Source organism: Puma concolor, chromosome A1 (assembly GCF_028749965.1).
Source record: "Puma concolor isolate L17-30 chromosome A1, mPumCon1.1.hap2, whole genome shotgun sequence".
NCBI classification, from domain to species: Eukaryota; Metazoa; Chordata; class Mammalia; order Carnivora; family Felidae; genus Puma; species Puma concolor.
The window spans coordinates 161,952,221-162,022,814 of NC_141667.1; the positions used below are offsets into that span (position 1 = coordinate 161,952,221).

General features: G+C 52.2%; 1 protein-coding gene across 1 annotated transcript; it reads left to right on the top strand.

Moving 5' to 3' along the window:
- The first annotated feature begins 4,572 nt into the window (after positions 1-4,572).
- Positions 4,573-37,182, top strand: IRS2 (insulin receptor substrate 2). Its single transcript, XM_086708428.1, has 2 exons — positions 4,573-9,142; positions 34,639-37,182. The coding sequence occupies exons 1-2, from the start codon at positions 5,146-5,148 to the stop codon at positions 34,641-34,643; spliced, it is 4,002 nt and encodes a 1,333-aa protein (XP_086564554.1). The 5' UTR covers positions 4,573-5,145; the 3' UTR covers positions 34,644-37,182.
- The last annotated feature ends 33,412 nt before the right edge of the window (positions 37,183-70,594 follow it).

A 70,594-nucleotide genomic window follows, 5' to 3' on the forward strand; every position in this document is an offset into this window, starting at 1 on the left:
AAACAACTCTAGAAAACAGACTCAAAGGCAAGCCTGGGACAGCACGTGAGCTGCAGCAAAGGGGAAGGTTTGTGACTACAATCCAGTTCCACAAAACGCCGGAGCAGCTGGCAAAAAGCAGGGTGGCTTGTGTCCTGCTCACCACCCCCCCCCCCCCCACTCCCGGCAGCAGTTTACAAACAGGGCGAAAGCTCGCTCCTAGAGCAAACAGTGGGATCAATGAACACAGGCTGATCTTTCCTCCCTAACATTTGCTCTGTTCAAGGACACATGGCTCTCCTCACCGCTCATGCCCCCTCCCTTCTAGAAAATATAGCTGTGTCATTTTAGAGACTCTTTTTTTAATGTCATCTGCTTGTGATCAACACATTGAGAGGCAGACAATTTTGCTTTGCTCTGACAGAAAACCACAGTAACACCAACCAAACAACGTTTTAACCCAGCAGCTAGAACGCTGACAGCCAATACCTACCCAGGGCACCAATCTGGTAGTGCAAAACGTGAGTTTTGTTATAGGGCCAAGCATCCCAAGAGGGTTATTCTAAGAAGAAACGCTTTTGGTTTGTTTTTGTTTGTTTTGTTTGTTTTATGCTTCAGTAATGTTAGGCAGTCATTCATGTAAAATTTTAATTTCTATCATGGAAAGTCTGTGGGGGAAAGGTCTGTTTTGTTTTGAATTTAGAAATATAGTCTCAAAATTCAAACACCACAAAATCCAGAGGTGAATTAATAAAAATGTTAAATTACTAACCATAGTCACTTTGTAATTGCTGGTTTATACATTTCTTCAACATATTTAAAATGAAAATGTTGTGAGTATTGGGTTAGCTGTGCTACTACATGAGGATTTTCTCCAAGGAGTTTTGATTCAGTGCATACACTTTCCAGAAGAATTCTCATATTTAAAGTTCTAGTAGTTTGCTTCACCTTACGTGTACATGAAATAGTCATTTATTTGAGAAAATCCCTGCTCCCCAGTGAATATTTCAGAAAGACACAAATTAAGATACACAAGTACTTACAATGAGCAAAATAAATACTAAAGTGGAAACCTTCACAATGTCCAAGGAACCAATACAATCCATTAAATCTTGGTGCTTTAGATATTTGAAAAGTCATGCACAGGTAGTAAGGTATCCAAGCAGCAGTTACATTCTCTCTTGTAAATCATTCTGTTGCACAGAATTAGCATGTTACAAAATTCTTGTGAAATTTCAGTTGAAACATATTAGCAAATATATTTGTGAAAAAAAAAAAAAAACAACCAGCTTTGAAAGTGCAGGAAGTCCCCTTATGAATTCTAGATGGGGAAAAGTCTGTCTCTTCCTGGTTCATTCATCAGAGAAAGAGAAATTTATTAAATGAGCTACTGAACCACATTATTTAATACAGCAAAATGTGATGAAATGCTCTACTTTTTAAAAAGACTGAACATGTCCTCTGACATAAGCCTCTGAACTTAAAATCTGTACCTTCTAAAGCATTTTATTTTACTTTATTTTTTTCCTCATAAAGCACATTTTAAATTAAATTTAAATTTAAAAGGACATTTTAAATTGAAGCTATTCTAACCGGTCGTATAGTATGCCACTTAACTAACTGCTCAGTTAGTTTTTAGATACAGTTCATCTAGATAGAAAATACTGTCAAACAGCTACACAGGGTTAAGAATTAAAAAGAAAAAAAAAACTCACAAGCACTAAAACGTTACCTACTTTTCTCTTCCTTACGTGTGCCTTTGTTACAGGAAACAGAGAAGAGAATTAACGATGCTTACTATTATTTGCATTGTGGATTTGTGGTGCGTTTTTAACGTCTACATTTTTATGAAATTGACTGCTTTATAATAGGTAATTAAATTATTCCAGTAAGGACTTTTTGTTTTAATAAAAGAGTCCTCGTGTACGATTTTATGTAAAGAAAGCAAAACAAGCAAACAGAAAAACACTCCTTGCTAAAAGATACGGCCAGTTAGTTATCCGTAAAACCAAAGAGAACTTCCAAGGGAAGGTCTTGGACCCTGAGAAAAACTTTCATCCAGGCTGCTTGTTGGCAACAGACCATGCGTGGAGAGCAGCTTGGCAGATGTTATTAGCTGACTTTTGCTGAAAAAGTATGGGGGAACAGTTGGAAAATCACAAGGTGTCGAACAAGCTTTAAATAAATAAAGCGCTTATTTGGCAATGGGAAGGGAGGAAGGCAGGGATACCTCTAATGACAGAGTTCCTTACTGTCGGTTTCATGGGCTGACTTCTTAATGAGAATGGAAATTGTACCTCCCACACTTGTATTTCGAGGTTCTAGGACTTCAGAATGACAATTAGTTTGCAATTTTGTACGAAAAGCCACAACCAAAAAGGAAAGAACGGAACAATTGCAAGAAGTACTTTCTTCGAGGAGCTCAGTGGAGCTCAGTATCCCGTTAGGCTGAGTTAGAGGTTGTGCCACGTCCCCGTCTGCTAGTTAGGGTTCCTGAACACACAGGCAGACCCATTCAGACCCTTCCTGTGGGGAGGCAGAAATCATCACAAAGCCAATAAAACTGGGCCACATTTCCCTTCCACTCCCAGATAAGAATTCCTTCATCCCTCCTTTCCCAGTAGACCTATTGCTAGGCAACATTTGCTAACGGAGGAAGGACAACAAGATCTGAAAGGAACAGGAAGCCGGACTACCGTGTTCACGAAGGTGCGCCCAACAGGTGCACACACAGGACACACACATGCATGCAGGCACACACGTGAAACGACATTCCCACAGGTATTATTTTTTAAAGCATGACTGAAAATGGAAGATGGACTCTAAATATACTTTTTATATATCAAACCCTCCTATGATATATGCCTCACCGATTATTCTTCCCAAATTTATGCGACTCATCGAGAATCATAACGGTGTACGTACTACAGAGTAAAAACGCTGTTTTTTGGGGGCACATAACATTAACTAGCAGGATCTTTAAGTCACATGCCTACAAGTATGTTAACATATTTATCACCATTTCAAAACCTACATTTTCCTTAGACTTAAGACTTCATTGCATTTGAAATAAAGACTCTTATAAACTATAGAGGGCATTCAAAGGCAAACTTCCAGGACTTAATAAAAAATAACCAACGTTATTGTTTCCAATTATCTCATGAAGACACACGAATTAAAGAAAGAAAACAGACAAGGGCCTGTTTTGTTAGCCTTTTCAGTTCCTGCGAGACCCGGAGCCGGCTGCGGTCTGAACTCAGGGGCACACATCCTCACCAGCTGCCCCCACTGTGACATTTGGGAGACGCGACCACGTGGGTTCTTATTTGCAATCGACTTTGAAAGTCACAAAAGCCGTCACAAAAGCCATGGAGACGGGGATATCGGAAGCACTTCTTCAAGGGCATCTTCAACGGCAGCGACTGCCGGCGAAGGGCGCGCAGGTCTGGAGCCGCCCACCGCCGTCCGCGCCAACGCGCGCGGGGCCCGGAGGGTCGGGTGGGAGGCGGGCACCCGCCGCGGGCACCCGGGCTGCGGGCTGTTTTCTCGTTGGAGCCCGCCCTCTTTCCGGCACTATGGAAACTGCATTTTTGTACGCCCGCTCGTCCTCCTTCTCTTTCTCTGGTTCCATCCCAAACAGACGATTTCAACTTCCCGAGAACCTGACAAGTGAATGGCGCTGATGACGCCCCGGAAGAGCCCACGACCTGGGTGCGGGGGAAGGGCGCCCCCGAGCGGGTGGGACCCTGGGAGCCTCCCGAGGCGAGCGCGGCCCCGGATCGGGGGCGGCGGGGAGGGAGGGGGCGCCGCGCCCCTCCCCTCCTTCCAGGAAAGGGCACCGAGCTGCTATCGATCCGGCGCTCACCGGTGACTAATGTGATGCTCGTAAACAAGGCGCGGGCCGGGCACCCGGGAACCACCCAGGCGCAAACCCGCCGCGGCGGGGCGGGCGCGCGCCCACCCCGAGTTTGGGCGCCAGATCCGCTCGCCCAAGCGTGCGTGTGGGTGGGAGGGGGTTACGAGAGGGCGGCCAAGCTCATTGCCCCTTCTTGCCCCCGCGAGTGGAGCGGCAGCAGGGCGACGCGGGGCCCGAGGGAAGGGTGCTGCCGCCCCCCTCGCCGGCGCCCGGCCCCCGGCTCGGCGGTCTCGGCCCTTGATCTCCGCCGGCCCTCCGCCCCCTGCAGTGTCCCCTCCCCCGGTCTCCTCCCCGGCGGAAGCTGCGAGCCCAATTAATTGAGTCAAAGGCGGGAGGGAAGGGCCCTCCGCGCGGCGGCCGGCCCCCGCCCCTCGTGCGCGCCCCTTTTCCCGCCCTGGGTGGCATCTCCTCCGCCGGCATCCACAACGAGCCTCTGATTAATGAGGCCGGGGCCGGCCCCCACCCCACCCGGGCCCTGGCCTCCGCGGGAGGGGGAGGGGACGGCGGGAAACGCAGCCCGGGGAGAAAGGGGGGCGGGGCGGGGGCGCGCGGCCCGCCCCCCCGCGGCCCGCGCCCATTGGCCGCGCCGGCCGTCCGTCGGGGGGCGCGGCGCCAATGCGGGCGGCGGGGCGGGGCGGCCGCGCCGTGTGTGCCTGCGTCACGCCGAGTCACATGTTGTTTTGCTCTTAGTTCAGTCACTCGGTGCGCGATGTGTTACTCGCTGTGCGGCGGGGACCGCGACGATCCCGGGTCGCCGTTGGCAGCGGCGGCGGCGGCAGCAGCAGCAGCAGCAGCAGCCCGGGTGGCGGCGCGGACCCCGAGTGCCCGGGAGCACCCCGGCACCCCGGAGCGCGGCGCGGCGGCGGGACCGGTGCGGCCGCGCGCGCCTTAAGCTCGGCCCCGCGGCTCGGGGACCCCGACTCCCGGCCCAGCCAGCGAGTCCCCAGGCGCCGCCCGAGAGCCCGGGAGGCAAGCGGCCGCGGGGAGCCGGGCCAGGGGGCGGCCACCGCCCGCGCCGGGCATCCTCTGGGGCCCGGGAGCGCGGAGGGCGCTGCGCCACCGCGCGGTGCCGGCCCCCGCGGGCCTCCCCCGACCTTCCCCACCTCCTGGGCCCAAGGGACGCGGGCTCGGGCGGGCGAGCAGGGGGTAGGGTGGGGGGGGCGGGGAGGGAGCCGCCCCCGCCCGCGCCCCCTCCGCTGTCCCGCGGCTCCTCCACGGCGGGCCGGGCGGCGCGGCCTGAGACGCCGGCGATGGCGAGCCCGCCGCTGCACGGGCCCCCCGGGCCGGCGGGTGGCGACGGCCCCAACCTCAACAACAACAACAACAACAACAACCACAGCGTGCGCAAGTGCGGCTACCTGCGCAAGCAGAAGCACGGCCACAAGCGCTTTTTCGTGCTGCGCGGGCCCGGCGACGAGGCGGCGGCGGCGGCGGGCGGGGGGCCGGCGCCGCAGCCGCCGCGGCTCGAGTACTACGAGAGCGAGAAGAAGTGGCGGAGCAAGGCGGGCGCCCCGAAGCGGGTCATCGCCCTCGACTGCTGCCTGAACATCAACAAGCGCGCCGACGCCAAGCACAAGTACCTGATCGCGCTCTACACCAAGGACGAGTACTTCGCCGTGGCGGCCGAGAACGAGCAGGAGCAGGAGGGCTGGTACCGCGCGCTCACCGACCTGGTCAGCGAGGGCCGCGCGGGCGCCGGCGACGCGCCCCCCGCCGCCGCCGCCACCGCCGCGTCCTGCAGCGCCTCCCTGCCCGGCGCCCTGGGCGGCTCGGCCGGCGCCGCCGCGGCCGATGACAGCTACGGGCTGGTGGCGCCCGCCTCGGCCGCCTACCGCGAGGTGTGGCAGGTGAACCTGAAGCCCAAGGGCCTGGGCCAGAGCAGGAACCTGACGGGCGTGTACCGCCTGTGCCTGTCGGCGCGCACCATCGGCTTTGTGAAACTTAACTGTGAGCAGCCGTCGGTGACGCTGCAGCTCATGAACATTCGCCGCTGCGGCCACTCGGACAGCTTTTTCTTCATCGAGGTGGGCCGGTCGGCCGTCACGGGCCCAGGTGAGCTGTGGATGCAGGCCGACGACTCGGTGGTGGCGCAGAACATCCACGAGACCATCCTGGAGGCCATGAAGGCGCTCAAGGAGCTCTTCGAGTTCCGGCCGCGCAGCAAGAGCCAGTCGTCGGGCTCGTCCTCCACACACCCCATCAGCGTCCCCGGCGCGCGCCGCCACCACCACCTGGTCAACCTGCCCCCCAGCCAGACGGGCCTGGTGCGCCGCTCGCGCACCGACAGCCTGGCCGCCACCCCGCCGGCAGCCAAGTGCAGCTCGTGCCGGGTGCGCACGGCCAGCGAGGGCGACGGCGGCGCGGCGGCGGCGGGGGCCGGGGCGGCGGGCGGCAGGCCCGTGTCGGTGGCCGGGAGTCCCCTGAGCCCCGGGCCGGTGCGAACGCCCCTGAGCCGCTCACACACCCTAAGCGGCGGCGGCGGCGGCTGCGGCGGCCGCGCGGGCAAGGTGGCGCTGGCGCCGGCAGGGGGCGCCCTGCAACACAGCCGCTCCATGTCCATGCCCGTGGCGCACTCACCCCCAGCAGCCACCAGCCCTAGCAGCCTGTCGTCCAGCAGCGGGCATGGCTCCGGCTCCTACCCGCCGCCTCCGGGCCCGCACCCGCACCTGCAGCACCCCCTGCACCAGCCCGCGAGCCAGCGGCCCTCCAGCGGCAGCGCCTCGGCCTCGGGGTCCCCCAGCGACCCCGGCTTCATGTCTCTGGACGAGTACGGCTCCAGCCCTGGGGACCTGAGAGCCTTCTGCAGCCACCGGAGCAACACGCCCGAGTCCATTGCCGAGACGCCCCCGGCCCGGGACGGCAGCGGGGGCGAGCTGTACGGGTACATGACCATGGACCGGCCCCTGAGCCACTGTGGCCGAGCCTACCGCAGAGTCTCTGGGGACGGGGCCCAGGACGTGGACAGAGGCCTGAGGAAGCGGACGTACTCCCTGACCACACCTGCCCGGCAGCGGCCCGTGCCCCAGCCCTCCTCTGCGTCCCTGGACGAATACACCCTGATGCGGGTCTCCTTCTCTGGCAGCTCCGGCCGCCTCTGCCCGTCCTGCCCCGCCTCGTCTCCCAAAGCGGCCTACCACCCCTACCCCGAGGACTACGGGGACGTCGAGATCGGCTCCCACAGGAGCTCCAGCAGTAACCTGGGCACGGACGACGGCTACATGCCCATGACCCCCGGCGCGGCCCTCACGGGGGGTGGCAGTGGCAGCTGTAGGAGTGACGACTACATGCCTATGAGCCCCACCAGCGTGTCCGCCCCAAAGCAGATCCTGCAGCCTCGGGCTGCCGCTGCGGCCTTGCCCCCCACGGGAGCGCCGGTGTCCACGCCCGCGGCCGGCAGGGCCTTCCCGGCCAGCGGGGGCAGCTACAAGGCGAGCTCCCCGGCGGAGAGCTCCCCCGAGGACAGCGGGTACATGCGTATGTGGTGTGGCTCCAAGCTGTCCATGGAGAACGCAGACAGCAAGCTGCTGCCCAACGGGGACTACCTCAACATGTCCCCCAGCGACGCGGGCGCCTCGGGGACCCCTCCCGACTTCTTCTCGGCTGCCTTGCATGGCAGCGGGGAGACGCTCAGGGGAGTGCCCGGCTATTGCCACAGCTCCCTGCCCCGCTCCTACAAGGCTCCCTACACCTGCAACGGGGACAACAACGACCAGTATGTGCTCATGAGCTCTCCCGTGGGGCGCATCCTGGAAGAGGAGAGGCTGGAGCCGTCGGCCAGCCCGGGGACCGCGCCATCCAGCGGCTGCGGCGGTGGCGACCACGCCCAGCCTCCTCACCCAGCAGTGCCTTCGCCTGGCAGGCCAGGTGGCAGCGTTGGCGGCCGCCCAGAGGGCTTCCTGAACCAGCGCTGCCGGGCCGTGCGGCCCACGCGCCTGTCCCTGGAGGGGCTTCAGACCCTGCCCAGCATGCACGAGTACCCGCTGCCGCCCGAGCCCAAGAGCCCCGGCGAGTACATCAACATTGACTTCGGCGACGCGGGAGCTCGCCTGTCGCCTCCTGCGCCCCCGCTGCTGGCCTCGGCCGCCTCGTCGTCCTCGCTGCTGTCCGCCAGCAGCCCGGCCTCCTCCCTGGGCTCGGGCACCCCGGGCACTAGCGGCGACAGCCGACAGCGCTCCCCGCTGTCCGACTACATGAACCTCGACTTCAGCTCGCCCAAGTCACCCAAGCCGGGCCCCCAGGGCGGGGACCCCGTGGGCTCGCTGGACGCCCTCCTGTCCCCCGAGGCCTCCTCCCCCTACCCGCCGCTGCCCCCGCGCCCTGTGGCGCCTGCCTCCGCCCTGCAGCCACAGCCGCTGCCGCCGCCCCCTCCAGGCGAGCTGTACCGCCTGCCCCCCGCCCCCGCCGCCCAGGGCCCCAGCGCTGCCTCCTCGTCGTCCTCGGAGACTGGGGACAATGGTGACTACACCGAGATGGCCTTCGGCGTGGCTGCCACCCCGCCGCAACCCATCGCCGCCCCCCCGAAGCCGGAAGGTGCCCGCGTGACCAGCCCCACGTCCGGCGTCAAGAGGCTGAGTCTCAGGGATCAAGTGTCGGGAGTGGAGGCCTTCCTGCAGGCCAGCCAGCCCCCGGACCCGCACCGGGGGGCCAAGGTCATCCGCGCAGACCCGCAGGGGGGCCGCCGCCGCCACAGCTCCGAGACCTTCTCCTCGACCACCACTGTGACCCCCGTGTCCCCGTCCTTCGCCCACAACCCGAAGCGCCACAACTCGGCCTCCGTGGAAAACGTCTCTCTCAGGAAAAGCAGCGAAGGGGCCGGCGGCGGCGGCCTGGCTGGGGGCGACGAGCGCCCCACGTCCCCCCGCCAGCTGCAGCCACCGCCCCCCCAGCAGGCGCGGCCGTGGCTACCGAGTCAGCCGGGGGGCTTGGTCGGGTGCCCCGGGGGCAGCGGCTCTCCGATGCGCAGGGAGACCTCTGCCGGCTTCCAGAACGGCCTCAACTACATCGCCATCGACGTGAGGGACGAACCTGGGCTGTCCCCCGGCCCGCAGCAGCTTCCGCATCCGCAGCCGGGAGACAAGAGCGCCTGGGGCCGGACCCGTAGCCTGGGGGGTCTCCTCAGCGCGGTGGGGGGCAGCAGCACCGGTGGGGTGTGCGGGGGGCCCGGCCCTGGCGCCCTGCCCTCCGCCAACACCTATGCCAGCATTGACTTCCTGTCGCATCACCTGAAGGAGGCCACCATTGTGAAAGGTGAGGCCCTTGGAATCTTGCGGAGGGTCGGCGGGAGGCAGGGTGGGATGGCCGGGGAGAGGGCCGCTCTGGCTTCACCACCATCCGCTCCTTTGGTACCTGGACACAAGCGCCAAAATACTGGACGAGCCGCCTTGTTTTGCTTTCCTCTTGGCTCCCCCGGCTTCCTTCTTCGCCAAACAGCCGCAGAGGCCCAGTGGTCTTTGAGTTCAGTGTGCAGCTTCGCACCCAGGAGGCTGGGATTCGTTGTTTGGGCCCCGCCCCCTTGTTCTTTTCCCACCGCCTCTCTCCTCCTCCTTCACAGGGCAGGGCCAGTCCCGCCCCCCCCCTCCCCGATTTAGCCCCCCCCCCCCCCCCAGAGTGCCCGCTGGCGGTACTTGCTCTGGAGTCCTGACTGCTCCCTCACCTTTCTCTTTGTTTTCCTGAAACCAGGTCCCCCCTGATTTCTGCTGAGCCTCAGAGTTTACAAAAACAAGTCTGAAAGTCATTTGGAAAACGAGCATCCATTTTGGTGGCTGCAACAGGGAACAGTTAGTTAACTGTTTCAGTTTTGCAAGTAAACTGCAGGGCTTTTCCTTAAGGGAGACTCTCTTTCTCCTGAGGGTCTGCAATGGTGAAAGTGTTTAAATACCACACCAAGGCAGTGGTTCTCAAACTTGAGCCTGCCCAGGAGTCACCTGGTCTGTGTTTGCTAGAAACCTGGAGGGCTGGGCCGTGTCAAGCCCCAGAGATTCTGATGCAGCAGGTCTAGGGTGTGGCTTAGAATGTGCATTTTTAAGAAATTCCCAGGCTATGCGGATGCTGTTGGGGGGATGCTGTATGTGTGTGTGGGGGGGGGGGGGCATCCTCTGAGAACTCTGTCCCGTGTTCGACTCACCTGAGGAGGTTCAAGCAATGGGCCTCACCCAGGGCGCACTCAAGCAAAGCACCCAGTGGGCAGAGCCCAGGCACCAGTTCTCAGAGTTTGCCCAGGGGATGTTACCGTGCAGTCGGGCTTCAGAATCAGTGCTTTAGAGAAAACGGGCGGGAGACAACAGCACTGGTGTTTTCAAGTCCGAGAGCCTGGTGTCCCGTGGTGTTGTTCACAGTCCATTAAATATCCACGAGGAGAGAGCGGTGTGTTTGCTCTGCCGCTGGTGGTGTAGACTGGGCTGGGGGCAGAGGGGGTGAATGTTCAATTCACAAGTTTCTGGTTATGGATCTTTCTGCGGGGCGGGGAGGTTGCTGCTAGGAAGGTGGAAGCTGTGTGGGAACCCGGGAACCGAAAGCCGTGAGAGTGGTGTTAGGTAGATGCTGGCCTAAGGTCAGCAGTCTGCAGCGGATCCAGGGTGATGGTCGAGGTGGCTTGGGAATCCACACACCTTTTGTCGGTAAAGTACACAGACCGGCCGAATGCTAAGTCTTGCCATAAGGCTTGTAACATGCCTGGGACCTGTAGTCCGTGGGATTTAACAGCACGGCTATGGAGTAAATAGCCTAGGACCCAGACCATAGAAACACACCAGCGTGACCGGAATTGAGTGGAAAAAAGAGACAAACACACAAAAGTTATTGTCGTGTGCCCAAATGGGTCTATGCCTTAGTGAACACGAAAGCACACTTTGCTGAAATCTGATTCTCATCAGAGAAGCAGCCTGAGAACCTAACACCTAAACCTAAGCTTTGGGTGAAGTAGGCGGCCAAAACCCGGCCTGGAGTCGGAGGGCCCCGGAGCGGGCTTCTGCAGAAGCAGGAGTGAGCAGGGGGTTTGTGTCTGCAAGCCGAAAAGGGTTCAAGGCCTTTCTGATAAAGGAGATACATTCAGAAACGTGATTCATGTATGATATAATGCCCTTTCCAGACTCGGGATCATTTTAAGCTGCGGGAGATAAGTCGAGCCAGAGACCTGATTTTAGCTGCTTCTGTGTTCCCACCAGTATAAAATTCCTTTCAACCTATAGGATTCAGGACTGAAGCCAGAACCGCAGTTCAGATGCCCCGGAGTGGCTGAGCAAAGATGAGATCCGATTTGGTTGCTGGTGTTCCAGAGTTTCTGTGAGCACTGTGGTCAACACCCTTTTAAGAAGGAAAAGGACTATTTTTAAGCAAAATCGAGAGCTGCAGTTGACCCATTGTGCCAAAACCGGTCTGTGAGGAGCACCCCATGATAAATGGATTTCTAGTAAGCTCCTTTGACACAGAGAACAGGAGGCTAGGAAAGACAAGGATGTGGGCTTAATTCACGTGGAACCTGAACTGTGGTCTGCAGAGCCAGGAGGGAAACGTTTAGAAACTCCAGATGAACGTCCACTGTTATTTAACTCACGTGTGGCTGTAGAAATTTTGTGCGTGGTGCTCATAAATACGAAGTTCACGGGAGATAAGCGTCCTTTGGGAGAATGATTTATAGCAGGAGGACTTGGAAAGCATTTCTTTGAGGATGAAGTGGGAAAAGAGCTCCCGGGTCATCGCATGAGCTGGCCGGGCTCTGGGAAGTGGTGTGTGTGTCCCTGCCGAGTTCCTGGAGCTCCACACGGAGACACGTCGTTAATTATGCCAGAGCAGAATAGTCTGGGGTCATTTGCATAGGGGTTGGCATTTGCATGAGTGGTAACAAAGACGTAAGGTTCCTGCAGCCAGCCTTTGGTGGTTGTTTACCATAGAATTGGGGATGGGGGGATTATAGTGCTAGAACCAAAGACACAGTTAATGCACCCTCGGGGTGTGTGTGTGTGTGTGTGTGTGTGTGTGTGCATGTGTGCATGTTCTGCATTAACACACAATAATAGCATGTATAATACAATTGTTGTGTATTGATCCAGAGCAAGTAAAAACTGAACTCTAAATTCTGTGTCTCACTAGGGAGCAAGGGAGGGTACTTACCGTGTGTTTTGTGTGTGTATGTGCAGGAAAGTCTAACCAATCTGTCAGAGTGTTGTTGTTTGGGACCTGGAAATGTAATACTGAATCTATGCTTTAAAACAGCATGTAAAAATTCATTTTATACATTTTTGTGCTATGATGATAGATTGGTGTGTATTATGAAAGGTGCTGTCTTAGTGTTCCTCTTTAGCGGGATTTTTATTCTAAAATTGGTTTTTATGTACGAGTAAGGCAGATTAGACAAGAATGACCACTGAGAGCATCTGCCGTTTAAATTTTGTTTGATATAAGGACCATATATTCATGTCCTAGGGTCAGAGAAGTTGGGGGTAAGAGGAAGGTTTCCAAAGGTACAGTACAGTCCCAATTTATGTTTAAAAAGATTGCCTGTTGAAGTCTTAAAACAAAGAACTTGAATATTTTTAGCACTCCAGTGAGATTGCTTGACCACATGCCCTTTATTTTTCTGTCGGGCGTGCTTTCCCTGCTTCGGTCGGCCAGCTCTTGTCGAAATAAGATAATAAGGAGCACCGCTCCTGCCCTGTTCCCGGGAACAGACAGCCAAGGTGCTTATGAAAACACACAGGCTTTCGTGAATGAAAGTCACGTGACTTGTTCTATTTCCTTTATTGAAAGAGAAACCTTTACGAAAATAGTACTTCGTAGAAGGAAGCATAGTATGTGGAACATTAAACCAGGAATCAGGAAACCAGGTTTCTGGTTGCTGATCTTAATGAGTCATTGTGTGACAGAGGGAAACCATTTAATCCCTGGTTCTCACTTTCTCTGTCTGTAAAATGGGGCAATTATAGCCCTCTCCCTCCTGTGTCCTTGGCCCCTGGGAGGTCCAGGAGATCATAAAAATCAGGAACAGTTAAAATGCTCTTCCAAAGGATCGTGCTGGTAAATCCAATGATGTTGTTGGTACTACCTTGAAACCGTGAGTATTTATAGGAAACTCACTTTTGTCAATGAGTGTTCTTAAAAAAACAACAAACAACAACTCCTAGTCCTCTGAAAATGGAGCAAATACCTTTTTAAGAATTGCATGCCTTTTCTGCTTGTCTGCTGCTTCCACTCCAGTCTCCAAGAACCACGTTTTTGCCCTCTTTATTTAACTTGAGATTTTGTTCGCAGATAATTATCAATTGCAATGGAGTGGCGTTTTAAATTACATCGCAGAATAACAACTCAGGAAAATAGCATCCTCCTGCTGAAACTCCATGAAGACCGTACTTTTGATTACCTTCTTTCTGTGACTTGTTTACATACCAAGACATACTGTCACCATGAAAATTGAGAACTAGAATGAACCTACAGTGTTTTAATTGATAGTGTGGGCTCTTCGTGCGGGATGTATCAAAAGAAAACACAGAACCCGTCAACTTGCAGCTGCTGAATCCAGTGCTGGGCCTGGGGCTTCAGTTTTCCAGTTGATTCGGTTAGGGTGGCCACTGCTGTGTGCTTTGGATTCGTTTGGTCGTCAGACACCGTAGGAACACCTCCACTGTTTGATTCGTTTACTCTTCTGCGGGCCCGTGCCTCTTGAAGAGGAATTTTAATAGAGAACTAACGTGCTGTTTTCTTTAGAGTTCTCTGTATCAAGTGAATCTGTGTCTCTTTTTCTGAAGAGGAGAACTTCAGCAGTTTTAGTCACAGCATGGGCAAAGTGGGCTTTCTGTTAAGAATTCCCACTAACGCGTTTTCTGTAGAAGGGTAGTTCCAGGAGCTAGTTAACTCGGGTATCAGATTTGGCAAGTGGAGAGGGTTTTGTTGTTGTTGTTGTTTTGGTTTTGGGGGTAGCGCAGAATCCAGTCGTCCTGTCTCACCTCAGAAAGTTAAGGGAAAATGCAACTTTACTCTTATATCTGCCGTGCCAAGTAGAGTCGGGGAAAAACTCAGAGGGAAATAACACGGGCCCCGAAGCCAGGTCTTGAGCAAGTCCACGAATAATAGGGGAATTCTCTGTAGATTTTCTCTCCTGCAGACATGAATAGAATGCATATTTCTGGACAAACTGAGCAAGGCGTTGTCACGTTGGCATTTTAATGAGCAAATGAAAACAAAGTGTTTTGAACCTCTAAAGTGATCAGTTACAAACAAGCATGTTTATTGATCAGGTGGTGGGTTTCGTGAAAACAGCACCAGCTGAATCTAAAGGGGGAGGCGCCGTGTTTGTTTTATTCACCCGAATGCGTCCTTCAAGATTGCAGTGTTCTTGGTTTGGTTTTGTTTTGTTTTGTTAGTAATTGTTGAAGATAGATCGGTGGAGACCGGGTTCAGTGGTGGGTTCTCTTCTGACAACCGTTGAAGGGAAATGCTTCGGTCGGTAATTGCTAGTGACGATTCGAGTTCTTTCTAGAGAGCCCCAGAGACGTGTGTGTTGACTTCACTGAAACGAGAGGCTCAGAGGGAAGTTTGAGGAGAGGCAGCTGAACTGCATGTTGTACGCTGGCATCTCGCTCCATGAGTGTGGATGACACAGGACCCTTCTGTGCGCGGTGCTTTCGCTGCTTGATTGAATTCATCGCATGCGGACGCTGAGATGGAATTGGGCTAAAATTTTAAGGCTGCGTGTTTACCAGAGATAAAATACAGTCCGGTCAGCGGTTCCGATTTCTTGGACTAGAAAATTATAAAATTGGCACGAGGTTGCTTTTACGTGCGCAGGGACATTGTGAAACTTGACGGCGTAAATGTGCCTTCAGATGTGGCCCTGTTTTCTTGTGCCGCACGTGATATTCGTGCCCACAGACAAGATTTAAAAAAAAAACACTCCTTCCTTACTGTGTTTTTACTGAAATTTGCAATATCTGGTCAGATACTGTGGTACATCATATACTTTCAAGATAAATGACCACATGTGTAGCATTCTGTAAATACTCGCGGGTTTCTTAGTATTGATTGTAAGGAGTATCAAATTTTCCAGAAGTAAATATTGGGGGGGGGGGTCCATTTCTCATGTAGTCATGTTCCAAGAGGCTTGGCGTGAATTTTTTTTTAAATTGAGATTCAGCTACTGAATAGTGACGTGTACTCTAATCGTGTTAAAACTTTATAACCTGAAGTATAATTATAATCTTACTGCTGCTTTGATCCATCCATATGGTAGTGGTATAAACGCCTGAGTGGATTGTTAGAGTCTAGTATTAAATTTAAGTGTTTTCAATGGCTAAAAATGGGGATTATGGCAGATTCCGTTATATTATGTGATTTTAATTGTTACCTTAGGTTCCATGTTTAGCTGAGGATGATTTATGCTTTTACATGGTATTAACGCATAATCTTTAATACTTATGAACGTGATACCGAGCTCCCTCCATGCAGATTTAAAAGGAGTTACTTAAATCAGATCATCTTTTGGCTCCAAATTGCGTGTAACAATACCAAAACTGATGGACAATGAATGAATTTGAAAGAGGCAGCTGGGGTTGGAGATGCTGAATTGAAAATGTATCCGTTGTCGTGATCAATACCGAAAGATTAATGCGTGCCCCATCCCCTTTTAGGTCAAAAGAATTGTGTAAAATCCAGAAAGTGTTTTTCTTCGCTTCATAGCGTGGAGACATTTTCTTACCTATGTTACCACATGGTATTTCATAACCCGGTGACGTGGGCTGGGCCACTTCTTGGGAATGCGGAATGTGCAGCTTCGAGAGGCCGGGGGACTCACCCAAAGGTTCCCTGAGCCACAAGGTGAACTGCGGAAGGGTTCTGATGGACCAGCATTGTCTTGCGTTCTGCCTGGGAGCACCTGATCCCCAGCCAGTGCTGTTTACATGAGGTCAGGTTGTCTCCAAGTCCTACACCCCCGGCTGTGCTTTGGAAGCTCCCAGCAATCGTTACATTCCGGTTTTATGTAGACCAGCCTCAGCGCAACTTTCAAGGTAACATTTTGTTTTTGATTTCACTTGGGTGACAGTTACTTAATTTCTCTCTTCTTTCCTCGGGGCATTTATCCATCTGGAGTACAATGCTGGCAGTCAGGCAGGAAGGGCATGGAAGGAAAGCCCCCTAATTGTTTTAAACCAGTTTTAACACCTGGCGGTGAGAAGCGCTTAGAATTGGATAGGACTTTGACGGCTGTCATTGTGTCTGTGGATTCTCGAGTTGTTGCCGGTCGTTGGCCGCTCTTCTGTTCTGGGGGTTTCCAGTCTCCCTTCCTCGTCGTCTGCACCCACAAGACTCCTGTTCCTCTAGCCGATTTCATTTCAGCAAAGCCAACTGTGGATTATGCTTGATAAGATCCCGCCCCGCCCTGCCCTCCAACCAAATATGTTAAAAGTCTTTCCACGCTGTGTGGACACAATCAGAAGAAAATACAAGGATGCTTTGAGTGAGGGAGAAGGGCTGGGAACCATGAGTATCCTGTAACTCCCTTAAGGTTGTGAGCACAGAGGCCGAGGGAGGTCAGACGTCTTCTCCAAGGTCACCGTTTAATTGGTTGGTAGAAATGTGTGTAAATATTATCAAGAAAGAACAGAGTATGCTCTGTGTCTGTGGTCCTTTGTGTGCTGATGAATAACTTTCTCCCAAGATACATCCCATTCCCTCCAGAACAACCCAGCCTCTATGGAAGTGGTATTCTGTCTTTTTTACTTTAGGACGTCTTAGTAAACTGCTTCATACACAGCCTAACGGGTCCACAGGCAGACAGAGAGACAGGCTGAGGCACCCAAATAAGGAAGTGTGGTGGAAATTAGGGAAACACCGCGGCTCACGGCCATGTGGGCAGTGTTTACTGGTGAGGTAGAAAGAGCGAAGGTTTGGCAAACATTCAAGATCATGTGCTTGCTTGTTAAAAAAAAGAAAGCAAGAAAAGAGAAGAAGAAAATTCTTGGGGTGATTCAAATGGAAAAGCCTCTATTATCTGGGAAAATGTAAGTTGCTCTTTGTGTTTGGTCCCGCCTGGCCCCGCGGATCCCGTCACCGCTTGAGATGTCTTTGTGATGTATTTATTCTAGAAGTGAAATATCATGTACTCCTCATCGTGAACGAGTCCATTAGTGGTTTTCTGAGAAACGGGCCATGAACCTACTTGATGAGTGTGGTTGAAAACTAACCGGTGTAGAATTTGCCTAAGGACGGACACGTTAGCCCATCGGGTGTTGCGAGGTGGTCGGTAATCTTCCGGGGACTGGATACTTTCACCAGTGCCCATCTTGTTTTTCTCAGAAAAAAAAAAAAAAAAAAAAAAAAAAAAACATGTAACTGGATTTTTATAGGAGGAGAAAGGGTTCTTCTGCCTTCCTCACGAGGCGACCGTAACCCCGCTTTCAAAGGTGTAAAAGGAAGGTGTAGACAGACAAAAATTCGTAAGCTGTGCGTGTTTTTTAAAAAAATGTCATCGGGATCCGCGGGCTTGTGCTCTAGCGGGTGACTCAGGGTTTTGTTGACGTGAGCCGTCAGTCTCTCCGGCATCCTCGGAGAGACGACTTCCTTCCTAGCAGATGGCAGCCCCGGGGCCACGCGCCTGCCACTGTGAGCGGCGTGTGCATCCGTACTCCACCCGGCCTCGCGGGATCCGGGGCCACCTGCTGCCCCGGGGTCGGCCAGACCGGGAGACGCTGCTTCCTCCATGCCGGGTTCAGGGGGGAGCGGGGGTCAGAGCGCCCGGTGTCCGGCTTCTGGCCCTGCGGAGCGCTTTCGGGGTCGAATGAAGAGCTGGGAAGCAAGATCCTGATGTTCCGATGTTGCTTGTAGGGAGTCCTGGTGAAGGAAGCCAGCGGTCTTTCCCCGGGGGCCGGGTTTGGATCCCTTCCTCAGCGCAGCCTGCCCGGTGCGGGTGGAGGGAAGCCACCCAAAGCAGGGACGACTGTCAGTGGCCCAGGCCTGCCGTGGAGGCCACGCCCACGCGCCCTGGGTGAAGGGTGAAGGGTGGGCGCACGAGTGGGGGGAGATTGTGACGTGGGGGAGAGGTTTTGGAAATAGGCCAGGATGTTCTTACTCAGTCTGAAAACTCTGCAAATCATGCTTTAGAAACTCTGAGCAATAAACGGGATTAAACAAGGCAGGGATTAGCGGGCGCACGGCACTTTGATTTTGTGCGAAGAAAATGCGTGGAGGAACCAGGGCTTGGGGAAACCGACAGCGTTCTGGAGCTCCTGTGCTCCTGAGAGGACAGAAATTGCTAGAAAGGGAGAGTCCGGTGGTCAGTTTCTTACACTACAGCCTGGATGCTTTTTTTTTTTTAATTAAAAAAATTTTTTAAATGTTTATACTTGAGAGGGAGAGAGAGAGGGAGAGAGAGAGAGAGAGACAGAGTGTGAGCAGGGGAGGGGCAGAGAGAAAGAGAGAGAGGGAGACATAGGCTCCCAGCTCTGAGCTGCCAGCACAGAGCCTGATGTGGGGCTCGAACTCACGAACCATGAGATCATGACCTGAGCCGAAGTCAGACGCTCAACCGACTGAGCCTCCCAGTATTTTTTAAATGTTTAATTATTTTTGAGAGAGAGAGAGAGAGAGAGAGAGAGAGAGTGCGAGCACGAGTGGGGGAAGGGCAGAGAGAGAGGGAGACACAGAATCTGAAGCAGGCTCCAGGCTCTGAGGTGTCAGCACAGAGGCCAACGTGGGGCTCGAGCTCATGAACCCTGAGATCATGACCTGAGCCAAAGTTGGACGCTTAACCAACAGAGCCTCCCAGGCGCCCGTGGATGCATTTTTTAAAAGATAAATTACTCAGGTGATTTGTGGCAATGTGTGCTTCTGTTTTGTTTTTATACGACAGTAGGGTTTTCGTAAGTTGTTTTCTGGCATAAAAGTGACCTAAAATAGCACTTGCGAGGCAAATGAAACAGAAAACAAATCCGTTAGCTACTCGTACTCTCTGCCAGTTAGATTTACGAAGTAAGTTTGACGAACACTTTTCCGAAGCCCGTTTCATTAGTTTGCTCAGTCAACTTCTAATGCACGTACAGTTCAGTTGCAAACCTTTAGATATGATTTTGCTATTACTTGCAAAACTGAGAATTCAATATTTCTTCCCCCTGTAGGATTATAGGGGAATGTTAGTTTACACTCAGCATCAGAAAACTAACTTCAGCTGGGTCAGTAAAAAAGTTAAAACTTGAATAACGCGTGTTGTGGAAATACTAGATAGGAAAGCCTGACAACGTTACAAACATTAATGAATCTGAAAACATTCTTCAGAGTTTTACCTACTTCGACATTTCTTTCCAAATGAGCATTGTCGTTGAAAGTTTATGCAGGTTCCAAATGTAATGACGTTTTGGTATGGAGGGTCGTATCAGAATTTTAAAGATACAGTAGAACTGACTCACCTTAATTCCATTTTACTTCTTATCATTATTTGTAGCTTCGCTTATCAGTACGGCCGGTTTATTAGCAGTCTTTGTTCCAAATGAAATAACCACAGCAGTAAAATACCCGAGTTTCTCCAGCTTGAAGGATTTAATTAAGTTCCTAGAATAACTCTGGGTGATACGCACCCAATCTCCACGACTCTGGAGTCTGTCTTGTGTTGCTGGAATGTTCAGAATTTTTCGGGTCTTAAGCCATTTCCTAAGGTTGAAGACGGTTCAGCCAGTCTGACAGAGGTTCCATGTGTACCAACCCCCCAGCAGCCACAGGGGCCATCTGAACCCCTCACAAAGGCTGTCTCTGGGCGGGGGCGGGGGGGTGTTGTGCCCACCCTTCACAGTGGGGTGGCCTTGCTGGAAGATTCTGAAGGAGCCGCTCCAGCGTTGAGTCCCTTCCCCCCCACACTCTTGGGGTACGTCCCATCAGGCACCATTTCTGGATCAGTCTACTTCTCAGAAACTATAGGTTTGGTTTTGCTGGATGCAAAACCCCCCCAGCTCCCGGATGCGGCTCTCTAGCTTGCCCTGTAACCGTCCTGGGATTTCTCTTTGTGCCCAGTCTTTGCGGTCAGGGGTAGTCTTCCAGAAACTTCCCAACACGAGGTTATGACCTCCCTTTCCTGTGCCATCTGATTCTTCTTGGCTCACCATCCACTCCTGCTTAACAAAAATGTTGTCTCTTATTTAAAAATGTTTATTTATTTTGAGAAGGAGAGAGTGAGAGTGGGAGAGGGGCAGAGAGAGAGGGAGAGTGAGAATCCCAAGCAGGCTCCATGCTGCCAGCGCAGAGCCCGATGCGGGGCTCGAACTCCTGAACCGTGAGATCATGCCCTGAGCTGAAATCAAGTTGGACACTTAAGCGACTGAGCCTCCCAGGTGCCCCAAGATGCTCTCTCTTTGATTGTCTGAAGCGAGTTCTTGCCGTGTACTCATTCTTTCTTCAACAACCCCGGAGCTTTCTTAGCTGCCTGTAGGAAGCTCACATTTGAGATGTTGACTGCTGCTGCTTGTCTGCCGGTGGCCCCTCCGTAAAAAGCGAACATGTAGATTTTAGTCCCTGTCCTAACAATTTCCAGCTAGGGCTGCATTTTCTTACGACACACCTTTAATGGTGTGCAGGAGGATCTGAAGCCCTTTTGAAAGCATAGATCCCGTCCTTTTATTTTTATTTATTTATTTATTTTTTTAAATTTTTTTTCAACGTTTTTAATTTATTTTTGGGACAGAGAGAGACAGAGCATGAACGGGGGAGGGGCAGAGAGAGAGGGAGACACAGAATCGGAAACAGGCTCCAGGCTCCCAGCCATCAGCCCAGAGCCTGAAGTGGGGCTCGAACTCATGGACCGCGAGATCGTGACCTGGCTGAAGTCGGGCACTTAACCGACTGCGCCACCCAGGCGCCCCAGATCCCGTCCTTTTATAAATACCCATGACCTAGCCAGGGATGCCCCCTCCCCTGGTTACCAGCGGCTTCCTGGGAAGTTTTCTGTCCTTCTTACATCTTCCCGCCTTTTAACTGTTCTTTCCGGAAAAAACAAACACACACCAATAGGAACTTCGCTTAATGGCTGCTTGGGAGAGTGGAAAGATGGGCTGTGGGCAGGAGAGACCGAGGCAGAAAGGTTAGGTCTCCCTTCAACTTTCAGATTTAATCAGACTGTTAAATATGTTTTCATCACAAAGATGCCAGTTGTCAGTTGTTAAATACTTATCAGATGTTTCGCTCCTTTGAAAAATATTAGAGTGTAGGCCAGAAAGAGAGAGGTTTGGTTTCCAAGCTAAAAAGAAACACAAAAGGTACTCAGTTCAAATACAAATGTAACTTCAGGTTTATATTTGAAACCTAGGAAATACATTTAATTTTTAAATGTGTTCAGATCAACAAGTGTTGTAGGTGGTGATAAATGCTCCAGAAAATATAGCTGGGAAGGGAGAGAGGGAAAAGGTGCTGACTTGAAGGTGATGAGGAAGCAGGTCTTGTAGATATTTAGGGCGAGAATCCATTTGGCAAAGGGAATGAATAGCCATGCAAAGGCCCTGGGGCAGAAGTTTTGCTAGTAGGGTCCAGAATAAGAAGTGGATCAGTGTGAGTGATGACAAGGGACATAGGGAGAGTAGTAGGTGAAGAGGGGGACATGACCAGGGACAGTGACCTGTAGAGTCCAGTCAGCCATTGTAAAGACTTCATGTCATATTTAATAGGCATGAAGTGGAACAGTCTTTGAAACGATATATAGAGCATTTAAAAGCTTTTCGACTGGAGTCATCTAATTCTGCCATTGTGTCTTTTTCTGCCTGCCACTCCTGAGTTTCTTTCTCAAAAGTAGCATGTAGACTGAGCAGCCCTGCAGGTGGGTTGAGGCACTGAGATGTGATGGGGGGAGGGGCACCGGCAGATGATGAACAAGATAAAAGCACCCGCCTGTTGGCGGAATTGCATACTTGATTACACAGACATTTGTAAGGCACTTTGTAATCTCTAAAACGTTTCTAAATGTTATCGAGTCCTCAGAATCTCCTTTTGGCGGCGGGGGGGGGGGGTGGTTAAAGGAAACCCCTTATGTTTTAAAGGAAAAAGCACCTGAGGGGGCTCCTGGGTGGCTCAGTCGGTTAAGCGTCCAAGTCTTTTTTTTTTTTTTTTAATTTTTTTTAACGTTTATTCATTTTTGAGAGACAGAACATGAGCGGGGGGAGGGGCAGAGAGAGGGAGACACAGAATCCGAAGCAGGCTGTAGGCTCTGAGCTGTCAGCACAGAGCCCGACGCGGGGCTCGAACTCATGAACCGTGAGATCATGACCTGAGCCGAAGTCAGACGCTCAACCGACTGAGCCACCCAGGCACCCCTAAGCGTCCAAGTCTTGGTTGTGGCTCGGGTCACGCTCTCACAGTTTCTTGGATTTGAGCCCCGCTGACGGCATGGAGACTGCTCAGGATTCTCTCTCTCTCTCTCTTTGTCTGCCCCTCTCCTGCTCGTGCTGCCTCTCTCTCTCTCTCTCTCTCTCTCTCTCTCTCTCCCTCTCCCTCTCTCTCTCTCTCTCTCAAAAATAAATAAACAAACTTAAGAAGCAAACCAGCCTGAGGCTGGAGAGACTGTCTGGTCCTGGGGGGAGCTGTTGGCCTGGTAGGTTTGCTCCTGCCTGGTTCTGTGTCTTCCTAGTGAGGCCGCACCTTCTTTGGGGGGATAAAGGCCCTCAGCCTTGATGAGCCGTGGGTGCGTCTGGACCTGGGTCAGTGTGCACGCGGCCACTTACCCCCGAGTCCCGGTCCCTTGACAGGAAGGCGCTAATGGAGTGAGCCAGCAGCCAAGGCTTCCAGAACGTGAGAAAAGCTGGCGTGCCGCCCGCGTCCAGGGACCCTGCCTCCTTCGCTGTGTGTGTGAGAAGCATGGCCGTCTGGCAGATGGCCTTGCGGGCAGTTCTTTGTAGCTGATGTGGTCTTAAGAACTTGGCACGGTGTTTGGGTCTGTCCTCAGGATTCAGGGTTAGTTTTACTTAGTTTTTCTGAAATAATGTGGGGGAAAAAAAAGTCAGCATGCATAAACTGGTCCATTTTACCAGGACCGGTGACCTCACCTAACTACCTGCTTACCTGTCCTGGCTGTCGTCACTCCTACTGCTCAGGGGTCCCTCCTGCCTCTTCCAGACCAGAGATGGAACATTTAGATTCTCCAAGTGCGTGTTCTAGAAAATACGCGTGTGCCCTTTGGCCTCCTTGATGTCTCTGTTTCCTAAGGTAACTCTAGAAGCTTGATGGGTGAGGCCTGGTGGCAGCCCCAGCAGGAATGGGGGCAGCGGGTCTGGGGTGAGGAGGGTCCGGGCTCGCATCTGGGCCTTCGTGGGGTCCGCCCTTGTCTGTGCAGCCCCGAAGGTTCCCACACCCCGACTCACCGGCGGTCCTGCGCTCCCCGTGCACAGCGGGGCGAATGGACTCACCTTCTTCCTGTTCCCCTTTGCGTAGGTCGCTTGGAAGCCCCCCTCGTGTCGCCCCAGTACATCAAGTAGAAATTACAAAACGGCCTGTTGTTGTTTGAGGAAAATGGAGAAACTAAGAATTACTCTCGATGAATTCCTATGTGCTGAGTGTCACAAAGCAACACAACCGGTAGCTGTTACCTGGTGGAAAGGATTCCCTGGATGGGACACCCTGCTGGCGGCCGCACTCTGGAAGGGAGAGCACGGAGCCTGTGCTGTGCAGGGGTGGGGGGGAGGGGGTGATGCTGTGTGTGCAGCTTACGTCTGCTGTCACCTTCTGTCCTGGTGGTTCCAGAGAGGTGGTCAGGGAAGCCCGTCTCTTCTAAATCCATTCTTTTTTAAAAGTTTGTTTTTAAAGTCTATTTATTTTTGAGAGACAGAGCATGAGCAGGGAGGGGCGAGAGAGACAGACACACACAGAGTCGGAAACAGGCTCCAGGCTCTGAGCTGTCAGCACAGAGCCTGACACAGGGCTCGAACCCACAAACCTGTAAGATCGTGACCTGAGCTGAAGCCGGACGCTTCACAGACTGAGCCCCCCGGGCGCCCCTCTTTTAAAGCCATTCTTTTTTTTTTTATAAATTTTTTTTTCAACGTTTTTTATTTATTTTTGGGACAGAGAGAGAGAGAGCATGAACGGGGGAGGGGCAGAGAGAGAGGGAGACACAGAATCGGAAACAGGCTCCAGGCTCCGAGCCATCAGCCCAGAGCCTGACGCGGGGCTCGAACTCACGGACCGCGAGATCGTGACCTGGCTGAAGTCGGACGCTTAACCGACTGCGCCACCCAGGCGCCCCTTAAAGCCATTCTTAAAAGCCCTAGAAGATTCTGCCCGGGAAATGTGACGGGCCGGTCAGGCTGACAGTGCAGCCTTCTTTGAGTGCCACGAGTGATGTCTTTATACCGATTTGACTGTTTCCCCCTCCGGGGCATCAGCAGCTAGGGAAGCTTGTCTTTCTGTGGTTGGATATTTTGCCCCTTCGTGCTTTCCTCTCTCGGGAGACAGGGAAGGGTGACGCACGTGTGTGATCACATGTGTCTCAGTGGTGTCTCCCTGGGCCTCCAGGAGGGGTGGGGGGGCCAAGGTGTCCAACCCGCCTGCTCTGTCCAATCTCCCAGGAGGCCTTGGGAAATCCCAGGCTGGGAGCCTGACCCAGGCATCCTGGGGTCCAGAGCCGCTGGTGCGTGAGGTCCCCCCAGCACTTGAGCCTTTGAAATGTCTGCCAGGTGCTGCCGCCAAGTTCCGCCAAGGCCGCAGAGGGGAGTCGGCAGCCTTACTCTGTTGAGACTCCAGTCGTGAGTGACCGGGAGACCCCTTGTCGTTCTGGCTGGAAAAGCGCCTGTAGGTGTTTGTCCTGCCCCGGGTGCTGTCTGGTTGTGAAGTGGGGGCTGGGGGGGCGGTTGCGGCGGGAGCGGCGCCCTGCTGTCTTCCTCGGTTTTCTTTTCCAGCAGCTGGACTTTATAAAGACGGTTTGTAGCTCAGCACTTCGCGTTTGTCATCACTGGAAGGTTAACCAACAGCGTTTCACTTGGATGTGGATCTTAACTCGGGGGCAAGGGCGTTTGCACGTTGCTCCGTAGGCAGGTGCACTTGCGTGCATGAGGCCGCGAGAACGGAACCCAGCCCAGCTGGCTGGTGGCATCGTGCTTGCGGGCGCATTCGGCGCGGAGGGGCATTTGTGCCCTCGTGACGGGGCAGCTGTCTGCACCGGGCGCACGCGGCCCCTGCCCGGGCGTCCCATCCCGCCGGCAGGACGTGAAGAAAGCAGCCAGGCCAGGCGTGCTGTGCCGCGTTTGGGAGCTATTAGCTTTAAATGGCCCGGAGTTACCCCCGGAAAAACAATTCTGCTTCTGTTCCGCTTCTGTCCAATTAAAACGAGCTGATTCATTTCATTCCGGGAGCTGTTTGCCGTTGTGTTTGTGCCTTCATCGGTTGTTTATTTGCTGCTTCAAGTCGCACTTGCTCGTGACGTCATTCGCGGGTATAGTTTTGAATGAAGAAAGGGCCGCGATGGCAGGCGCGCTGGGCGATGCCACAGCCATGGCCACGCACGTTAGCCCGGGGAGGGGGCGGGAGGAGTCAGGCTTCCTCTGGCAGTGAAGGGCCGCCGGGGCTCATTAAGACGAAGTCTTTGTAGTTCAAAACGAAACATGTGGCTACGTGTATACATCATTTAAAGGAGCTGGAAGAAAGTGGGGGGGGGGGGACCCAGCAGCCTGGGGGCGAGCGGTGCAGGAAGCAGGTGTCCCTGTGCATGAGAAAAGTCCCGTGTGTGTCTAGAAGGTGTTCCACTTCCTGGTTTATAACTCCCGTACATAGAGCCTCCTTGGGTGGTTTCACGGGGGCCCAGGGAGCAACGCCAGGCAAGGAGAATGACGTGCCCATTTCTGGAAGGAACAGATAGGTAAAAGCTGGCTCCTGGGCCCCAGGACCCCTACTCCTGCGGGGCGGGCCAGTGACCGTCCGCACCCACATCGCAGTGAGCCCTTGGAATGGCGTTTGGCTTAAGGCACAGGGACGGCTTGACCTGAGTCATTCCTGAGCTCGAAGGGATGCCTTCGAGATGAGTGACCGTGGCGGGAAGTTGCTGGGGGTGGGCAGGGTGCGACCCCCAGCCTTGGCTTTGCCGGCTGCCCCTTCTCACAAGGGCTGTTCAGTGAGATCGATTCTGACCCCCCCAGTGGACAACGTGGACATCCTGTACGTTGTGGACGTTCTAGACGGGGCGGGGGTGGCCTGTAGTTCAGGAGCAGGGACCGGTCAGGCCACCAAGCTCTTGTGCACAGTGGACACTCTACCTGGAAAGGAGGTGGCTGGGCAGGGGTGGGGCGGGGGAGGGGGAGACGTGGTGGGTTCCAGAATTTCCCCCTGTTCTCTTTAAACATTTTTTTTTCTTGTGATGAAAGACAAGCACTTTATTGATTATTACGCTCTATTTTTAACACATTTCCAAATTATTGTATGTTAAATGTGAAAAACAGAGTATATTTTAGAATCCTGAAGGCATACCCTTTTAACTATACTCACAGGTCTGTTTCCTATTCAGTGATATTATAGTGGGATTTGAGCTGTATTTGGCTTAATTTCAGACTTCCAGAAAATGCCTGTGTCGATTTCAATAATAAAAACAAAGGAACGAAGTCATAAAACTAAAATAACCCCAGTAGCAAGTCTTAAATATTTAGATATTTAAAAGAAAGAAAGGTGCATTCGAAGTGGTCTGTAACAATAGGGTTTTGGGGGGTGGATATATTTTGAATAAATTCTTATACATTCCTTAATTCTGCAGGAAAAACACAATATTTAGGTTTGAGAACATCAGATATAAACAATATAACATTGTTATAGGATACGTAAATACGTATTTTTTACATCAGTGTAAACTCCTAAGCGTAATAATGCATGAAATCCGAGGAACGAATCGCACTGCTTGTAGGATATTTGCAATTTTACTGCACGTCCTATCGCCTGGCTCAAGTATCCGTACTGTTTCTCGGTGCAGAAACATAACACTTACATTCACATTCGTAAGCGACCCGAGAAAGAGAAAAGGGTTATTTGGACCCCTCTTGGATTTCAGGTCCAGTGTATTATAACTTCACCTCTGTTAATGTTGAAAGAGTCGTGCCACAGGATGTAGTAATAATCATACGTGCTTAGTACTTTTGCGTTCCGTATGAAACACCGAGTAAAAGAGCCGTAGGTGAGGGAAATTACTCCCCAAAGGGTGCTGGCTTCCTAAATGATTTGATGGCTTCCTTCCTCGTTTTCAGTAGGGCCTGTAACAGGAGAGCATGGTTTTCAGCAGACAGCGTTGCATTTCTAAAGGATGCAAGTTCACAGATAATCTTCCCGGGACTCAATGAGTCTCCGGGTGTAACCCACAGATGTTGATATGTGGCCCTGTCTTGACCACTTCAACCTTCTTCCTTCTCCTGGGTGCCTTCCCCATGCTGGGGGTGGGTGGGGGGGAAGGTTGCTGCCCAACCATAGGCCTCTGCTATTGAAATGCAGAAGCGTCATATGCGAGTGAATGAGCCTGGGTGCCAATAAAACTTTATTTACAGAAACAGGCAGCAGGTCGGATTTGGCCCTACCTTGTTGACCTCTGGCTTAGAACCCACTCTGTTGTGAGGTGAGAAGGGTTTTCTTTTCACTTGGGCCTCAGACAGTTCTAAAGTTGCCTCCTCCTTTAGAAGATTTTTTTTTTTTTAAGCATTTCTGCCTGTGAAACATGGCATCAACCACATGGGTTTTTATTTCAACTTAATTCATCAAAGCTTTAGAAAGGCTCTAACAAGCATCGTGCCAGATGCTGGGGACGGGCAGGGTTCGAGTCCTCAGCTCACTGGGGAGACAGGTGCATGTGGCAGTGAGCCATTGCCTGTGTGGTATTTTGTGTCACTGGGGAGTTGTGTAACGAGTTAATGGCGGTAAAGTGTAAACTCCCGGGGCCCAAGTGAAAGTCAGAGACCTCCTGTCCCCCTTCCTAGCCCACCCCTCTCTCGTTACTTGTAGAAATGGACAGCGATGGCCCCAGTGGAGGGGTGGGTGCAGAGCCCTGGGGGACGGGCTGTGCTTTGCTGCTGACCTGTCACTGATGCTCCCTCACCTGGTTTCTACCTGGGAGGGTCCAACATTTCATAACTTAAGAGCAGGGTCCCCCAGCAATGCAGGGGGCGCTTTTGAAGAATAATCAGTAATAATTCTCCTATGCTGTTGGACGTTGCTGCTACAGGGATGATGGAAAACTCTCACCATAGAAGCATAGCTTGTGGGATGGGCGCGTCCGGCTTTTTAATAACAAGCACAGAAAAGAAAGGAAGGTTGGAGGGTCAGGTGGAGGTCTGCTGAGGCCAGGCATCGGAGAATTCACGCAGGCCCCCGTGGGAGGCTTGGCTCAGTGGAGGGAAGGTTCAGTGCAGTAGCTCACAGGCCAGGACACCCGACGGCTCTGATGTTCCGTGATTAAGACAAGGTCTTTCGTGAAGGATTAAACAGGAGCTGAAGGAGGACAGCTACCTTTTATGAACCCCAGCCCCATACCAGGACTCGACCTTTTCCCTCTAACCCCCTGCCCCCTCCCCCACCCCCTCCCGTCTCCTGCTGTGTCATTGCCATCAAATTGCAACTTGGTGCTGGGAAATTTCTTCAGCGGGGAGCACTCAGGATGAAATGACTTCACTTGTCAGAGGAAAGGGTGATCTCAGAGCGCCTGGGTGACTCAGTCAGTTGAGTGTCCAGCTTGATTTCGGCTCAGGTCGTGATCCCAGGGTCGTGGGATCGGGCTCTGAGTCAGGCCCTGCACTGAGTGTGGAGCCTGCATGGGATTCTCTCTCCCCCTTTCCCTCTCTCTCCTCTCTCTCTCTCAGCCCCTTCCCCACTCGCTCACTCTTTCAAAAAAAAAAAAAAAATTAGAAAGTGGGATCTCCTATAAAAGACATTTTTACGTCTTTCACAAGGAGAGTCGGTAAAGTAATTTACTGCCGGGAACTTCTTCCCTGTCTCTTAAGTTATTTATTTATTTTTTTCCTATTTAAATGAAAAGTTCGAGTAACCGTTTTTCTTAGAATCTCTGGCTTGTTGGTTATCACACTTAACCTTACTTTATTACTTTTTTTTTTTTTTTGGGTGTATTCACGAGCGTTTTGCTTTTAGTCAAGTAAGGAGATACTGAATTATCAGGTTTATTTTTCTAGGAATTTCTCACGCAACTGAAAAGTTTATTTTCTCTAGTAATCCTATGTTTAACATCAAAGGTTTAAGTGGGCCACAGGGTGACGTGTCTGGGCTCGCCACGGGTCTCTTTCTTCCTAAGCGTAGTTTCCACTAGAAATAGAAATTTCGATTTGAGAAGCATGTTGTTTTATTTGTCATGCGGCTCGGTACCCGCAGCACCCCTAACTCCCATGTGCCTGAAAATGTTACGTCGTTTTTACCTGCTAAGTACAGATGTGCTTTCTTCGGTCGGGGGGCTGGTCACCAGTGGAGGGGGGGAGGCTGTTCTGTGCAGCTGTGCTGGGAGCATCCTTCCCACCCCCCCACCCCCCCATCCCCGCCCCCTCCCCGCCCACCGCAGAGTCTGCAAAGTCCCAGGACTTGCATGGAGCCCTGAGTGAGCCTTGTGGGGCCTTACGCAGATCTCCACATACGGCCCTCCCTGGGGCTCCACATGGAATCTGGGGGGCACCCCACGAGGCTCTCTGCAGAGAGAGAACCAGGGGTCTCTGTGGACAGCGTTGTGCCCTGAATTCTGGCCACTCAAATATTGACCGTGAAGCCAAGCACATCCAAACCCACATATTCATGAGAAATCAGAACGAAGAAGCAATGGGTCAGAACGTGTATCTAAAACGTTGCTTGAATTTATTTGCCCTGCTGCCGATTTCCCCGATTTGTCTCTAAAACATTCTAGACCTGATGCTCGCTGTCCTTTCCACAAATGTGTTTGTAATCACGGAGCCCAACTCACCAGTGGCACGACGGGACCGTGTTCCAACATCTGTGCTGTCCATGGCAAAGATGCTCTGCGACTTGTTTAGTGATGTACTATTTAGTGATTTGTTTTCTATGTCTTTCCCTTTTTTTTTTTTCCGTAAAGTAGCCCAGATTGAATTGAAGGTGGGGCCTTTAATGAGGGTGCTTTGCTCATTTGCATTCCGATGCTCTTTTAAATGGAAGAGAACAGGCAGGGAGCCGCTGGCCCCCCCCCCACCCCCCCCATCCTCAGGAATGGTGGTAACCAGTACATGGAACTGTGTCCTTCCTGTGAACATCATTTGTCATGTGTGATAGAGCAAAAACAAGATGGAGAAGATGTGGCCAGTGTGGCATGTCATATGGAATGAATGTGAGGGTATTTTTCCCTTAAATCAACGACTTAAAAAAATTTTTTTTAATGTTTATTTGTTTTTTTAGGTGGGGGAGGGGCAGAGAGAGGGAGACACAGAATCCCCAGCAGGCTCCAGGCTCCAAGCTGTCAGCACAGAGCCTGACGTGGGGCTCAAACTCACAAACTGTGAGATCGTGACCTGAGCCAAAGGTCACTTAACTGACCGATTCACCCAAACATCCCTCACTAGTATTTTTTTAATGTTTAGTTATTTTTGAGAGAGAGAGAGAGCGAGCACGAGTGGGGGAAGGGCAGGGAGAGAGGGAGACACAGAATCCGAAGCAGGCTCCAGGCTCTGAGCTGTCAGCACCGAGCCCGACGCGGGGCTCAAACTCACGAACCGTGAGATCGTGACCTGAGCTGAAGTCGGACACTTAACCGACCGAGCCACCCAGGTGCCCCTAAATCAACTACTTTAGATCAATGCTGCTGTGAGTGGGTTTCTTTACAAAGTAGTGTCTAAGCTACAGAATAGCACAGCGTGTGATCATATGACAAATTCAGCGAAGGCCGATAAGTTTAGGTTCTCTTTAGATGCGTTACCTCCAGAATCCGGCATCCGGGTACGTTGGTAACGCCTGCACAAGCAACACGTGGGTCCTTATGTGTTTTGTTTTGTTTTGCGGCTACACTTGACGCGTTCAAGGAATATCTCCCATTTTCACAAATGTTCAGGGTGGATTGATTGTACAATTAATAATTTGTACTTTGCTTCTACTAGAATTAACACAGATCATACAGTATGTGAAATTTTGCTGGAATCACCAGTAGGAAGCATAAATATTTAAAAGCGAGGATGTCAGGGGGCACCTGCGGGGCTCAGTCGGTTAAGCATCTGACTCTTTGATTTCTGCTCAGGGTGTGATCTCACAGTTCCTGGGATCGAGTCCCACTTCCGGCTCTGCGCTGACAGCACGGAGCCTGCTCGGAATTCTCTCTCTCTGCCCTTCTCCCATTTGAACTCTCTCTCAAAAGAAACAAACATTTAACATAGAGTAAAAGTCAGTAAACAAATGGAAAGGCAAGTGTGCTGGGCTCTCGGGCTCTAGCTCCTGCTTCCCCTCCCTCCAGGGCTGGGGCTGGGAGAGCAGGGTGGAGGGGGTGGGCGGGTTCCGGCTGGGGCTGGGGGAGCAGGGTGAATGGAGGGCGGTTCCGGCCCTTCCTCTGGGGCTAGGGGAAGCAGGGCAGAGAGAGGGGGTTCCAGTTCTTTCTCTGGGGCTAGGGGAGCAGGGCGGAGAGAGGGGGTTCCAGCCCTTCCTCTGGGCCTGGGGGAGCAGGGTGGAGAAAGAGGGGGTTCCAGCCCTTCCTCTGGGGCTGGGAGAGCAGGGCGGGGGTGGGGGGGGTTTCCAGGTGGCCTGCTGGCCTGGGCTCCATGTCCGGAGCTTGCTGCCTGTGGACTCTGCAAGCCCCAGCCTCCTTCCAAGGCGACCTTCAGGTGGCCACCTGTTCCTTTGACTGCTTCCCTCCTGAGACCGTGGTTCGGGGCCCCCGCTAGCTGTGGGCAGCAGCCTCACGTTGGGAGGGTGTCTCGGGTCTCAGTTGAGGCAGAGGGCTTCTGCCCAGGCCTTCTTTCCATAACAAATTAAAACTTACAATTAGATTTCTCAAACCGATCCCCTTTTTCCTGTGTGTGTTATTGGTGGCACTTGCCTCTGGTCCATTTTGTCCGTATCCTTTTCCTCAGCAAGCCATGGGCCTTGTGACCTGATTGGGGGTGTCCCCAGCCTGCTCTCCATTCCCCTTCCTTCTCCTGCATCCGAACAAGGATGCTAGATGAAACCAAGCTGTTTTGTTGGGCACGAGGCCTCCGCCGGCTCCTGGGACCGCAGCAGGTGCTGAGGGACCCAGGCACGAAGGTGGCAAACCGGGGAGTGGGTGTTTGGAGCGATGCTGGGTGGCCGCGTGGACCCGGGGTCCTCCGCCGTGGGGCCCTCAGTCTCAGCCCTCCTGCTACCACACCGGGGTGTGTGTGCACGTGTTTGCTCTCGTGCACATCTGTGTGCATAAACGTGCTCGGAGCTCTGCGTACTTCGTGCCGACCTCGGTCTCTGCACTGGTGGCTGGTGTCTCTCCTCTTCCTGCAGTTCCCGCATCCTTCCCATGGCCAACAGCAGGTACCTGTCGCTGTGACGGGGTGTGTGTGCGCTCGGGGTCACCTCTGCAGTCGTCAGGGGCTCTCCCAGCCCACGTGTGGGATCACAGGGGGCAGCCCAGGGCCTCAGTGTCCGAGGGAATCGTGTTCCTTGCCACCCCCACCCCGCCTGGCATGCCCCCAGCTCTCTCCCTGCCGGTGACCGCGGCCTGGCCACCCTTCGGCGCCAGGCACGAAAGCTGCTTCCTCTCCCTGCCCCGGGAGGTCAGAGGCCCATGGGGGCTCCCCTCCACCCATCAGCACCCGGGGGCCTCAGGGAGGCCCCGGCCCCGGAGAAATCGCCGTGCGCCCAAACGCGCGAGCCAGGATCGCCCTGCCTGTATCCAAACTTGCCCGCGATGCTCAAGCATAGAAGTGAGGTTTTGACTTGCACGTCACAAAGAGACAGTTACCTGTTCACCCTGATTCGGGTGCACAGCGATCTCGTGGTAGGAGTTGTTTCATGACGGCAAAGCGTCCTTACGCACGGGGTAAGCTCAGCGGCGGCCCCACAAGCCTGCTGGTCGCAGTGGAAGGTACGTTTCTCAGTAACTGTCACCCGCATTTCTAGGACTGTGCTGAAGTCTGGGAAAGTGAGGAATTTACTGGCTTAGCCGTTTTCAAGATAATGGATATAGGGCTAACAGGAGGGGATTCAGCCGCGTTTAATCATTAGTGTAAAAAAATAAACAAACCGTGTTCGGTCAGCAGACCGACTGCATCTTGGCCACGTGCTCTGGGGTGGCTGGGGGTCCGCCTGGCACTCGGCCTCGGCGACAAAACGCATACTCATTTGGGGAGACGTAAGTCCGGGGTGGATTGTAGCAAACAGCCGCTCTTTAAGGGACTCAAGCAGCTGGGTGTGGGTTCTCACGCGGTTTCTCGCGGGGACAAGGATGAAATAGCCAGCTACAGGGCGCATCTTTCCCCAGGACAGAGTTTGGCCCCTGTTTCCACTTTAGGGAAGAGTTTACCTGTTTTTTAAAGGCCATAGGGCTTTGTGAAAATAGTAAAATATGGTAGCACTGCCCCAAAAGATCACATTGTAGGGCATGTTTAAAAACACGGTCATGAAAAAGATACGTGGACGTTGGGCGTTGAATGTTGGCAGTTGACCGTGGCCTGTGTGTCCAGGCTTTTGTTTTTTGGCTGCACTCAGGACACGACTCTGGGAGCTGGTTCCAGGCCTCCAGGGCTCACTCCTGGCCACAGGGTGCGCTGGGAGTTTCCTCTTGCTGGGATCAGCCCTCTGCACTCAAGGTGAACAGAGAAGAATTAGAGCCCCCCAAAAGTAAACTGAGAGTCTGGGAGGGGCTGTAATGATTTTAGAGCAGCGTTCCAAGTGCAAGTGGGTTAGTACAACTGCAGGGCAGGGTGTGGCCAGCAGGGCCTGTGGGTGACCCTGGGGGTGGTGCACAGGGCCACTTGGCATTTTGATCAAAATCCCAAGAAGCCTTGGGGCGTCTGGGTGACTCAGTGGGTTAAGTGTTTGACTCCTGCTTTCGGCTCAGGTCATGATCTCACGGTTCATGGGTTTGAGCCCTGTGTCTGACTCTGTGCTGACAGCTCAGAGCCTAGAGCCTGCTTGGGATTCTCTCTCTCTCTCTCTCTCTCTCTCTCTCTCTTTCAATCTCTCTGTCCCTCCCCTGCTCATTCTCTCTCTCTCTCTCAAAATAATCTTAAAAAAGCAACTAAGAAGCTTAAGAAGACAATTGGTATGAAATGTCAAAGTCTCCCAAGTTGGTCATTTTCTTAAAGAGGAACATGTTAAGTAAGAATATGCTGGAAACGATAGAAATGGGGAACAGGTTACAGAAGCTTGATCCTCGGGCCTGGAAGGGAGTGTGCAGTTAGAGTTGTTGGCGGGTCCTAACACCCTGTCGCCCACGGGGCTCCTGGGAGCACATGGCGTAACCTGGACCCGGCCGCCTGGCCAGGAGGGTTTGCGGTCAGGGTGTCTCTGCAGGAGCTCGTGCGGCGTGGTCGTTTCCGGGACAGGCGATCCTGTGCCAGGGTCCCCCGAGGCGGAGTTCAACTCCCTTTGTCTCCCCAAGGGCAAGGGCGAGGGGGCCCCCCTGCCTCCGCCTCCCACTCGGCCCAGGGCCTCACGAAAGCACACTCACAGTCTCCCTAACCTGGCTGTTCCCCTTCCTCGGACACTTGGTGGGGGGGTTCCCCCTCCAAGTTGTTTCTGGAAAACAGAGTTGTGTTTGCCAGAGACGCGGGCGGTGAAGGCAGCTTGAGAGGGACCTTTTCTCTAACTGGGGATTGCACTGTGCCCTCGACAGTCACCGCTGACTCTTTTCCTTTCTTTTCCAGAGTGAGGATCTGTCTGGCTTTATCACCGTGACGTCACGCATCAGAGAATGACTTTCAAAGAAGATGCTCACTGTTTTGTTTTTGTTTTTGTTTTTGTTTTTTTTAAATCTGAAGCTGCTTACAAATTTTCTTTTGGATCTGAGCAATGACTACATTTTGGAACATCTATGACTGTATTAGACTCCGAACCCCCCAGGCGAGGACACCTGCCTCTCCCCCTGGTTCCCAAAGGGGGCATTCGTCATTCTGCTGCTCGTGCTGTGTTTCGTTTGTTTTTTTAACAAAATTCGCCGAAGAAGGTATTCTCAAGAAAATCGGATGTTTCCATTGGCCCTTTAAATTGTGGCCGGTGTCTTAATTTCTTCTCACTTTCGTTTTGGCAAAGCAGATTTATCCCTCAGCATGCTGGGAGATGCTACCAACACCCATGGAAGTGGGGCAATCTGGTATTTACTGGCATGCACTCAAAACTACCACAGTCCTACCTCAGTTCCAGGTGAAGCCGGATTTGTGTGGCCAGGGGCCGGCAGGACCTCCTGTACATAGATGTCTGCTGAGTGTCTCGAGTGCGGCCTTCAGCCTTATTTAACTGGTCCCAGGAAACAGCGGCTCCGTGGATCCAGTCCAGGTACCTGCGTGTTTACTCAGCCAGAGCCCAGCGTGGGACTGACGCTTCTCAACGGAAATGCAATTTGGGATTGGACTTTGAAGATGGATTCATAAATAATAATAATAATAATAATTATATGTAACTGAAGCAACCTACTTTTGAAAATCATCAACTGTATTGGGTAGCGGGGGGGTGGGGAGGGGTTTGGGGAGGGGGTGAATATATCTTTTTACCTTTAACAGACTTGTTTAATCTTCTCTGCGTAGACGTTTATGTAGGTACATCAGATTGCAAAAGCCTTTGATCCTATTTATAAGCTCAAATGTCTCTGCTACCCTGACTCTCGAGCCTGCGTTTCCTTAACCAAAAATTCACGTAGGCATGCTAGCGATTCACGGGTGGTCGCGGCTTTGGCAGATTTTACAAAAATGTGTTATCTTTACTCCACGCTACCGTGTCGGCCAACGAGGCTGCCCTGAGCAACAATACAAAAAAAAAAAAAAAAAAAAAGAAAAAAAAATTAAAAAACGAAAGGGAAGGAAAGAAATTGATAAAAGAGGTATTCCGGCCCCTGTGTCGTTAAGGGAAGAAGAAAGAAAAGACGACAGAGAACGTCACGTTACATGTGACTTGTCGAGAAAACTTCCTGACGAGACTACCCTCATTTTATATTTTCAGTGTTCTGAAAAGATCGGTGTTGCGGTAATCATTGCAGGGGTCATCCGAAACTGCTAACCTTGACCGGCAGAATGTCCCGTCGTCTTGCTGCCCCACCTGACAGAGGGCTATAGACCTTCCTCCCGCGGGCACGTCCGTGTCCGTGCTCCCCGTCTGCTCGGATGGTCCCGGAGAGGCTACACTAATTCATTGGAGATGTGAGCTTTTTTTTTTTTTCTTTTTGGAGAAAAATATATATAAATATATAGATATATATCACTATAGAATAATGCATTAATAAAATGAGGCTTTTTTAGAGGAAGACCAAAAAATTCAATGTCTTAAAAATATATTTAATGGCAATGCAAAAGTCTTCCTGCTTCCGTGCTGAACTTTTAGAACAGAGGATTGTATTGCAAGACAAAGTTGAATGTAAAGTGACCCCCCCGAACATTTTTAAAGTTTTACTTTTCTAAAATTACACATCACAACAGTGTATAGACCATGTTAGTTTGAAGGTCGATTTCAGTGTATAATACAGATACTTTATTAAAATGTATAAAAACGCCCCAAAGTTTGGATTTCGTTTTGGGACTCGGGATCGATGGGTGGTATTTGCTATGTAACCCGCCCCCCTCCACCCCACCCCCTCCCCCGGGTACAGTGGGACTGACTCTGGACCCTGCTGGATACAGTGTATGATGTGTATTTAAGTAGTCCTCTATACTTAGAGTAGTCACGCCTCTATACAAATGGTTCACGTTCAGACTGCCGCTTACAACAAGCAAAATAAAAAGTTGATAATATACTAAATTTTCCTCCATCCTGTACATTTCAAAAAGAAAAAAAGGCATATGCAATATTTACACTTTTAATTTAGTTTACAGAATGGAACCAAAATGTATAAACGTTATGTTTGCTAAAACTTCGCAATGTATATTGGGTCTTTGTACATTTTGCCTGACTTACCTTAAATTTAAAATATTTTTTGCTATATAAACTTTAACAGTTATTAAACAGTGTTTTCTTTTTGGGTACGTATTGTTTCTGGATATCAAGATGTTAAATATATTTCTTGCTATTGTGATATGACAAAAGACTTAACCTTGGTCTGTCTTCCATTGTACACGCTGTATATAAGGGTCGATGTGACGTTGCTGGAGACAGCAATAAATGGAATTAGAATAGTGCACTGTATTTAGTCTGTCTTGATCATGGATGCTCTCCTTAACAGCCATATGCAATAAAATAAAATACGTTATTTATGAAACGGATAAGGCCTCGAGGAGGTTTTTTTCCCGCGTGAGGATTCTGAGTTCAACATAAAGCCACTCACCTCCTGGTGTTTCAGAGTAAAAACGTGAAGCTCTTGAGATACTTGGACGCCTCCTCTCATTTAAATATTTTCATTCTGGCAAGCCGAGAATATTCCCCAAGTCACAGAATTAATGAAAAGTAAGCGTACGAAGGAAACATTGTACAGGATGTAGGATGCTCGCGGTTGCTGGATGGGCGCCGTCCCCAGCGCTGTGCTGACGCGAGCTCCTTTGCGGTGGGCAACAACCGCGGGCGGTGGGAATCGCCCTCCCCTTTGTACAGATGGGGCGGCCGGGGCGCAAGAGACGAAATGACTTTGCCAGAGGGCACATGGCTCTGAGCGGCAGGAGCCAGCGTCCAGGCCGACCCGCAGCCCCCCGGGGGTGCGCACGAACCATCCACACAGAGTCATCACGGCCGGGAGGTGCGCTTCCGGGGGCAGCAAATAACGGAAATGATGACTGTAGACTTTCATCAAGGATTGCTTCCCCTCCTTGTTAGAGATAATTCCTCTGCGCCTGCACTTTATCCTAAAATTAAAGTAGCGCCATAACATGGGTGTCCCCTCTTTTGAACAAATGAAGCCAGAGCAGTTTGGAAGATGGTTTTCAATGTCGGCTTTTTGTTTGTTTGTTTAACATTTATTTGAGAGAGAGAGAGACAGAGACAGAGTGCGAGTGGGGGAGGGGCAGAGAGGAGACAGAATCTAAAGCAGGTTCCAGGCTCCAAGCTGTCAGCACAGACCTGACGTGGGGCTTGAACCCACAAACTGTGAGGTCATGACCTGAGCTGAAGTCGGACGCTTAACCGACTGAGCCACGCAGGTGCCCCTCAATGTTGGCTTTTAAGGCATGACACTGGCAAAAGCTGTGTGGTGTCGGGGGGGCCACACAGCCTGGTCGTGCCTGGACAGATTCCCCTCAGGGCTCCTGTTGGACACAGAGGAGGAGAAAGGCCTCCAGGCTGGACACCCCTGAAATGTAACTATTTTAATGGAAGGGCAGCTAAAAGCTGCCATTCTAGAGGAGTCGTACAAGGCAGAAATCAGCAAATGTCTTTACCCAAAAGCCAGTTGGAAACGAAGAAGTGTGGAGTTGTCGCAAAGGTCCACGAATGCCACGAATGTTCACCCGAGCACCATTTGGAAACTTTGAAGAGAAGGCTGAGTCCCATATGACCCAACGATGGGGAGGGTGGGGATCCCCCTCTGTTGATCTTGGAAGAGTGCAGTTCTCACCTATGGATGGTCTCAGTAGCCAACTTGGAGGACGCAGACTGGCTCCCGGCCTCTTGCTGTGCCCAGTGTGTGAGCTGTCCTGCAGGACCAGGACCTGTGGTTCAGGAAACCACATCCCTGAACGCGTTTCCCAGCGGGCCCCGGCAGACGGGCCACTCGCTTATGCGTGGACATCGGACGGGGCGTGCTAGCATCTGAGTGGAGCTGGCGTGCCACGTTTATCACAGCCACGCTTGGCCCCCCGTTGAAGGGCAGAGGGGTCATAACTGCTCCTTTGAAATGGGCGGTGTGTCTTTTCCACCACGTTCCCTGTGCGGGTCTCCCACATTTCTTTGATTTCTACGACTCACTGCGGGGTGGAGATGGTCCTTGACACAGACCTGTGTGGCCTCGTGCCCTTGGGCAACGCCAAACGTCCCTCCAGGATCTGGCTGGGTTTTCTCTCCTCCGGCCGGTGTCTCTTCTGCTACTCGGCTGGCTTGCACTGCTCCATAGGGTGCTGTTTAACTCTTGGGTGGTTCTGCACCTGCTTGCCGTTAGTACCTCCTTGATTTGGGGCTAAAATGACTTCCTTGAATCCAGCTCAACTCTCAAGTGACCCATGGCCTTGGCCACTACACGTAGAGAAAGTTCTGGGCTCTTTTGGGCACTGGCTCCCCTGACCTGAGCTGTACCTGCTGGGTTTTCTTTTTCTCTATTCCAGAATCGCCTCCTTTCATCCGGGACAGGCACTCTAAAACCTCTAAATTGTCACAAAATCCCTTGCACCTTAAGGAACCTACCTTGAGCCAAGCAGCCTGCCTGAGCTCAGCCCTCCCTTCTGAGACACTGCAAGTTCCCGGATGACTCCCACATGAGACAGAAGACAAAAAGATCAAATGGACCGATAGCGTTTCCCGGAAAATGCGCGTATTCATCAGGATGGTGTTGGCTGCAGACAGTAGTCCAATTCAGTGGTTTAAACCAGTCCTCCAGAGTGCGGGCTGATCAGAATCTTCTGGAATGCTTCTTAGGCCAGATCGCTGGACTGTCCCCAGACTTCCTTTTCGGTGATCTGCGGTGGGGCTCGAGAATTTGTGTTTCTAGCAATGTCCCAGGGGATGCTAAGGCTACCGGTCTGGGACCAAACTGTGAGAGCCTCTGGACAGTAAAGGCATTTATGATGTCACAAACAAGAGTTCAGGGCGGGGTTATGTAGGCAGCTAAATGGCATCATCAGGGCCCCAGGACCTTGTCACCTATCAGCTGCCCTCAGCAGCTTGGCTTTTCTCTCTCAGACCTGTCTCCTCATGTTTATAAGATGGCTGTCGCGGTCCCCAAAGGCATATCATCCCATAATAATATCCCATAAGACAATCTGTCCTCTTTGGGGACTTTCTGAAGGGACACAAATGGTCCCAGAGCCACCCACGCCCAGTCAGCTGGGCCTCACTCCCACTGACCGAGTCTGGGTCCCTGCCCACGGGTATCCTGGTCACTGGAGAGTCTGTGGTTGGTTTGCACTGAACGAGGCTCGCCCTCTGGGCCTGGGAGCCCTCAGCATCCTGTGAAGTGTGAAGCTGCAAAACGGTGAGCGGAGCCGGGTGCTGGTGACAAACACTGAGGTGGGGTCGTGTCTCGCAGGGAGGGGCCGACAGTGGCTGTACCAGCAGCAGGCAAGGGACTCGTGATTGGAACCCTTGCAAACGCCAAGTACAGGAAAATCTCGGCTTGCGAGCATAATTCGTTCCAGAAACACGCTTGTAATCCAAAGCACTTGAATATCAAAGGGAATTTCTCCATGAGAAATCATGGAAACTCAGATGGTTCGTTCCACAACCCCCAAATATTCATATAAAAATGATTACAATTGTAATCTAATACAAAATGAAAGAGAGAATACAAAATATAAAGAAAAATAAAGTAACCCGCACTTACCTTTGAAAACCTTTGTGGCTGGTGCGAGGGAGACAAGAGAGAGGAGGGTTATTGCGTAGGACGACTTTCACTGTCACCAGTGGATGTTGACTATGGTACAGTATTAATAAACGCTTGTCATATGCTGTATTGAATGTAAGTGGCAATAAGGCAGCAGGGGAGAGGGTCTGTATCTGCAGGCAGCCTGACCTGGAAGTAGGGAAACGTTCCTAAGCTCATTCTTGTCTGGAAAAGCAAAGGACTATCCCTGGGTGCTCTGAAGTGACAAAAAATACACCAGTGCCAGTTGGGGGCACCTTCCAACGTCCTGAAAAATCACTGATTTCTGCCAAACACTGAGCCCTGAGACCGAGCATCGGAGCGTGGGAGACCATCACCCACAATCCTGCAGAGAGAGAGACAGAGAGAGAGAGGAGAACCATTGTGATCGTGTGACTTTCAGCATCATGTATGACTCGTATTGCAAGACATCCTTCTTTTTCCAAGTTAAAATTTACAAGAAATGTTTGCTCATCTTGCAGAACACCCGCGGGACAAGTTACTCGCGATCCCGGGTTTTCCTGTGTACCTCAAATGAGCTATCTCCACTTCCGTCACACCCCCCCCCCCACCTCCAGGGACTTCGAAAAGGGGTTCCTAATAAAGCACAAGTGGAATGAAGTGATAAATTTCGCATGATCAAAAACATAACAGCGAAGCCGGCCTATATTTACAGAATTGTTGTGGCCAAGAGCCTGGACATAATTCCACCACCATGTTCTTTGAGTATGTTTGTTTTTGGTACTGATTTCGGTCACACTGGAAGCTATTTCATGCAAGATCAAGATACAGAGGATGGAAAATTGGACCTTTGAAGGAGCATTAAAAGCAAACACTGTTTAGGTTGCAAAAGAGACAGCTGCAGTGATTTACCCCCATTGGTTACGTTAGAGGCTATGATAAGAAAAGAGATTTGTCACCGACCTTCCTGAAAGAAGGCAGAACCGGAAAAAGGGACGGAAGGCTATGGAAAAACTACGTTCATTTTCCACAAGGAATAATTTGATAATGGTGAGGATTATTGAATGCCAATATTGACGTCAGAAGAATTTTCGATTACACTGTGCGGAGGCCTGAAAAAATAAGACTTTTCGGGGAAAAGGGCAGGTGGGCCGTACAAACTCAACCGGCCCTTCCTGCCGGGGCCCTGCCGTCCTCAGCTCGGGGAGGGCGGGGGCGCCCCCCACCCCGGCGCCCTCGTCAGCAGCGCCCTGGACCCATGGGCACAGCTTGCAAGCCCCTGGAGCCTCCTTCCTTTTCTTGTCTGGCGTCTCTGAAGATTAGGACACGAGTTAGCACCGGATTTAAGCAGGACATATTGAACGATTGTGCCCAGCGTAGTGTGTGGCGAAAGCACGAGGCCGAGTGGCGTTTAAGGATCTGACATAAAGATCTAGAGACCCGAGGGGAGGATCAGGATCTTAGGGGGGTCCCGACCATCACCCACCTTAGTCAGGCCATGCTGAGGGAGCCCCTCCAGTGGCAGGCCATGCTGAGGGAGCACTTCCGGTCGACGGGTTATAAAACTCGGTGTAGCCAAAGTGGCGGAGGGATCCTTACAAAATCCACACGGGACCTTATCTCCACCTTGGCGGGAAAAAAAAAAAAAAAATCCCCGGCCCCTCCCCCACCCCACTATCTCATAGGAAAAGTCAAACCTCCTCAGCCTGGCGGACACATGCGCTTCATGCTGTGGCTTCTTTGGCCTTCCTGAGGCTCATCGTGGCCCCCGGGCCACGCCCAAGCCTTAGCCAAAGTCTGGGAGCTGCACCCAGCTCACGCACAGACAGACACATAAAGACACCGAAGATCAGAATTGCTGGGCTGGAAATAAATGTTTAGTTACCAAAAGATGTTAGTTCCTAAAATATTAGAAGTCAGAATTTTTAAAGACATACATACATGAGGCATCACACTTTAGTCCTTCACATCCTTTGAAATCTGAGACCATTCTGAACCTCATTTCCTCCCACTGGCCCCGTATTCTTCCCCTCCCCCCTCCCCTCCTCTTCCCTCCCCTTCCTGTCTTTTTGGTTTTTATGATACTTTATTGGTTTTACACTCTCAACATGAGGAGATTACATTTCCTCCGTAATATAATTCGCATGACTTTTAAAATATTCAACCTTTCTTTAAACTGATTAATTTTCTGCCACTGGACCTTTGGGCATGCTTATGTTTTAATCCATTTGTTAATTATCTGGATTTGGGACTTAAACAGAAAACTCAAAAATTTCTTCAAGAAACCTTTTCATTTGCTATGTTGCCTGAGTTTTCTCGAATAGGAGAATATTTGCCTCTTGTCTTTACAGATGAACAACAAATTGGGTCAGGTAGAATGTTTTCAAGTCTTTTCTCAAGGACTTTATATGCATTTCTCCACTGCCTCCTGGCATTAAATGCTGGTGCATAGAACTCTTGCCTAACCGAATTTCCTACTCTTCCAGTGTTTTTCTTTCTGTTTTGATGCCTGAAAAGCTGTCTTTATCCTTGAAATTCAGAAGCCTCACCAGTATTGAGCATTGTTTTTCAAATGCTCTGGGCAGTTCAGTGAACTCTGCATTTTCAGACACTGATCTTTCTTTATGTCAAGAAAACATTCTTGTATTATGCCGTTGAAGACTCTTTATTCTGAAAGTATTGAGTTCTACTTTAAGGGCAGCGATTATGGGACGGGCCTTATTTCTGACACATGTCCGTATTCAGATCATTAGCTTCGCTGTACATGTCTTCATTTCTCCTTTTTATCTGTGTGTGTTCACTGTGGTTGGTCGGACTTTCCTCTGTGTCGGCAACTCCAAGTTCACCCACGTCCAACCTGCCGTGTATGTTCCTAACACGTTCGTGCTGTGTTAGTGCCGCTTTAGGACTTCATTCCCCTTTTGATCGGATTCTGATTTCTGTTTACAGAATCATTTCTGAGCTCTTAACTTATTGAATCCAGAATGTTTCTGAGTTTGAATCACTTCTGGGGAATTGGCCTTGTACGAGGTGGCTTATACAGTCCGCCCCACCCGCCTCTTTGTCCACGCTCCCTGTGCCGGGGAACAGTCAACACTGAACTCGTTACTGATGTGAAGCCTTTTACGCCTCTGTGGCCCTTGCGTAAGAAATTCCCTTGGCCCGAGAGCGTTGAGGGCTCCTTCTTTACCTGGACACCTGCACTCGGTCTTCAAGACAGATAGCATCACCTGGATCAGTCAGGATAAGTTAGGTGACGTTGCCATGATGAGCAAGCCCACATCTAAGAGACCTATTTCTTGCAATAACATCTCCAGTGTGAGCGGGGGGAAGGGCGGAGGGAGGAAATCCAGAAACACACGGTGAGCTGTCTTAAGGACAACATGACCCATTTTCCATTCACCTCACTTCGCATTCACTTCTCTGGATTCCAAGGCTCACCGCTCTACTCTGCCACCCTCCACGCTCCACCGTGGCACCTGCTTATGTGCGTTTTTCTCCCACGGGGGAGCTCTCCGAAGGACAGGACCACACTGAGGACATAGGGGCTGTCAAAACTCCGTTTCTGTGACTGCCAAGCCACTGTCCTAGGACATTTGCCTCCATTTTCACATTCACCTGTCACATTCACAAACCCCAAGGGTTAGGTGTTATCCAGAGCGCCGAAGCTCAGAGATCACACATCTTGCTCGGGGTCACACGGCTAATAAACAACGCGTCAGAATTCAGAGCGCTTGTTCCGAATGTCGGCGCGTTCCCCCTGTGCTTTGGGAGGGCTAAGACAACACACGGCACATAGTAGGTACTCAACAAATGTTTGCTGAGTGTTTTGAATGCACTTGTCTCGCATACTACTCTAACCACCAGTCTACGTGAGTTCATTGTTTTGAAGATTGTACCATAGACTTGCATACCTCTCAATATTTACCTTGTTTATTGGCTTTATGAATGCATAACACTACTCAGGGGATTAAAGTACATCTTCTGAATTATAATAAGTGACTGACATTCAATCCCAGTGCTTCATCAATACCAAGTGGATTACATGTAGCTCCCTATAACAGAAAAGCCAAAACAACAATGGTTCAAATATGGAAGGGTTTATTCTCTCAGGTAAAATGAGACCAAATGTGGACACCTCGAGGCCGGTGCTGTGTCTTCATGAAGTTTCTCAGGACCGAGGCTCGCTCTGTCATTAGGCTTTGCCATCCTCCGTGCATGTCTTCTGTCCTCAAGTTTTCTTCATGGTGCAACGTGGCTTCTGCAGCACCAGCCATCACACGTGCTTTCCCAACCAGGAAGTGAAGGGGACATACGAAACAAATCAGCTGCTTTATAAGTGAACTTTCTGTGTAGGTCGCACGGGCTGGACTTTAGACACTTGTAAAAAGTTCCAGGAGAAGCTGGGAAACAGACTTTGAAGTGGAAGCTTGCCCCCCACCCCCCCTCCAGAACGGAAGCAGGCTCTCGGTCTAAGAAAGAGGGGCAGACACATCACGTATGGAGATCTGATTTCAAACACAGCTGCTTCTTTTGCATTCACGTGATCCTTATGTTTTGACTTTTAAAATCTATACCTTTTACTGGACTTCCTTTTATCTCAAGGGTTTTTAAAATAGCATGACTCTGAACTAAACGGAGGACTGAGTGCAAAGGCTCACGGTGCCCGTGGACAAGTGCCAGAAGCATCATGCACAGCAGAGCGACGGCTTAAGGAGCGCATATTTACTGTGGTGCATGCGATGCTGGAAAGGAGGTACCTGCGTGGATACGTCTGTTAAAAATCGCACGGTGACCACACCCCAGCTTTCTCCGGGAAAAGCGCGCACATTTAAAAAGACTAAGATCCCATGTGAGCCCCCGTTCTGGCGGACGCCCTTAGTTCCGGTCCCTCCCTCAGCTCCCTGGAGGCAATGGGGAGTTTGCTCGACACCAGTTCATGGCGAGAGTCCCTGGACCTTCCAGAATTCGCTCCGTTTTTCCCACTCAGAAGATGTAGGCGAGCCCAACCATCCCTGTCCGATGGTGACAGTGATGGTATAGGCCTTGGAGCAACTGAGAAAGCAAGAGGCTATTTGTGCCTGAGTTTTTAAAAAAATGTTTAAAGTTTATTTATTTTGAGAGAGAGAGAGCAAGAACGAGCGAGAGAGAGAGAGAATCCCAAGCAGGCTCTGCACTGTCAGCACAGAGCCCAATGTGGGGCTCGAACTCACAGACCGCAGGATCATGACCTGAGCTGATACCTAGAGTTGGAAGCTCAACCGACTGAGCTCCCCGGGGACCCCGTATGTGGCTGCATGTCTGAGACAAGTCACTGAGCATCTTTCCTCTTTTCCCGCTTTGTTTTTTCGGCAGCGTTTATTGTGTATCTGTCTCCTCCACGTTGGGCAATCTTGCAGGCGCCGGAGACAGTGTGGTGAGGGAACACGCATCCCGGCACTCACAGAACTTCTTCCGTTGCAAAGAAGTCAACACACACAAAACGTGACATGAGACAAACAAGACAGGGAGTTCTAGAGAGAGGGCTAGCTTGGGGGAAATGGCGGGACCATGACATTCTGTGGTGGTCAGGAAAAGCCTCTGTGTGGAGGAGATTCAGAGAAAGAGCATTGAAGGCCTAGGGACCAGCATATGCAAAGGCCCTGCGGCAGAAACATACTTGACAAATTGGAGAAACAAGGAGGCCATAGTGTCAGTTCCTGCTCTACTATTTCACTTTCTCAACTGACTATTGAAGTCTAATGTTTATTTTTATTTTATTTTATTTTATCTCATTTTATTTTATTTTATTTTATTTTATTATTTTAGAGAGAGACAGAGAGAGGGAGACAGAGAGAGTATGTGCACAAGCAGCGGAGGGGCAGAGGGAGAAGGGACAGGAATGTTAAGCATGCTCCACGCCCAGCCTGGAGCCTGACTTGGGGCTCGATCCCACCACCCTGGGATTATGACCGGAGACAAAATCAAGAGCTGGATGTTTGGGGCGCCTGGGTGACTCAGTCGGTTAAGCGTCTGACTCTTGGTTTCAGCCCAGGTCATGATCTCGCAGTTTTGTGGGTTCAAGCCCAGTGTCTTGAACTGGGATTCTCCCTCCCTCTCTCTCCACCCCTCCCCTGCTCATGCTGTCTCTGCCTCTCTCAAAATAAATAAATAAACTTTAAAAAAGGAAAAGTGTCTGATGCGCAACTGACTGAGCCCCCCAGGCACCCCTTAACTCCCATGTTTCAATGAGAATCAATTATGCAAATTGCCCAGCAAAGTTTATTGTGTTTCTTGAAAGCTTTGCTTTACTGCCTGATACACAGAACGGGTGGAACAGGAGGATGAACAGCATTAAGCAAACGGCGGAAACTTCCATCGGCTTCCAAGGGCTGTTCGTTGGGGGTGACGGGCCCCTCCAAGTGAAAGGGAGGGACATTTCCGGAAACAGCAGGTCGCCGCGGGTGGGTGCGTGCTGATGCTCTGTTGTCTCAGCCCACGTGGCCGGGCTGGGCTCTGCCACGGGCACATGTGACATCTCCTCCCTGGCCGGTCACCCGGGGGCCTCCAGGAAGGCCCAAAGTGGACCTGAGGCGGGCACCACGCCTGCCGGGCATTGGTGCTGTGTCTGTCACCCCACGTTGAAGGCGGTTAATTTCACGGGTCGGCGCAGTCAGAAATCGCCGGGCGTGTAGTGTCTTTATCCACTGATGTAATTACTGTCATCGCACTACCATCATCAGTGACATCTGTTGCAAACGTCCGTGCTGCCCAGAGAAAGCAAAGCCCAGAACACCGTCACGATTCCGTTCTCAAGGGGCGGCGGGCATTTGCTGACACGCTGAGCCACAGGGGTCGGTATGTCCGGCTCAGCTGAGCGAGGATGGGGTGTTGGGAAGATGCCCTCTCCCCACCTGTGTTTCCTTACGGGGAGTCTCACTCCACCATCCGGTGCCGCCTGAGGCCGCCCAGAAAGAGTCACTCCCACGGCAACTTTGTAAGGTTAGAGGTTTGGTGTTCAGCTGCGTGGTGCTGGGTGGGGGCGAGCAGGCTTCCCCGGAAAAGCGACAGAGGCCGGTTAACTTGCGCACACGGGTGTCCATCTCCGCAAAACTCTCTCCTCCTTGGAAGAGGTGTTGGTGCGCCTCTCACGCTCCTTGCAAAGAAGGAGGGGGGCCCTGGGATGAGAGCCCGGGTGGTGAGGGGACCCAGGCGAGGAGGGGTCGGCGCCCGCTGGCCAGAGCTGGGGACGCCGCCGCCTGGCTCTGCTCTGCTTCCCCGTCTCTGCTAGGGCTGCGCGTCACGTCTGGTTTACCCCAAACCGGACCCGCCCTGGCCGCTACCTCCCCACGGGGCCCGGGAGGGGGAGGGACGCCCACCGCCGGCTCCCCCCAGCCGCCGGAGCTTTCGAGGACCTGCCGGAGACATCTCCTCCCAGGCAGGCAGCCCAGACGTTGTTTACGGCTCTCAGAGCAAACTCGCGCTCCTTCCTGCCGTCCGGTCTATTCTCTGGAAACACGAAGCTCTTGGCTCCAAGGCCTTGCTTCCCGCTCTCATCTGAACCCACGACGTCCGGCCGGCACCAGAGCCAGCCCCCTTTGCGGGCAGTGCCACTGTCCCGGCCGCCGGTGCCCAGAGGCTGCGGCTCAGCAAGGCCGGGCTTGGCCTTCAAGGAGCTGTGTGCTCCCTTTGCCCGTTACAATCCACCAGGACTTCCTCAAAGTCTTTTTTAATGTTTATTTATTTTTGAGAAAGAGACAGAGAGACAGCGTGAGCGGGGGAGGAGCAGAGAGGGAGACACAAGATCCGAAGCGGGCTCCAGGCTCCGAGCGGCCAGCACAGAGCCCGATGCGGGGCTCGAACTCACGAACCGCGACATCATGACCCGAGCGGAAGTCGGACCCTCAAACGACTGAGCCCCCCAGGCGCCCCAAAGCGAGTACACTTTTGAAGACTCCGGATGAAGGCAGTGTGTCTAACTCAGACCCTGGTGACAGATAATAACACGTCTGTCTCCAGTTTAATTGTGTTATCCAATCCTGGGTCCCAGCATGCTTGCAAGTTAGCCCGGTCCCAAGGATTGGTCCCCCAAGATCTTCTGAATGCTGGCTCTGATGAAGGAGCCTTCTTTCCAGCCTCCTCGAGAGCTAACTGAATACAGCAGGCAGCAGGCACGGGGGCCTTCGGTGTCCCCTCCTCCTTTCCAGTGTGCACCTGTCCAACCAGAAACCAAGCTGCTCCATTCCAAAGACAGTAAGTAATCGCCTCCCTCTGCGCACACATTCCGATTATTCACAGGTATGCGGTTTCCCTGCCACTGAGAGTTTTCTCCCGGTTACCTGCAGGCATCCAGGTGTGGCTGAAAACATACTCAGGCCAGGGAGTAAATATCTACACCCGAGGGCAGCCATGGGCAGAGCAAGGAGGCTTGTGCCCCAGGCTGATGCCCGCAGCACCTGCCGCTATTACCTGGTGACTCAGGCAGGATGCAGGGGCCGGATGGGGGGCCGGACGGCACGCTGCACTTGAGTTTGATTGCTGGAGAGCAGGTTCACCAGAAAGGGGACCTCGTGCCGTCACCCTTCCTGCAGTCCCAGAGTCCGCAACACTGCTCTCTAGGCTGCTCTCTTGAGGGAGAAAACAAAACGTTTAATTGTGTTTCTCTTGCATCCAAGGTCAGGTAGCAAGGTGTGGCTGTAATTTTTGAACTGCACCAAAGTGCAGTAAGTCCAAAGTAGCTACTGAAGTCGTTTTTGTTTCGTTTGCTATAAAATCGCTTCTCAACTTTGTCGCTGTAGACTGAATGTGTGTATCCCACCCCTGCACCCCCCATCCCCGCAGATTAATTTGTTGAAACCTCAGCCTCGAGGTGATGGGACGGGAGGTGAAGAGGTCCTGAGTGGGACTAGTGCCCTTAGGAAACAGGCAGAAGGGGCGCCCTGGCCGTGCTCCCTGCATGGAGACCTGCCTAGTCTGCACCCCACAAGAGACCCTCGGCTGAGCCTGGCTATGCCGGCGACCCAGTCTTGGAGCACCAGCCTCCAGAAGCGTGGGGAGTAGATGTCTGCCGTGGTGAGGCCACTTGGTTCCCGGCGACTTTGCTCTAGCCACACGAACAGACTGTGACATTTGTAAGTGTCCACCTGGGCCCAGTGTGCACAGGTGCTGAGAGGAGACACACAGTGGCTCACAAGCAGGACACAGAGATGATAGGGAACGACCCAAGAGCACAAGGCATGAACCCGAAGCCTCCGTCCGCGCCCTGCACAGCCGGCTTTGACAGGTGCCACCACCTTCCCGAGCAGTAGGCAGAGGGGAAGAGCCCCGAGGTCCCTGCTGTGCCCACACACAGTGACGGTGCCAGAAGCCACTCTTTAAAGGGTAAACGAAGCCATGTCGGCCACTGAGGTGACGGTCAGCATCTGCACGGCTTCTCTTTGGGTCTTCAGGGCACCCTCAAAATAAGTCGAGTGAGCCTTTTATGAAAAGGGAGGAGTCTCATTAGTTCCTCCAAAAGCTTTTCTTTGGAAAAACTCTAGCGAACGCCATTTAACAATGTATGATAATGCTTCCCAAATGTTAACGTGCACACAGAGTCTCCGGGAACCGTGTTAAAATGCAGATTCTGGGGGCGGCTGGGGGGCTCAGTCGGTTGAGTGTCCGACTTCCGCTCATGTCACGATCCACGATCTCGCGGTCCGTGAGTTCGAGCCCCGCATCGGGCTCTGTGCCGACGGCTTGGAGCCTGGAGCCTGCTTCCGATTCTGTGTCTCCTTCTCTCTCTGCCCCTCCCCTGTTCACGCTCTGTCTCTTAATGATAAATAAACGTTAAAAATTTTGGTTCTGCCATCAGCCTGTGGCTCTGCGGGTCTCACAGGCTCCCAGGTAAGGCTGACGCTGTGGGTGCAGGGACCATACTTTGGGTGCGAGGGCAGATAACGCGTGAGCGGGAGTGGGACACGCATGCCGGCAAGAGGAACGAACTCTTGAGTAATCTCTACCCCCAACATGGGGCGCAAACTCACGGCCCCAAGATCAAGGGTCCGATGCTCCACCAGCCGAGCCAGCCAGGCGTCCCAAGGGGCTAACTCTTAAAAGTCGTGGTCCCCCACGTTTCCATTCTCCCTCAAGCCCCGCTGTCCTTAGGAACAGGGCTAGTGAACAGAGTAAGAGGGTCAGTCATGACGTGGTCGTTGGCTCTCCGAGTGTCCTTGCCCGGAGACTGAGGAGAGGAGGGCCGTGGTCCCTCCGGACAGCTTCCAAGGTGGGATAGCCTGGATCCTCCTGGCAGGAATCATTCGGTTGTCCCACCAGTGCCACCGCACAGCGGGAATGGCCTCTGTCCAGCCCTGAAATAGGACGAGGTCCTGTTACTTTGGAATGCGTGGGGACCAGCATTCCCGTGTTCGGTAAGGAAGGACAGCGACACTCACCCAGATGTGAGGAAGCTCTCCCTCCGGGTTAGACTTTTGTGATGCGGCTCCTTTCACGAGTGCGTCTCCTCTCCCCGTCCTCGAACTCCGTGTTCCTCTCCGTCCCGATGCTCGTCACCTCGACCCCTTTGCCTGGACACCTGCACGCGCCCTCATCACTGCAGGTGCACACCTGTGTGCTGGGCACCGACCTCCCCTACCTCAACTTCTTGGACACGACTCCCGGCTGGACACCTCACGGGACGTGCCTCGGGCACCCGTGCTCAGTGCCTTGGAAGAGACTCTTCCTGCCGAGGCCTGCGGATCCCCTTGCGTCCCCCATACAGCCGTTCTTGTCAAACACTCTCTCCGTCCTCCTCACTGCCACCTCCCTCCAAAGCAGGAAATGTGGGATGGCAATCTCACAAGATCACAGGGCCCCACATCCAGTCTACGTTCCAGTGACTCACACCCACTGAAGCTCTCCACCCGGATGTCTGGCACCTGCCTTGAAATCAACACGAGCAAAGAAAGACCTCTTGGTTTGCCGCAGCCCGCCCTGCCCACCTGCGTCACCCAAGAGCAGCCCTGCCCCCCGAACACCGGGGCCAACAAGCTGGGAGCCCTACCCCGCATTCCACCCTTCAGCAAATCCTGGTGTTTTCACCTGCCTCTAAGCCAACGCCTTCTCACGGTCCCCTCATAGCAGCATCCACGTGCCTTTCAGTGGCTGACGAATGGCGGGGCCTCCCACATGCCCATCTGTACGAGCACAGGTCAGCATCCTGATACGTTCACTCCCCTCGAAAGGTTTTGGAGTTACGGAAGCAACTGAAAAAGAGAAAGGAAAAAGTAAGTATCTAACCACTATTAACTAGTATTTACCCATTAATTTGAATTAAAAACACATACGTAGACGTGCATCTGAATGTCCACACAGACACGAAAGTTTTAAATACAATCAGTAGATGAGTTTATATCATCGACACAGAAGAACGGGATCCTTTATTGGGTAAATAGGATCCGTGTGTTCCCTTATAATGTGATGCCTGTGGGTCCTGTTCCAGCTGTCACATGCTGATCGCTCCTGCTAGATGCCACAGGTGTCCCCGAGTCAGTAGTCAGATCACTCGGGGACCAGGCACTTCTTTGTTTTGGTGTCCCAGCCTGTGTCCGGGCCACCTGCTGCAGCCCGACTGTGCTCTGAAATTGTTCTTAGCCGAGGGCACAGTTTGGGAATGGCATCCTCACTTCTTTCTTTTTTTTAATCTTTATTTATTTTTGAGAGACAGAGAGAGACCGAGCACAAGCAAGAAAGGGCAGACAGAGTGAGGGACACAGAATCCAAAGCAGGCTCCAGGCTCCGAGCTGTCAGCACAGAGCCCGACGCGGGGCTCCAACCCACGAACCGCGAGATCGTGACCTGAGCCCAAGTCGGACGCCCCTCCCCACTTGGTTCCCGACAAAGGAAAATACTGACAAACAGGTGAAGAGTAAAATCACAAGAATCGTCTTTTAGTGAAGTCCTTCTTGAATGCTGGAACCTGACGATAAGACCCGAAGTAAACATGGCATTCTGAGGCTGAAATAAATCATGTGTGAAAAAAGAAATGAACAGCATTGTGGGGTTGGAGTTCCCAAACCATGGTGCCAAGTCCCTGCATAGTATCCACCTCCTTATATCACAGGCGAATCCATTTCATACCATATTATAGGTCAGGGAGCCACAGTACTTTGGGGGGAAGGCAAGTTAAATAAAGAGTAATAATTAATACATGACTTAATGTTACTGTGTCTTCAATCAGTTTCTTTTCTCCATCACTTATAAAGAAAAAAAACTATAACAAAGAGTGAAAAGGAGAAAGGACAGACTAGGGTTCAAGGAGATCCTTCTGTGTGATGTGGGGTGAATTGTCTTACCTCTCTGGGCCGCGCCTTCCTTATATGGGGAGTATCTCATTGAATTAGATTAATTCAGCAAATGCCCTCTACTAATCACCTCGACTCAGGCACAGGCCCCTCATTACACTCATTGATTTTATCAGAAGTGACAGAGGCACTGAAGATCCCGTCCCCGGTTCACAACGCAACATTCCGAATGACAGAGGACAGGGTAACTAGCGCTTTAGGAGCCACTCGTGAGACCTTATCAGGAGACGGAACTGGTCCCGGGTCGGGATCTCCAGTGTCGAAGTCCCCTGCCTGGCCCTGCCATGGCCCTGCCACCATCCTTCCTTGTCTCCTTCCCGTCCTCCGGCCTCCAGCGGGCCGGCAAGGGACATGCGGGACAGACACCGGCCAGTCCCAAGATACGACAGAGCCCGGTCCCGATGAGGAGTCGGCCGAGTGACTCACGAGCTCCGAGCAATCGGCTCGGAGCAAAGGTGAAGATTTACTGTCGTCTGCCATTGCGATGCTGCGGCTGTCACCTTGCAGCCTTCTGTGGCCACGAGTGCGCCCCTGAACCTGTCCTTCAGCCAGCGGGACCCTCTCTCTGGTCTCCCGGGCCCTCCTCCCCATTCTGTGGTCTCACCTGCCTCTCAGCCACGGTTGATTATCCTAAAGCAGACGGTGTGAACCTGAGCAGGGTCAGGAGACCAACCAAGAAAGGCCCAGCAGATTTCAAAGCCCGGGCCCCGGGTGGCCCTGTGGTCAGGCGTCTTGCTGACTGCCCCCAAGCTAACCCCCAAGTCAAATCTGTAGTTTCGAATCTCAGTCGAGGCCTCACTGATGCTTTGTTGGTCCCCTCTCTCTTGTTGACACCCCAGCACGTGTGTGACTTGCGCCTTCTCGGCCCGCACTCCCGCCCAGCCCTAAGCGGGACCCTGGCTCCGTGCAGCGGGTCCCCGCCTCTACATGCCTGCGCCCCTCCCCGCTCCTGTGACTGGCCCCAGCTTCCCTCCCGCCGCGCCCACAGCGGTTCAGCTGTGGGTCCGGCACCGGCCTGCACCTGTCACGGCACAAGGACGTCTTCCTGCCTGAGGGGCCCTCCACCTGGTGCTGCGGGCCGGCAGGTGGAAAAGGAGCCTGTGAGCAAGTCGATGGCTGGACTGTGTCCCCGGGGCCCGACAGAGAGAGCAAATACCACGGAGACACCGGGGGCTGGGGCCCCTCATTCTGTTTGGAAGAGTCAAGGAAAGCTTTGGGGAGACGCGCCGCCAGCTACAGCCTGGAAGGCGGCAGAAAGATGTTTTCCAGGTCGAGAGGGGCATCGCTCTGTTTCCTCCCCGTCGCTCTCGCTCTCTCCCCCTCTGCAATCTGGCCTCGGCCCTGAGATGGCTGTAGTGACAGCCTCTGAGTCACCCACACAGTAACTCATGCCCCCCCCCCACCCCTCCCGGAGCAGGGGGAAGGAAGAGACCCCTCCCCGCTCAGGAGGTGCCAGAAGCTTTTTGGAGCGCCAGCGAGGGCCAGGCCTTGCCCCTAACACCGGAGTGCCATTTCTCCCGGAGACCCCTCCCAGTGACCGCACGGTGGGGGGGGGGGGGGGGAGGGAGGGGGAACGCGCCGAAGAGCTGCCCCGACGGCCCAGGACATGGAGCACAGTGGAGAGGATGGGCTCAGGGCTGGGTCTGCCCGCTCGGTGCCCTGGCCTCCTTCTGTGGCCTCTGGGGGCCGAGCCACTGTCATCCTTCGCCCCTTGCTGCCTCTGCTCCTGAAACCTCATGCACCCCGGGCTCCAGCAAGGACCTGCTGAGCCCTTCATTTCCTTCCCAGCGACCTCCTTCTCTGGCTTGTGCTTGTCTCTCTTCAGCTGCCTCTCAGGTCCTCAAGCCTCCACGTCGCACTTGCTCCAGCCTGCAGGACGCATCGATTTGGTTTCCCTTCCGCATCTTGGATCCAAAGCGCCCAAAAACGGACCGCTGTCCTCTCGGAGTCAGTGAGGCCACAGCTTGGAGAGGGCGGCCTCTTTCTGCAGCCCCCTGGGCCTTCCCACACGCAGTCCATTCTGTCTTCAAGGCGTCACGGGGACCCTTCCTCGCCATTCCCACTGGCAACACGCTGCTCGTCACGTGGGGCTTTCTGTCCTACTCTCCCTCACGGCTGGTCCACCTCTGCCGCATGGCCAGATGAATCCTTCTGGTGCTCGGCTTGGATTAGGTCACCGCCCCAAACACAAAACCTTAACAGACCCCCTTATTACTGACATGAAGTCCAAACGCTACGTTTGAGTGATGCTACGGCACGGCCCCTGAGCTGCAGCAGCCAGCCTTCACGCACACTTACGACCCTGTGTCACCAGGCTCCTGTGTTCTCCAGTCCCCTAGCTCTGCCTGGTTGAAGCTGGCCCATCCTCAGGGGCCCTTCTCCACCGTTGCCTCCACCATGAAGACTTCCCCGATCCCCTCTCAAACCCGTCGCTGACACGCTGCCCTTCTTTTGGCCCCAATTTGCCTCCGAATCGGGGTACCCGTGTTACCCCTCTACTTTGAGAGCAGGGTGAGCGACAGCCCCACCTGCCATGAAGCTTGACTCTCATGGATGGTACACATCTAGAGAATTGACTCAAAATAATAAGTTACGATTAGAAGTAGGGTGGTAACTATGTTTTTATAACTCGGGGCTAATCCTTTTAGAAATGTGCAAATACCCTAAAAGAGAAGACCGGAGAGGTGTGCCGTGTGGTTGCTAAGGAGCAAACAGCTTTTAGGGAGCTTAAGTCTGGCGGGATGGCGTCGTCTCACCGATTAAAGTGTTTGCACCAACTCTGCAGGGTTTCACAAAGAACGTGAATGTTTGGGCGTTCGAAACCGCTGTTTGTGGAACGGTGGGTTGGTATGAAGAGGCAGCGCCGTGGGGAACTAACTTCGGATTTTGATAAATGACTTTTGCGGCCAGTTTGGGGAGCCCAGCTGTCCCCTGTTCAGTGTGTTTTGGCGGCTCTGTTCTTCAAAGATACGATTGTGGTGACACGCGCAAAGCTAGCAAAGCGTGGGTCACTTTTTTCTCGCCCCTCGGATTTAATAAACCTGTTCGTCAGAGGAGCCTTAGAGGTGTCCCTCGAAGATCCAACCAACTGATGCTGCAGGCACTTTGAGAAACCCGCACCTGCATTCCCTGGCTCACTGAAAATTATGGCGCGCCCATGATACGCGCACGCATTTATTTTTCACACGTGAAGAGTTTGTTGACAAGAAATAAAGTAAACAGTTTAAGTCTGGGGAGGCAGGCCCGGCTTTCCCTCCTCAGGGCCAAACATCGTCAGGAAAAGGAAAATTAGCCCCCAAGCCCACCCTCCTTACCCCAACAGCGGCAGCTACAAAGGTGCCCTCCCTCCAGTGAGGGGCGTGGCTCCCCTGCTGCCTTGAAGGTCTGATTTGGTGTCATAAAGGCAAACACAAGGAGATTTGTTTGTGCTTCCTTTTCCTCTTTTGCCCCTCCCCTCGTCCCCCTCCCTCCCCCCCATCTCTCCCCATCTCTGTCCTGTCTCACCATCTCTCCCCCTTCTCCTCTGTCTCTCCCGTCTCCCTCCATCTCGCTCCCGCCCGTGGGGTTCCCTCCAGGCAATGTCCTAGTCAGGTAGATGAGACCTGGTGGCCCTCTCTGACGCCACTTGGTCTTTCCTCCTTACGCAAGTCTGCGCTTGGTTTCCAGAATACCCTCGCGGCTGTCTCTGCCTCGCCCCTGCCCACTGTGTTTAGTCTCTTGGGCTGGTCCCTTCACTGACCACACCTCTGCAGGCCCCTGGCCTCGGCTGAATTTGTGATCTGGGTGCACCCACCAGCGTGGCTCCCCGCGGACTCCTTGAACACGCGCTGGGGTGGCAGGCGAGCATTGAAGTTCAATGTGCCCAGAACCGAGCCCCCTGCCCTCCAGCTCTCTGTCCTGCCATCACCCCTGCCCACTCCATGGCAGTCCGGTTCTTCTTGGTGCTTGGGACAGCAGAGGTGGGGGGCCTCCCGCTGGCCCTCCCCCAGGCGGGACGCTGTGGTGGGACTCCTTTGCCACCGCATTGGTGGCCAGGTCCCACTGGCTTCCTTCCTCACGGGTCTCCCTCCCCTGCCTTCCTTCCCTTCTGATGATTGTCTATTCAGAAGCGCCGTGATCCTTGAAGAAAGTAGGTCAGATGTGTCCCAACTTCACTCGGAGCAGAAGTCTGTGTCCTGAAAACCGACCTGGTTTGTTTCCCGCTGCCTCTCTGGAAACACCTCCTGGCCACGCCTGGGTCCATTGTGGACAGGGTTTCCCCGGTCCCCCCATGGCCCACAGCCCGGTGTCGCCTACCCACATCGCCACTGCATCGCCACCAAGCATGGCTCCCCGTGCGTGGCCACACTGCCTCCCCGCATCCTGGGGAGCCCTGGGCTGTGCTCCCCACGGCTGACCCTCCCCCGGGTGCTCAGTCACGTGCAGCAGCCCGGCCCCCCATGCTCCCTCACTCACCCACACACCTGCCCTTGCATTTCTCTGCCTGGTCTGCCTCCTGCTTCCCCTGGGCTTTGGAGCTGCATCCCACATAAAGGCTGTGAACCCCAGTCCCTGCTGTGTGGACTGTCACAGGGGGAGGAGGGCATCCTCTGTCGTGACAAAATGGGACATTCCTTTTCTGTCGTAAATAGGACTCGTGTTACAGAATCTTGCAGGGGGAAGCGGCCCCCCCCCATGGGGCTGCCCCCCATCCCCTTCTCAGAGCTGAGCTCCCTGAGGATGCTCCTACAGGCCGTCACTTCCCTCTCCTTGAGTTAGTCTTGCCTTGCTGCCTTGTGACTGTAGAGCCAGGCTCTCTGCCAGAGGTTAGAGAAACATCTCTAGGAGAACTACATCTAGGAGAACTACATCTCTAGGAGAAACATCTCTAGGACTAGTGGCCCGAGTCCCCCAGCGCTGAAGCCAACTCTATATCTCAGGACGCACCGTAGCAGACACGTTTCCTTGTCATGAAAACTACTTGGGTCCCGGACTCCTGCCCTCCTAGTTACACACGCAGGCTCGCGCACACGATATTCAGGAGGGACGTCCCGTAAACGTGTCTCCAAGGAACAAGGCAGCACTGATGATGTTTCTGATGACACAGTGACCGACGGTGTGGAGGCCACACCTTTCACGGCACCCGAAACCCTCCTTGCGCTGAATCCTGGCCTTCCCTGATCTCTCCTGAATTTTATAAATGCTAAGTAGGGGAAGAAAGTAGCTGGATTTTATTCTCAGTGACTCAGCCGATTCCTTTACGAATTTATGAATTTACTTATTTATACTGCTATCTACTTCCATGTGTAAGTGGTGGGGTAATCTACCCTTTGGTGGAGAAACATAATTGCCTTCATCAGAGATTACCAATCGTCGCTATATTTTGCGTTTCATAGGTTAAGCCCCTATGCACTTGAATTTACAGGAAACAAATGGATTTCCTAAAATCATAAAGAAATATGTTTATTTAACATAATCCAAGAAGTTCATGGATACAGTCCAAATTATAATTGAAAACTGAAAAGGAAGCTTTGAACTAAAATGTCCATGAAACCAAGGAAGTAACTATGACTTAACTCTATTATTTTGGGTCTCAGATGCATTAACCGTATGTACTTACCCAGACAATTAATCTTGGCCTTAGTGAATATCTTAAATACCACTACGATTCGTTTTATTTTTATTTTTGTGGGGGAGACAGAGTATGAGTGGGGGAGGGGCAGAGAGAGTAGGAGACAGACTCTGAAGCAGGCTCCAGGCTCCCAGCTGTCAGCACAGAGTCCCATTCGGGGCTCGAACCCGCAAGCCGTGAGATCATGACCTGAGCCAAAGTCAGACACGTACTTAACCCACTGAGCCCCCCAGGCGCCCCTCTGATTCTTCAATTTTTCAAAACGAAATTCAAAGTTGCGAATCAGGGTCCGACGTGGGAACCCTCGACAGCATGATCTTTGGTGGCCTTCAACTTTCGGCCACCATGATTCTGCAAAAATATATGAATTAAAACAAGTCTCAGCGTGTGAGTTGTTTGCACTTGTTCTCAGCACGGTGAGGGGTGGGGGTGGGAGGCGGGACGAGAAAAGAAAGGAATAGGTTCGGATAGAGGTAAGGAGGGAGGAGGAGATAGTGGGACATTGTCCTCCGTGATGTCTTCTATCCCACACGACCTCCCTAGATTAGCTCCGCATAGTCGTTTGGGGGGAAGAAGCCACGACTTCTTAAAGGCCTTATGAAAGTGTGCGTCCGTATAATAGAGCCGGTGGATGGGGGGAGAGTGGCTGCAGGCCTGGGGAGACTGGAATCCTTAACTCTGTGCCACTGTGGCCGGGGAGGGGGCGGGGGACAGGGAGCACGGGGGCCTTTGCAGAACCCAGCCAGCCGGCAGGCATTCCTGAAACCGAGGAAAACACTTTAATTAATATGTAAAACAGCAGTGGGAAGAAAAGCTAGGTTAATTTCCAAACCACATCACTCCGGGCAGCAGCGTTCAGGTTATGAAACCCTGGGACACTTACAGGAGTTCCTGTTTAAAGGCACAGAGGTGCTTTTGTGTGTGACCGGCTCCTGAGGTGCTCCGAGGCCCCTTTATCTGCCCCCCCACGGTGGGACTCCTCTTCCTGTGCTTCAAAACACTGCCTTTGCCTGGCAGGCTGTTGTTTTTTAATTTGCAATGCACCCTCCGCTCTGTGAAACCACCGCAGGGGCTCCTGGGGCTGGCAGGCTGTTGTTTGGGACTGGCTGAAAGCAGCTGAAAGCGGGTGTAGACTGGGGGGTGGGGGGCGGCTGCTGGCTGGCTGGCTGTCTGCTGCTCCCCTGTGTTCCCTCTGCCCACCACCTTCGGAAGGTGGGGAGCAGGCCCTCTCACTGCTCTGGAAGCTTGCTCTGTGTTTGCCTGAGGTGAGACCTGGGCTCATGTCAAACCCTGGCCCGGGCAGGCCGGGTCGCGTTCCCACTGTGCCAACACCACCAGCCTCTGGCCCAGAGAAGGATCCTCCAAGGGGATGGAAGGCTGACAAGCCTTCCCTAGACTGGACTCAAACAGAGTCATTCAGTGCTTGAATGGTTAACCCAACTAAAGCTGCTCAAGGACCAGCCAATTGGTGAGGGACTCCCGCTGTCTCCGTGGCCCAGAACTCCAGCCCCCCCCCCCCCCGCCCCGTGTCCCCCAACTGGTCCATAGACACCCTGTGTGGGCGGGGGTGGGGGGGAGCCAGGAGCTTGGAGTGCTGCTGCGGCCTTCCTACCCCTCGGGGCATCCAATAAGGACGTGTTCTTGGGTCACGCACTCAAACGTGTCCCAGAGGAAAGCACGTTTGCACACACACGCAAAGTTTGCACGCGTTTCCAGGATTTCTCGCACGCCCGGCCCAGCTCAGGTGTCTCCCCTCGACTCTGCCCCTCACTGCCTCGTGCCCCGATCATCTCTGTAAACCCCCCAGCATCCAACACTGCTTCCTGCCCACCCACCATGCTGGTGGGCTTGTCCTTCTGCTTTCCTGAGGGCTTCCGCCTGGCCGCAGGAGGAAGGCCCAGACGCAGGCTTGGCATCGCGTCCCTGGGGAGCGTGTGCCTTGTTCCGGGCCTGCCCAACGCTGTGGGTTTTCCTGAGCCCATGCCCCTTGCTTCTGCCCACTCACCCTCCTCTCACACCCTCTGGGAACACTCCCTGATCCTTCCATGGAATGTTCTACCTCCAGGAATCCGCCAGGAGCCCCCACGTTTCCCTTCCTGAGCACTGGATCCGGCTCAGGGCCTCACCTGACTCTGAGCTTTTGCAACGACAGTTTCCACCTCCTGCGTCCTTGTGTCTAAACCCCCAACACAGTGGCAGTCCCCGGTTTCCACAGGGAGGACCCCTGTTTGAAGCCGGATTTCAGAGAGTGCAGTGTTCGAACCTCATTAGACACGTGTGGGGGGTGGTTTGAAGGGTTGGCGGAGCAGGTGCAGGGCGGGAGCTACAGGGGGTTCCCTACCCTGACCGCACCCCCCCCAACCCCGGGAGGTGCCTCCACCCCAAGGACCGAAGCTTTCCCATCAGTGTCCTCACTTTCCAGCTTAGCTAGGCCCCCGTGGCCCCCGTGGCCCCCTGTGCAAGAGCGACTCAGCAGCCTCTGGATCAGCAGGTCCAAAGGACACTGGTAAGCCCACAGCCCGTGACCTCTGGGCAGTGCCTTAAACTGCTGGTCACGTCCTGCTTCTCTGGGAATGCCACGAGGTGGACCGCCGGGGGAGTGAGCAGGACCCTGTCCTCTGTTCCCTTCACTCTGGTCTCCGGGGCGTCTCTCTGGGGCCTTGGCTCATTGAGGATAGGTCTCATTTCCAACCCTTCTTCAAACACCTCACTTTCTATCATTTTCTCTTTGCTAGAGTTTCATGTCATTTCTTTTTTTTTAATGTTTATTTATTGTTTTGAGAGAGAGAGAGCAGGGGAGGGAGAGAGTGAGTGAGAGAGAGAGAGAGAGAGAGACAGAGAATCCTAAGCAGGCTCCGCACTGTCAGCCCAGAGCCCAATGCGGGGCTCGAACCCACAAACCGTGAGATCATGCCCTGGGCCGAAATCAACAGTCAGACGCTCAACCAGCTCAGCCCCCTGGGTGCCCCTGAAGTTTTATGTTGTTTTGGTGATGGAATCATCCGATGGCCAGACCAGTTCTGCCCGCTTCTCTGTGGCCCAGGCTCCTTGATGGCTGCCTTCTGGGAGTGCTTCCATGTATATGCCAGGCAGTGGGCACTGCACATACCGTGGGCCCCACCATGCCGCCCCCACGGGGTCCGACAGTGCCTCCACCTGCATGGCTTCCGGCCGCCTCTTTCTTGCAAGCATCGAGGGGATGACTTGCCTCCCATATAAACAAAACAAATCTGGACACAGTCTCAAAGGAACCCCTGCACTGAAAACGTATCATTATGAAATAATTAACTTCCCTTGCAACTTATAAAAAGCCTTTAAGCTCATTTTGTTTTTCATGAAAGTGACTCAAAACTATCTTGGTTTTTTTCTTTTTTCTTTCTTTCTTTTTTAATGTTTATTTTTGAGAAAGAGACAGAGGGCATGATCAGGGAAGGGGCAGAGAGAGAGGGAGACACAGAATCCCAAGCAGGCTCCAGGCTCCGAGCTGTCAGCACAGAGCCCAACATGGGTCTCAAACTCATGAACTGTGAGATCACGATCTGAGCCAAAGTCTGATGCTCAGCAGACTGAGCCACCCGGGTGCCCCTGTTTTTCTTTTCTTTTTCTTTTTCTTTTTTTAATTCCAGAGAAAGAGAGAGCGCTAGTAGGGGGAGGGGCAGAAGGAGAGAGTGAGAGAATCTCAGGCAGTCTCCACACTCAGCATGAGGCTCGACGCAGGGCTCTATCCCGGGACCCTGGGATCATGACCTGAGCTGAAATAAAGAGTCAGACACTCAATCAACTGAGCCACCTTAGCGCCCCTTGTTTTTCTTATTATAATCAGAGTCTAAGCAAAAAAATAAAAAATGAGGAGTTCGTTGGCTCACGAAACAAAAGCTCCATGGATAGGTCTAGAGTGGCCGTCTTTCAAACACTGTGAGTCGAACTCCCCTGGAAGGCTCAGGAAGAGACGTGGCTGAGTTCCATCCACAGACTTTCTCATTCAGTGAACCTGGGGTGGCCAGGAATTTGCACTCCCAACGAGGTCCCTGGTGTGCTGCGTTACCTGCTCCCGGGACCCCCACCTCGCCATCCAGGCCCTGCCGGACGCCCCGTCCCATGATAATCCCGGGAACCGCTCTGCCCTCTTCCCCTCTCCTCAGTGCTGATGCCCTGACCCAGTAAGTTCCAGGCCGTCCCGGCCCTATGTCTCCTTCAGAGTTCACAATGTCAGGAGGAGATTTCCCCGGCATCCATATGAGATTTCCCAAAATGACACTGGCCGTGCGTGGATCACACGCTCATTCTGGGAGCAGTCGCTTGGGCACCCTGGGGGGGTAACCTGACTCTGCAGCTTGGCCCCAAGTCTATGCTGAGGCGACAGCTTCCTTCCTGGCAGCTCTCAAGTGCACCGGCATTTGGAAGCCTGTTTACGGGAGAGAGTGTAGGGCAAACAAAACGTGGTAAGCACCAATGCATACTGAGCTGGGCAAGGTACTCGTCTCTCGGAACTGCCTTTGCTTTCTCCAGGCGACTGGTTCGATAACACCCACATTTCAGGATCTTTTGTGGGGAATAGAAATATCACGTGCTTGGGGCGCCGGGGGGGGCTCAGTCGGTTAAGCAACTTCTGCTCAGGTCATGGTCTCATGGTCCGTGAGTTCGAGCCCCGCGTCGGGCTCTGGGCCGACGGCTCGGAGCCTGGAGCCTGCTTCGGAATCTGTGTCTCCCTCTCTCTGACCCTTCCTCGTGCACGCTCTGTCTCTCTCTGTCTCAAAAATAAATGAACATGAAAAAAATTAAAAAAAAAAAATCACATGCTTAAAGCAGCCAGCGTGCTGCCTGCCACATAAAATATATGGAATAAAGGAAGTTAGATGTTAACGGAAAATGGCTCTGTCCCGGACTCCCACCTCTCCCAGGAAAGGAGGTCCATTAGATGCCTGGTAACAGACGGTGGGGTGGGGTGGGAGGGGGGGAGGGTGATTGAGGAAACCCCCCTGTCTTTGGTCTTCACCCATCTGTCACTCCCCGAGCGCTGACCATGCCCTCTGCGACCATGCATGTGAGGGCTGGGGTTCTCCACTGGAAAAGGATTCAGGGGTTTGAGAAACACTCCTTTGGTTAACACCTGTCAGGTATCTGCGTCCCTTTGGCCAGAGATGCTGGGGTCACAAAGGGGCTGCCGCCTGCTGCTAAGGTCCATTTTTGTGCGGCTCTCACCAGCTTTTCCTTGCTGAAGTCTCTGCGTGCCTTCGGGTGTTCACGCGCGTCCTGGGGTGCTGCGAGGGGAAACCTTCCCTCCTGTGTCAGCTGATCATTACAGCCCTAGAAATCTTTCTTCCAGACCTCTCCACTGAGCTCCAACACGGAGAGCTCCCCCGTGGGGCTTAGACTCTGGTCATTAGGGCACCCAGCTGTGGGGCGCAGGGATGTGTCCCCTACCTCCATACCCTTTGCTTCTCAGTTATGAACTCCCATCTGTCGCAGGCAGCAGCCTGGAGGAGGGTGACAGCCGTACCTGCTGTTTACTGAGCACTTACTATGTGCCGGCACTGAACCCAGGCAAAGCCTATGAGGTAGGTGCTCAGATTCAGATGAAGAAGCTAAGGCTTGGTGGGGATGCCGCCTCCTCGGTGAAGCCCACCTCGCAAGGTGCAGTTCGGAGCTGGAGACCCAGGGGCTCCCTCTGGGAGGCTCCGGGCTGGGTCCGTGAATGCCCACCTCGTGCCCCCAGAGCTGGGGCGTCAGCTAGCTCCAGCCCCGGGGCTGGGTCTCTCTCTCTCTCTCTCTCTCTCTCTCTCTCTCTGTCTCTCTCTCGTGCAGACCTTGGAACATGACGTTGTTGATGTTGTTGTTCTGAATTGGGTAACATGTAAATTCCCTCTCCCTCCAATATTCACAGAGCTTTCTGGCAGGCGCCGGGGACTCACTGCCTGGTTGTTGCCATGGGTGATTTCCTCAGATCCCTGCTCTGGGCCCAGGGCCATCGCCCGATTCACCACGCTCAAGAGATGCCTTTGTTAGCGCAGAGGCAACCTCAGGTGATCCCCGTGTTGGCCCACCTCTGATGCTAAGCACCAAAGTAATTTTAGAAGTTGCACAGGGGAAGGCCCACCCGTCTGTTTTCTTTGGGAGTGACGGTGGGCAGCTGGGTGGGGGCCCTGCTTCACCCCTCTCTGCTCTCATCAGACTGGAGGTACGCTTGCCTGGATGGGGGGTCCTGCCAGATGTCATTGGTAAGCACGTGACTTAGAAGAGCTTGAAGATTTAATAGTGGCCTTCAAAGCCGGGAGACCCGCCATTGTTAATCGGAATCCGTCAGGAAACTCAGAACACCACTTCCTCTCCTGGAAGACGTATTTATGTGCTTGAGTTCCAGGTTGATGCCTTAGAAAAGTTAAAAAAAAAAAGCAAGTCACAATGCGGGGGGCCCTCCGTGGTTTCATGCCTTCCCCGAAATTCTGCTATGGCTCTGTGTATGACTCCGAACCAAGGGAATGAATGGACGCGTGATCCGATCCTGATAAAATCAAACACTCGAGAAGAAAAATGACAGTCCGTATGCAATCGGATTTCTATCCGGGGCCAATCTGAGCTTCTTAAGATTGGGGGACTAATTGGAAAACCTTCGCAATGTAAGGAGAAAGTAAATCACAAAGTTTTGGGTTTCTGAGCCCACCGTGGAGGCAGCACATTACCCGCCTGTGGGAAGACTCCGAACGCTAGCTCTTCTGCAACCAGTGCCTGCGTGTCCCACAGAGGCCGAGGCCCCGTCTGGACCTGACGGGTTCAGGTGAGTGACGGCCCATCGGCTGACGCTTCGCTGGACACCCGCGGGGGAGAACAAGGCCCGCCTTACACCGCCACCGCAGACCGTCTCCTTAGGCCACCTTCCTTCCTTCCTTCCTTCCTTCCTTCCTTCCTTCCTTCCTTCTTTTCCCTTTCCCTTTTGCTTTTTGGGAAGTATCCCCAAGGAGGGGAGAGAGCCCACTGCCATTTGACGGGGTGTTGAATTTAAGGAAGCCTGGACGGACTAGTGGAAGCCTTGTGATTGAATCTTGCCTATTAATGAAAGTCCATATAAATCAAGGCTCACCCGGCTCTTTTATGAATAAAATATTACACCTGGAGGCAGAAGGAAGGTGCTATATTTTACTATCTTCATTAATCTGCAAGTTTGCTGTTCAAGGCAGAGGCCAGCCATCGCCGCCAAGAGCGGACGTTTCCTTCTGGAGTGCTGTTTTTCTCAGATCAAGAGGATGTTCTTTCTTTCCTACAAAGAGACTCTTTTCTCTGATAAACACCTGACTTCACGTTTTTGCGCATTTACAAACCTACTTAAGCATACTGAGGCTCAGGGGTTGGCTGAGTGCCTGCACCCTATCGTCAGGCGCTCCGTATTTTATCACGATTATGTTTTCGTCAGTCGTCGTCAGGTCAGCCACGTCGTCATGAGAAAGACCATCGTGGGGTCCTTGTAGCAGCTGGCCAAGTCCACAGGCACACTGCCCAGGCTGCTTGTCACGGTCCCAGGCCAGGCTTTATAAACAAAGGGATGAAAGAGACATCGGGCGTGAGGTCCGGGCTGTTGTGGCCGTAGTTGTCGTAAACTCTGGGAAATTCAATTCGTTAAATATTTTGGCACGGTCCAATCAAACACGGTTCCTGACCTAGTTTGACAGTTGTTCAGGATGTGATGTGCAGTAAGGTGATTTCTCTTTTAAACTATCTTATCATCCAAGCAGATTCTTCCATGTGGCCATCTGCACGGTTTTGCAGTTCTCAGCTGTTCTCGGAGCTGAAAAAAAAGTCCTGCTGTAAAAAAAAAAAAATCAATGTACTTCTCTCACAGAGACATAGATTTAACACGTCACCCGAATAGAGGCCACAGAAATACCTAAATTGATAACATTGATTATATCTCCATTTGACTGAGAGATCTTCGGGTAAATAAAACATGGCCCGTTGTAGGGTCAGGTGACTGTTTTAATAACAAACTCAGCAATTTTAGCAAGTAGAGTAAGAAACAGCATTTTCTCACTGAAAAAGATTTTAGACCTCTTTCCTATAGTAACGTCTCATTGGGACGATTCTCCTGGTGTTTCTGAAACCGGGGTTCTGTTAATAGTTTCAAAAATAAAAGCTCTGAATTTGGGTCTGCTTGGGGTTCCACCGATCAGCGCAGTGTATTTTGGTTTGTATTTGAGGTTCCATCTGGTACGTGCCCCGGGAGTTGGTGCCACATCTGTGGGCAGGACCCACGTTCATCGGAGCAGGGGAACAACAGGAAAGGCTGGAGTGGGGCACGCCCACCGCGCTGGCATCCACACCCCTGACCCTGCCTCAGTGGCTGGAGAAGAGAGCAGGGTTCCCCACTCCTCATTTTCGGGGGGAACGTAATGAGAGGCAATGTCAGGCGGTGGAATAAATACGGGGATCAAGACGCCGACCTTCACTCCCAGCCTCAGACACACCTGCACACGGGCCTAGACATACACCTGTCACTGCGTGCTCAGCCCTGGAGCAGTGTGGGGGGTTCCCACGGGTGAGGGGCTGACCGGGCTCAGCTCAGTGTCTCCCTCTAGCCAGGCAGCCCTTCTGTCCTCCGTCCGTGAGCTCAGCAGTCACGAGAGCTCTGGTGTTGGGTGTATTGCCCCCTGTGTCCGCATATGGGGAAAATCAGACTCAGAAAGAACTCCGATTTGAAAGTCTTATTATGACGATAACAGGTAGAGTTCACTCAAATGCTCCTGGGTTCCCAAGGGGCTCTTCTGCTTTCCATCTTGAGGCCTCCGTAAACACAGGTAGAAAGTAGCATATAAAGTGTAAGCGTCAGCATTTTTACAGGCCAAACATCTGTAAAAAACACAGCAGTGTAATCACAAAAATCTCCTGTAAATCAAATATTTTGATGCGGTGAAACCAATTAACAGCAGCCCTTTTTCCTCTGAAGACGGCCACGTTGTTGGCCTATCGACACAATCATACCCAAGAAACATGCTCTTTCTTGAAAACGTGTTTCCTCATTGGTGCTCCAAGAATGGCTCTTTTTTTTTTTCCTGGATGAAAAACAGACTCCGGGGCCACTCTAGTTTTTTTCACGGGAAGTGGGCTGACCCAGAGGAAAGGGGAAATGGGTTCATCCAATCAAGTAAATCCCAAGTGCGAATGGAGACTCCATCATGATCTATGGATAAAACGAAATTTCTCTAAGTCTGCACTTTTCATTGGCTCTGGATTAGTTAAATCAAGCAGGGGACTGCTTTAAGCTGTCAATGCCAACCGATGAAGAAAATAAACAAAGGAAGTAATGAAAGCTGCAGAGATTTAGAGGATGATAACACTCTTAAGAACGTAGTTCGCTGTAGAGTTTTTTGGTGTTTCGCTTTTGCTTTTAGACCTTCTGTTTTGGCTTCTTCATTGTTTCTTAATCAATAAAATTAAATAAACTTAAACATTCAGTCACTTTTAATCATGCTTTGATCTCTCTCTCTCTCTTTTTGTATTTTCCTACCAGTTGGACCCACGGTTCTGACTCACCTTCCTTAGCCACATCTTCATGGATCATCACAGTGATGCCTTAAGTGAACAAAATGGTCCCTTTGAACCCGTGGCATAGGTGAACGGCCTTTTGAAATAAACACACACTCTGGCACAAGTGCAGCCAGAAATAAACCAAACGAATCGACAGCCAAATAAAAAGTGATTGGTTCAATTGAGGTACATTTGCCAAATCAAGACTGCCAGCTGGGAAATTCTTACACGTTTTCCGAAGTGACTGTTCTATAACATGTTGAGGCTGTGTGGATCTGTAAGTAACCATTGCTCTGATATTTAAAGAGGCTTGTTCTTTTATTTTTCCTTCCTGGAACAGAGGATCAAGAGCCCAGGGTTTACAGACTGAAAACGAGAAACCAAATCAAACAGTGGCTTATTCTTTAAAGTAAACAGAGCAAAGGCTATCGGTGGCGGATGGAACCAAGAACTAGTTCCACACAAAGAGGAGATTATGAAAACAAAAATCTCTCCCACTGAAAGAGTTACCTTTAATTACTGAACTGCTTTTAATGTTTTTTATTCGCACAGAATTTTAAGAGTCCATGGTGCTGACAAGTGCTAATGAGAAAACGGGAAAGACGGATGTATAGATTTGGGGACGCCCTGAAAGTCAGCCCTATTTCCCCCTCAGAGGAAACCCTGCTGAGAGCCCTCCTCTTCAGGGTGGCCCCCATCCCTCCCCGGCCATCCCTACCCTCCTCTCCTCTGTATTCCTGAAACCCACCAGGACGTGCGGTCAGTGCAACATGATGCCGCTCAGTGTAGCTCTTTCTCTTTAGCTGATAACTTGACGGACAAAGACAGGGTTCATATTTGAAAAAATGAAATAACAAAAACCAGAACAATATAAATAAATTTTTATAATGTTTACCCATTTTTGAAGGAGAGAGAGAGAGAAACAGAGTGTGAGCAGGAGAGGGGCAGAGAGCGAAGGAGACACAGAATCCGAAGCAGGCTCCAGGCTCTGAGCTGTCAGCACAGAGCCTGACATGGGGCTCGAACTCACCAGCTGCGAGTTCATGACCTGAGCCGAAGTCGGACGCCCACCTGACTGAGCCCCCCAGGCGCCCGAACCAGAACAATTTTGATGAGCTGTGTTCTGTTTTGTGTGTTGTCCCCGTCGCCCCATCTGGGCTGAAGGGAGCGGGGCGGGTGGGTGGGGGGGCTTTCTGGCTGTGTCCTTCCCCCCTAGCCCCCAGCGCCATGCTGAGTCAATAGTGAACGACGGATGGATGGTTGTGGAAATGTGTCCAGGTGATTGCACTCTGGCTTTAAAAGTTTATTCAGGTATTTGGAACAAGATCACAGGCGATCTCCAACAGGTAGTAAAATTTGATCCTTGAGCCAACCAGCCAAGGGTGAGCAGGCTGTCGGAGTCATGCCTGCGGGCCAGTTGTCAGAGAACGTGAACCCCCGTTCTGGGTTACTGTGTGTTTCAGATGCTAGGGCTGATCTCTGAGGTCTGTGTGTGTTGTGAGTCTGACTCTGGCTGGAGCCCTTCTGGGTCTTATCAGGTTCTGAGCTCTCCAGCACAGGATCCGTGAAACATGGCGGAAGTGTGTTGCAACGGGGACGGGGGGTTTTCTGGTGAGATCCCGTTGACTGTCCCTTACCAGAAGTCCTTAAACGAGTATGGCCGAGGAGCTGATGACCCTTTGTTAACAAAGGTACTGCTGACTCACTGTTCACCCTAAAAGCAAATTCTCGCTTTGAAGTCCAACAACATTTCTCGTAAATATCATGCAACCTACTAATTTTCTTCCTGTTCGAAAGCAGTAGTCTCTCTCTTTTACTGTTTTTTTTTAATGAAGTTCTAGTAACATACTCAATTTCAGTTGTACACGGGAGACCAGCTATGAATTCTAAGTGTAAAGCTGAACTTTCATGTAAATATAAGCATAGTCTTTGGGCCCTGGCGATAAGCACCAGGATAATACATCCCCATTAGATGATGGCCAGGTGAGGGTGGTATCACAGCATTAGAAAATAGATTTGCTATAAATACTTATTATTTGTGTATATATTACATGTATTTAGTGTATATGTGTGATACAAGGTATATGTCATACATGATATTATATACGTAATTATTATATTGTTATATATGAGTATTACTATATAAGTATATATATATATATATATGTGAATGTGCATATGCACACACACGTCTATTTCAGTCTGTTCAAATCAATCGCAAATGGAGAACAGATCTGAAAGTTCTCCGAGCAGACAGAAGCAGCTCAGTTCTATAAGCAAAGCTTCATTTATTGTATTTTACAAGAAAAGTGAGGCTAACTTGACTTGGGTCTTGGTTATGGTCTGCAATTATAAGCACAACTTAAATTGTTCCCCCAAACTGATATGAACTAACCACTAACTGATTTCCGCTTACTTAAGAAAATGCTAAGTTTGCAACCAGTCCCTGTGAAGAATAAACACCGCCTGCACTCTGGATGAGCTGGTTCATAATGAAATCCCTCGAGCCTCACCCCGTGTTTTGGTTTGAGTGTTGTGTGCACAATAAACTTTTAGTGATTACTATGTCAGTGATTCCCTGGTTTTACTTTTTTTCTTTGCTGAACTTTGTACAAGTCCTGTTGGATATATTCCTTTTTTTTTTTTTTTGATGTTTATTCATTTATTTTTTTGAGAGAGAGAGAGAGAGAGAGAGAAATTGCAAGTGGGGGAGGGGCAGAGAGAGGGAGGCAGAGAATCCTAAGCAGGCTCCTCGCGGTTAACACAGAGCC

Coding starts and splice junctions, on each gene's coding strand:
- IRS2 (XM_086708428.1), top strand. CDS start 5,146: ATGGCGAGCCCGCCGCTGCACGGGCCCCCCGGGCCGGCGGGTGGCGAC.